Raw genomic sequence first — 71,666 nt, 5'->3', positions numbered from 1 at the left:
TGAATGTTTTATACATTATCCTGAAACGGCAGGATTTCAGTTTAGATATCAGCAGGGTGTTGTCCCGGGAGGTTAATTTATTTAAGGAGTACAGCTCCTGGTTTTGATGAATGTGGTGGAAGAAAAGGAGTTCTGACGCTGTTCCTGTGCTTCCCAGGCCCACCTGGAGTGCTGCAGTGTGGGAGCAGGGCAGGGCTGCTCTGTGATTCACTGACTATCTCAGTGCTTTATTTCAATGCTAGTGAGGGGAGCGGAGGTTTTGCTTAGGGACAGGTAGGGGCTGTGCCGTGGGGCTATGCCATGGGGCTGGGGTTGTTGGGGGGCCATGGCACCACTCACAGTGAGGGATCAGCAGTTTTGTGATGTGAGAGCAGGAGTCAGGCAGGAGAGCTACCCATGTTCTGTAATGAGGCCGGTTTAAAGTTTGATTAATTACCTGGGCACTGGAGGAAGGAGTTTGCTGACGAAATTTGCTGATGACACAAAATTGAGAGCAACTGTCAATACAGGGGAGGGCTGAACTACTATACAGTAGAAACAGGATGACCTTAAGCACTGTAGTAATGTAATTGGGACAAAACGTCATAGCAAGCAATGCAGGAGCATGCACCGGGGGTCTGGCTGGAGGCAGAGGGAGTAGAGCCTGAGCACACCAACCAGCTGTGAGCTGTTCAGCATCATCCTCCCCCTGCAGGATGGCACTGCCCTCCCCCAGCCCATCCCCAGTAGCGTCTGGGGTCACAGGGGGCACCTGGTGGGCCGAGAGGAAGGGCAGCAATACCAAATCTTCAACTTATGATGCAGCCATCACTAGCAATGGTGAACTGACCAGCAGTGTGAGGTAAAGAACTCATGATCAGCTGCACACCTGTAACCAATTCTGATTTGTATCGTGTTTCTAGTTTTGCTTATTATTTTCTGTAAATAGAGAAGATCCATAATCAATATTGATTCTTCTACCTTTTTAATTAAAAAATTAAGCAGAGCTGAAGCTGAGCAGCGGAGAATGCAGTGTCCTTCCGCAGTTCAGTTCCCTCCCACTTCCCCTCCCTTCGGAGAATGACCATTTCTCATTGCTTTCCTCCTAATAAAAACGTCAAAAAGAGAAATAGACTATAAACAAAAATGCTCTTGGTTTTACCGCTCTGTAAAGAGGAAATAATTCAAAATCAAGTGTTTGCATGTCACGGAAGATGGAGATCACAACATGCTCTCTGTCTGTGCCAGGAGATAGGGCTGGGATGAGGGTTTATGTTTGGTGTGTATCTGCTGGGGAGGTCAGGCAGAACATGGCTGGAGCTGGGTCAGCAAGGCAGGTCTGAGCATGGATCTGCAGCTGATGAGGAGCTGGTGATGGAGCCCCGACAGCTTTGTGCTCACAGTCAGTCCCGGGGAGGGTCACAGGAAGGGCTCCATCAAGGCGTCTGAGCAAGTCCTTATGCTTTGCATACATCACCAGCAGAAACTTACTCCCAAGGATTTCAAGTGACATAAACACCAGCATAAGTGATCTTGCTGTTTCCTTTTTCTCACATACAGGAATAAATATAGATGAAGAGAGGGTGAGAGACAGTAAATTAAAATTGGTAAAAGAAAATGTTTCTTCACAAGTTTTGCCTCTCATTGCTATGAGAAAACATTGGGAGCATCCAATAGCAAAGAGAAAATGCTGACCCTGGCAGATATGGGACAGCTCAGGAGCCAGGGCTATCAGCAAACAGGAAAACCTTCTCACACCTCAGACATGATTCTGGGCCAGCAGACAGCCCTGTCCATGGGACAAGCCGTGCAGAGGGCTGTGGGGCAGCATGTGGGTGAAGCCTGCCTCGCTGAGCACTCAGATGAGGACTTGTCCTGATGCACACCCCGCAGCCTTCAGCTCTGTCCCCGCTATGCTTTTATCTTACCTTTCATCATAGAGCCGATAAAAGATAACTCAGGCTTTCACAGCTTGACCTGAATCTGCAAGACTGGCAGAAGCACGCGTCTTCTGATCTCCACTCCAAACAATTTGATATGCAGCTCTCAGGGAGTCTAAAAAAAGAATCCTTTCATCTCAGTTTCCTGAGGTCGTTTTTTTTTATCATATTCTAAATTCATAGATAAAACTCCAGACGATTTTATTGGATTAAGAGTGACCACAAACAACCCGAAGTGCCTCCCTATGACGTTAATATGCTCATAAATGATATATTTGTTCAGTATTTCTCTCATTACACGGAGATCACTGCACTTAATCTCATGCAGACTCTCTCTCTGCATTTCCCTACACACACATGTGAGCAGGTATGTTTATTTCCAGTAGCAAAATTGAGCAGAATGGTGAATTATCCTTTTGACCAGGGGATGAGTCCCCCCACAGTACTGTGCTCTTCCTATCTCACAGATGTGAGACGTGGCCCGGTCCCCAGGCACTAATTCAACTTTGGTTCCTAAATCAACTTTTCCAGGTAAGAGGAGGTTTTTGTTTTCACTTTAAATAGACTGTGGCTTCAGCTTTTATTCTGCTATTAAAGAGCAAGAATAATTACTATAGTAACCTCACAACCTGATGGCACTCTCTGCCTGGAGGAAGAATCAACCCTGCAATTAGACATGGGGAGGAATAGGGAACTTCTTCTCCCAAGTAAGAGTGTCAATATTTTGTTCAATAGGTAGATTGTGATCCCTGCTTCAGGGAAGAAAATCTGGGAAGAAAGCTTTGGTTTTTAATCAGTGACATTATCTAGTAGGGTATAAAAAGGAGCTTTTAAAAACACATTAGTCCTGAATTGCTTTGACACGACCAACTTAATGACACGTACATCTTCTCAGTCATAAAGTGTAACACTTTGAAACAAAACTTACCTCTCTTAGTTCTGGTTCCTCTTTCCTGCCTGAGCTCTTGCCAGCAGGAAAAAGCGTCCTGTAGATGTCTGCAGACAGGAATATCATAACGTCCTGGGTTACCAGCATTATGTAAACATATGACATGATAGAGACCCATACGCCTCATAAGCAGCTGCCCTCCTCTCCTGGGGGCCAGTTCCCCTCCCATGACAGACCTTTGGCGAAGGTCCGGGTGCAGTTTCTCAGGGTGGGTAGAAGCTCTTGTGTTGACTGCAAAGAGTTTCTGGTTCACTCCTTTCTCTCTCTATGTAGGGAACAATGTACGGTTTGCTCCCAGGCTCTTTCCCTTCTTCTCATCTGTAGAAGGAAGGACCACTGGCAGGGAGGGGGAAGGAGTTTCCTTCTGACACTGGTGGCAATTAATCACAACCATGAAATTTGTTCACCAACAACCCTGAGCAGTGATTGCAAATGATCATCCCGAGATAAGTCTGGGATTGTTTTACTGTTCTTCACTCCATTGTGATTTTCCTGGCTGACTCTTCCAGATGAAATTACATTTGTCCTGAGCATCTTGGATCTTCAGAGCAATGAGAACCAAAGAAAATTAAAGGATAGTGAATTTTGCCTGATTTCAATCCACTAAGATTTTCCAATTAGAAAAGCATAAATTGATCCTCTTTGCTTTAATATCTTGTTGGGCTTTTTAACTTTTTTCCCTGGGTACAGATAACAGCTGTGTTTTAATTCATTTTAATTCTATTACCATACATAACCATCGTGCGCTGTGATAAGTATCTCTCCCATACACAAATGCCTTTGAGAACCAACCATCAAGTACTTATTTAACCTCACTGTCGATGGAAATAATAGCATTTACTGTATGTGTTTATTTTGTCTCATTTCTGTAGCAAATTAACTTTTTTACACAAACACACCACTGTTCCTTTTCCCATTGACGTGCTTCCCAGCAAGGCTCCACTCTCTGCTCTCATTCCCCAAAGGATTTTGACGTCTCCATTACTGCCCCACTCCACTCATGTCACCAGAGTTTTATTTTCAGTATTATTATTAAATATCATTAAAATGTGACAGAAAGTTTCACCGAGCTGAATGGGATTGAATCCCTGCAAGAAGTAAAATGTATTTAAATAACGACGTGGGAGAAAATTCTATCTTTTAGAAAATAGGTGCCAAGTTTTTACATAGAAACACGTGTTCCACATTATACATGCTATATAATCCTAAAAAGAATAAAAGATTGTTATTCCCATTTTCCAGCTCCGTGTGACAGATTTTATCTGAGTTTTGCTGAAAGGTTAGGGATGTTAAACCGAAGTATAATAAAGAATCTTCCAGTATGAAACCCACCTCCCCATTCCCATTGCCCTCAGTGGCTTTTCATGATGGAGCAGCTCCAGCAGAGTCCAGCTGGGCAGTGAAGCCAAGCAGTGGAGCAGTCTGGCTCCCCGAGGGAAGGAGGGGATCTTCAGAAGAAAGCCTTGTTTTTGTATATTCCCCTTACATCCAGCAAAGTTTATGGCTGCTTTCAAGAGATCATCACTGATCTTTGTGATTAATAACTTGCAATCACAGCACTAGCCTTTCCTAGCTGCCAAAGGAGCTGATGACAGCAAATTAGTTAATTACCGATCTAATTAAAGTATTAATATCTTCCATGTTGGGAGGGGATGCGCTTGTGCTCTGTCTCCACACTTACTGCCCCAGGCTGTGCACAGCCCACGTGCTCCCGCAGCAGCAGATGGCCTCACTGGCACTGCAGGGGCTCAGATCCTGCTCCCTGAAGCCAGGGCTGGCATGGGGCTGAGCACCAACATCCTGGGTGCACAGAGCACCTTTGTACCTTCTGGGAAAGAGCATTTTCCCACAGAGCTGGAATTCACAGCTTGGGTGGTGGAACAGAAAGTTTGTCTCCATTCCTCTCCAAGAGGGGAAAAGTTGTATCAAATCATAGAGCCATAGAATCACAAGGTTGGAAAAGACCTACAAGATCATCAGTCCAACCATCCTCCCATTACCAAAGCAATCAAAGTAGGTTCTACTTCTACCCAGAATAATAAATATAATTGCTGACATACAGCTGAGAAAAGTAGCATGAATGCAAATACTCAGAGAATGCATCGACCCACACAATGGGAGAACAGAATCTGACTTCTGCACATGGAGACACCGAGCTGCTCTCAGCTGGGATACCAAACCTGTTCACATGTTCTTGGTGGTGTAACATATTCTCTCTGTGTGATATTCTTTGCAGTAAGGGTGAGATGCCTTACTAAAAGGGTGATGGAGCACTGGACCAGGTTGCTCTGAGATGTGGTGGAAATCCCTTCTATGGAGATATTCAGTACCCATCTGGATGCCCACCTGTGCGACCTATTGTAGGGTACCTGCTTTAGTAGTCGGGTTGGACTCAATGATCTCTTGAGGCTCCTTCCAACCCCTGCAATTCTGTCACTCTGTGAACATGAAGTGTATCAGAGATAAGAATAAAGCACAGCATCCTCAGAGGGCTCAAGCCTGAGGGTGGGGACCCTGCAGGCATCGTCCTGTGGTGGTGGTCAGGGGAACTGACCATCCCCAGCCCAGCCCAGCACCCACTGACACCCAGAAGAGGATACATCTCTTACCACAGCAATGTGCTCCTCTTCAGTTTCCCTATTGCCCTCCTTGTCTTCTGGAAGAGGTTGTTGTGGGTTTTTTTTGTTTGGTTGGTTTTTTTTGTTTTTGTTTTTGTTTTTTTCCTTTTTCCATTTAAAATGTGAAAGTTTGAAAAGTTTTTCTGCAAATTACTAAACATGTTCATGCATTCCTGGGTCTTCACCTCTTGTCACAGAAAATAACAAAATGGAAAATAACCATATGGAGGAGGCAGTAATAACAGGATAAAACACGGCTGACCTCTTATCGCTTTCACTGGAAATTAGCATTTATTTTTTTTCTCATTTGATGCACTGTCATTACGGAGTATGTATGTGTTTTAGTATTTTTATTAATAAACATGGTAATTTAGCAGCCAGGTTAATGGCAGTTTTAATGAGGAAGAATATTAATTGGAGATGCTGGGGGATCTTTGGCGGTGTGGCTTTCTCCTTAGCATCTCCCTCACCCCATCCTCGGAAATCCACAGCATATGTGCCAGGGGCTGGGGGTTTGTTTCAGTGTTGACAGTTAATGCACACAGCTTGTACTATTTTGTTTCATTTTACAGAGCCTTTTGCACAAATACGGATTGGTGCCACCCCAGCCATGGGATTTACAGATTGCTAAATCTTAAAAGGTTTGCATAAACAGGCATCTCGCTATTGATAAGACAGACAATGTGACCATCTGTCTTTCTTCTGCAGCCAAATGAAAATGACACAGAGTATGGGTCTTGTCATTTAGAGACGAGCGATTTCCCGGCTCCCGTTAGCACTGACTTCAGCACTGCTGCTCAGCGCGTCGCTCCCATTTCCCTGCTGCTCTGTGGGCTGCCCATCCTGCCTCATGTACCCTACTCCAACCACAGGCCCTAGCAGCCCACATCACCCCACAGACATCCAAAGGCAAATAAAAGCCAACAAAGCAGACCTGTGGAGCTGCTGGTGCTTAGGAGAGGCTGAGCGCATGGCAGCAGGTCAGCTGTTCCGTGGAGATGCACCGCTGGGCAGCAGGTTTTCTTCAGCTCAACAGGAAATCAGAAGTGCTTTAACCAGTTTGCAATACGACCAGATTTATGGTGATTGTGTGATAACAATCTACACTTTACACTGTACAGCCATTCTGACAATATTGCCTTAATGCCGCCATCAGAACATTACAGACAATAATGGTGTTTTCAGGCTCTCCGTAAATCTCGCCTGGCTAATAAAGTGAAGCTGAGAATGCAGCACATAGCAGCTCCCAGCTCGCCTCCTAATTGGTGATGCTGTTTTACGATCCCAGCATTGCTGTGCACACAGAATATCGCATTCTGCCTTTGGACCACTGCTGGCATCGCACTGCCACGGCCCCGCTGTGCTCCTGGCCTGGCAGCCCTCGGGCACAGTCCGCTCCAGCACTGCTATTTCTCTTGTCAGGTCCAAAGTCAAACTTATTTTTCTATTTATAATGGTGGTTTAATTCGTTGTTTGCATGCTCCATTCTGCCAATAGCTTTTAGGCCAGAGTTTCTTTATGCTGAAGATCTGTAGCATGGCAGCTGTACAAAGGTGCAAGCAGTTTGTGGCTGGTTACATCTTTGGGTCAGTGGAGTGCATAGATTGCTACACGTACAGCAAAATACATAAATAAACAGACAGAGACCTCAATAGATATGTAAATAAAGAAGTAAAGAAATGGAGAAGCTCTGAGTAACAAAGTTGTTCAGAAAAGCCATTGTGTTCCCAGATGAGCAGGCTGAAAAGCTCAGCCCTGTCTGTGCTCTCCAGTAGTCCCCATGATGCAAAGACCACCAGGGCAATACAGGGCTGCAGTATGCTCCCATTTACAGCCTGAGTGCTTCCCAGAGCAGTGACACTGCCTTCCTCTCCTATGCAAGGCTGCAGACCTCCAAAGTGCTGATGGATAAGGCCTGGAGTTCCTATCCAAGTCTTTCTGATGCCACCTCCAGGGATTAATCAAACGGCAGTACATGTTTTCTTTAACTGATTTTTAAAGTGATAAATGACTTTAATTGCCTAACTCATTCCAAATGACATAGGACTAAGGGCAATTGTGGATACAGTTGGCTGGAATAATCAAGCTTACTTGATCTTTTATTTTATTTTTTTTTAAATCTTCCATTTCTAAACTGCTTTGTTCCTTATTGTGTGGGAGTAGGGGTGGGGTGAACAATGCTGATGCTCGGTTTCCCGATGCCACGCACAGCAACACCTCACACAGGTGTTCCTCACCCCAAAGCTCTGCAGGTGCTACCAAAGGCAGAACCATGCTGACTTTCCAGTGCCAGCAAGCCCTGATGTGCAGAAGACCGGGGCATTGCCCAGCAGCTCTGGCAGGATCTGCTTGGTTTAGGACAGGATCACAGGCTGTGCCTGCACACCACTGCATCCCCCACAGCCCCCAGAGTGCACAGTGCACCCCAGCCCTGCACAGCAGTGTGGGGAATTCCTGTCTGCATCAGCTTGTGCAATTTTACATCACAGATCAGTGTTTTCTTTTTCACCTCACAAGGTTTTTGCTGACTTTTAGCTGTGAATTAAAGCAAAGCAAAATGATTAAATCAAGCAGAAAATGGCATGAAATCTTTTTAATTCCTGCAAAGTGAAGCAGATCTACTTCAACCTGAAGCAAGCTTTCTGTTCAGCCGCAGAGATAAAAAAAAAATGGTTATTTGCTCAAAACTATTTTAAATGTCTTTCTGTTTCCCACCTCTGCTGACGACTGCCTCCGTGGCACAGCTCATCTCCCAGGCAACCCAGCCACCCTGCATAGGATCACTGAGGTGGGAAAGGCACTCAAAGCCCCATACCCACCCCACCCAACCATGCCCACTGACCACCCCCCCCCACAGCTCCACCTTGATGTGCCCAAACCAGGGACTGCACCACTGCTGTGGGCAGCGTGTTCCCAACCTGAACCAGACAACTTGAATTCTGGAGAGAAGAGCTTACTCCTCCCAGGCCTGTCCCTCGGAGGCTGTCCTGAACTCAGCACGCTGCACTCTCTCCACAATTCAGGCTCAAAGAGAAGTTGGGTCTCATTTTTGCAGGTTCAAACAGGACTTTCACAGATATCTGCACTGTAATCCAACAGAGGACCTCCATCAGACCTGGCTTTCTCTTGAGCCATGTTAGCAAAGCAAGCTCACAATCCCAGCTGAACAGATGCTAAAAGAGAAGCTTCAAGTGAAATGCCCAGAAAATTAGATTAATCAGAGTTGATAAGAATCAAGCCAGACAATTCTGCAGCGTGAATATGACTGAAAATTGTAAGATAACTGATAAAGCATTCCGGCGACAATATCTGATTAAAATAAACAAGTTATTATTTTCCCAATAATTTGTTTAGCAGTGTCACACTGCGCTCTGAGCAAGAACCTACAAAAGCATCTTTGTGATTGAATCACTTTTTAAAATCCTATTAACATAATTTGATCTAACTGTTTTTGAGGTGTCCCTGTTCAGGGCATTCATCCCTATGACAACAGAACTGTTTTTAAATGTTTCAATTATTTTGGGATAGAACAGGAAATGCTTTGTACGATATGCAAAAAATCTCAAGAATCATTTCAGAGAAAAATAATATTGAGATAATCCTCTAAAAAATGGCTTTGGGCTGACAAGTGTGAAAACAGCTTTCAGGTCTCAGTTACAAAACATGAGATCCTGAGGTTCCCCCGAAGCAGAGCTGAGAGAAGCATCCATTGGAAGTACAGTCTAGGCAACACCCAACACTACCACGTGGGACAGCACTATTTCCCAGGTGCCTGCAATGGAAGATTCCCAGTGTTTCCTGTTCTTTGTACTTCCCATAGAAGACATCTATGGACAGATACTTCCCTATAAACCTGAAATATGCTGACTAAGCATTTGATTTCTGAGGTAGGGATTTCTAAAGAGTGTGCAGTGACAATAACATAAAGATGGTAGTAAATATCCAAAAGGATATTCACAGGAAAAACTCACACATATGAAAGCCTTCAATCTGCTGGGAACCACTGAGGCAATCTCCACCAAGGAGCAACCTCCAAGAGATGCTGCCTTAGTGATGGTCAGCCCTTAAATGAGGTCTAGAGATGGAGTCAAGCTCCACCCCTTCATGGGGCACAGCTAAATTACTCTCACCTGTGCTCCCGCAGCTGACCCGACACTTGCCTCAGCTGATTAATCAGAGGTTCAGGCTGTGATTACCAATTTCCCATACAAAAGAGGAAGTTCAATTTCTTGTTGAAGATTAATCATGTCAGCTCTTCTTTGCAGAAAGACAAAAGAAAAGACAATAGTGACAAAACGCACATTGCAGACCTTCAAGTACAGATCCTAAGTTCCTCAGCTAAAAAAACATGTAACATACTATGGAATTAGAGTGTAATTTACTATGGAATTAAATTAAGCTAAACTAGACAAAGACTAGTTGCGTGCTGAACAAGGCTCCACAAATAGTTTAATGACAGCTAATTAGCATTAAGAGATAATTTGAACTATGTTTTTCCATCTATTTCTGTATGGATCAAACTTGAAAAGCACGTCAAGTTAGTGTGGGTGTTTCCTGGAGAACTGATCCCCTCCAGACATCACCGTGTTCCTTTCTGCCATAGCTGTGTGCATTCCCACTCGTTCGGCAGCCGTGTTGGCTCTCATTGAGCTGCACTGGGTCCCAAGGCAGTGGGACAACAGCTTTGGGGCTGCTCAGACATCAGCCTGGAAGCTCCACACCTGGATGTGACCAGGCCTTTCCCAGTCTTCCATCCACATTTATCCAGCAGTTGAGGGTCTGGTTTGGTGTCACACGTGGGGCCTGGAGCTACACGTGGGTTGTGCCTTTCTTCTTGTGACCTTTTCCATAAATCAGCTCTCATTAATTCCCCTGAGCCATGATGTGGTGCAGTCATTAATTGCCACGTGTAGGACAGTACCTTGTATTCCTGGTCTACTGTTTTATGCCTGACTGCATAGGGCAGCTTGCCCATCTGCACAGACAGAAATGTCAAGCTGTGAGTTATCCTTGGATTCACACTCAGATCTGGGGACTGGGTCCATATGAGTTAAGCAAATTGCTTTGTTTGTTTTTCAAAGAAGAGAAAGACTGGTGACAAGCAGCGTAAAGGGAACCATGAAGATGCCTATAAAATGATAAGTACCAGAAAATATTGAGTAAAATTCATGGAAAAAAAGTTTATGTTAATACTACCCCAAGGTCCCAGGGCCAAGCTGGCCACTCTGTGGGACTGCAGCTTCACAGCCCTGTGGGCTGAGGGACAGGGACAGGCAGCCAGAGTCCCACCAGTGGCCATCCCATCCCACTGCCATCACTGTGGGCAGCCCAAGAGCTGCTGGTTCTCAGCGGGGCCGGGGGACAATCTGAGCACATCCCTGCGAACATTTAAGGACCAGCATTATGCATTCACTCCTGCTAGATGAAGCTGATTTACAGTGAGTTTAATGAAGTATGTTGCTATGGTGAGGCTACTTTCAAGGGCATCTGTTAAAAAAAAAAAAAAAAAAAAGCAGTGGAAGAATAAAGTGTCCAAATCAGATCAATGAGAAATCAGTTCCTGTGGTGCTGTGCCCACTTTTGGCCAACTCTGGCTTAGCTGGGCCCAGGCTGGGAGGGCAGATGGAGTCCTTTTCTGCTGCCCAGGGTTTTGGTGACAAGGGGAGGTCAGTTGGGGCAGGATGTGCTACCAGCAGCCACTGAGCCATAAGGAATGAATGGTCCTGGCCAGGACCTGGGACTGAGAGCAGCACGGGTTGCTGCAGGTTCAGCCATTTCCTTTATCTTCCTCTCCAAAGCTCCTTAATTAACTTTTCCATTATGTACCTTGATTAGATTACTTCTCTGCCTCTAGGCTACTTTTCCCACTTTATCACCTCCTTAAAATGCAGTTGCGTAGCTTTCTAAATCATACAGCATAATAAACATTAGTTTTAACTTTTTCTTTTAAGATTTATAACACTTCTGTTGCTGTACACAATGTGTGCAGAGGAAAAACAGCTGTTCATCCTCCCCACATCCACTGCTCTCACCCCACACTGCTGCACAGTTCTCCTTCAGGGGCATTTATCTGTCAGCATCCAGAAAGGGGTTTAATGAAGCAATGGCGATGGCTGCAGTTAAGCAGAGCATCAGCCCAGTGACACATGAAGCTATAGAACGGCCACCAGCTCAGGAACAACTGACCCAGATGGAGGATGTGGAAGCTGCCTTGTCCCAGACCCAAACACACCCCACCTCTCCAGATTTATTGTTCAGCTTTTTCAAGCCAGTAAAAAATGTATCCCACTAAATGGGGACAAAAAATGCACTTTCAAATGCTATTTGTAGAAGTGGAGGAGGAGGCAGAGGCGGAGAAATGCTGCTGCCCACGGCACCCGCAGAGCCAGCATCCATCCAAGGGACCCCTCCTGAGCAGGGGCTAACCCAGGTGGGTGTCACACCTGAAGGAAGCGGAGCAGTGAAACACAGAGCAGCCTGGCCGCCCCCTGCCAGGGCCCAGATTAGCTCTGCCTTTTAAATGTAACGTTAACTAGGTTGCTCTGTTTGCTTTCAGTTACTCAGAAGCTCCTGAAAGGCTCTAGGGCTGAAAGCTATCAGTGTGGGTTGTGGAGCACCCGAGCTGAGCTGAGCTGAGCTGAGCAGACAGGCAGCTCCCATACGTCCTCCTCCTGCACTGCCCCCAAAGGTGCCTGTTGGCCTGTCCGGAGCAGTCCCTTCAGCATAAATCACTCCAATGAGGTCAGGTCCCGAACTCTGCACCCTTGTTTGGGTGTTGAGAAAGTTTGCTGAGTGCTGGAGGGACTGACGGCACTTTAAAGAGGAGGAAAATGAGTGTGTAACTCTGAAACAGAGCAAAACAAAGCAGCCACTTGAGCACCAGGGCTCAGCTGGGTGCTGGGATGTGCAGCTGCTGGGTTGTGGTGCTGCTGGGCAGTCCTGCTCCCTTTTTTCAGCAGCCATTTATGCAGCTTTTTAATTCAGCTCTCAAATTTCCAGCAGAACTTTGTTCCATGATCGAAGCAAACAGAAAGGTCGAGATTTCTGCATCACAAAAGAGCAAATATGAAGGTCCTCTCCTTCCTGTCACCGGGAGGTCGCAGCTGTGAAACGTGAGTGATGAGACCTCAGTGAAGGAGTGAAGTGACGGCCCCGGGTACTGCTGCAGAAAGGCACCTTCCTGTGTGCTCACAGGAATAAAAAAGAGAGAGAAAGAAGTCCCCAACCTCCTTAATAGTATCCCTGATGGCTTTGGCTGTGCTGCAGACCTTACTCAGCACTTCATTACAGCCCCACTGAACCTGTGCAGGGAGCAGTACCCAGTCACCGCTTCGGGGTATTTCTGTTATTAACGCTCACTCCTCTTGCTGTCACTGAGACTTCAGTAATAGTCATATCCTTGACCAACTAATTTGGAAAGGTCAAGCCCAAACTCAAAAACGCTCATTAAGATTTTATTGGCTATATGCTCAGAGCAAAGAGCTGCGCAGAGCCAAGTGTTTCTCCTCAGTGTGGGTGCTGTGTGCTCCGGCTCAGCCCTCCCCACTGCTGCAGGTGTATGTTCTCTCCAGGCAACATATGCTGTTTCATCAGGTAAAATTGAAAATCCCACTCATGCATTTGCTATCTTGACAATATAATTTCTCACCATTTGACCACAAATTCCATTTAACTCATTCTGGTTTCAGTATGACGTGTAGCACTCCATAATGAGGGCTACTTCCAAAGCTGCTGCCCTGCACTCTTTTCCCCTTGCCTCACTGCAGAACTCAGAAGAGCTGTTACATATTCCCTCTCATGCTCTCTTCCTTAGCAAACCAGCCAGGAGGATCCATCCCTACCACCTTCTCCTTGTGCTGTGGGGCCCAGAGCACTGTGCAGAGCAGCCGAGGGGCTGGGACTGTGTGTGTATTGCTGTGTGCAATGCATCAGGGCACCGAGGCACTGAGGGTAATACATGCACAGGTGATGAATACTTCGAAGTTTGCTTTAAGAAATATTATGGATCGATAGGGATAAATGGATATAAAGATCAGAGAGCTCCAGTGAGAAATAACTGAGACTCCGAGGATAAATTAAACACATTATTTGAAATATATTACCCACTCTTAAATAATACATGAATTAATTGGCTGGTGCTGGTACGCTGTCTATCACAGGCCTATTTTTCACTCAGCCCCCACTGGTTCCTCAGCTCCCCCAGCATCGTTGCTGTGCCCCAGCAGCTCTGTCCCATCCCCAGCAGTGGCGCAGCCACACAGAGAAGGTTCAGAGTGGCTCTGGGTGGGAAGGAACTGGGCCTCATGGCAAAGCAGTTGGAAGAAGGTCAGGAGAGGAAGCACAAAGGGCTCCTCTCACTTCTCCCTGTTTATCTCTGTCATTTCCAGGGCTGGAGGTCCCTGCTTTGTTTGCATCCCCTATGACTGGTGTCTAACACAAACGGACACCTCTGTGCCCTGAAGATGTGAAATGCTGAGGGCACTCACTGGGTGAATGTAAAATGCAGTGTGCCATGAGCAATAGAATGAACCCAGCAAAGGAATAACAGTTTGGAAAAAAAAATAATAAAAAGAAAAAGAAAGAAAAAAACCCTAAAGCTGTTACTATTTATTAGGAATAAGAAAATAAAAGCTACTGAATGAAGGCATTCAGGTTCCACGTACATAGAAGTGGGTGATGCTTTAGAAAAGCGGTCTTGGATAACAAGTTGCAATGAAAATCTGCTACAGATCTTGGAAAATACATCTCAGATTCAGCAAGAGATGTGGGTTTCCCATAAAGAGCTACGATTCCTCCACTTAGGGATAATAATCTGCATTGTTCTCTGAAAGCAAGATGTCAGCAGCATAAACCAAATAAGTAATAGGCACTTCTTAGGAGTCATGAGGATAATGGCCCACAAGACAAAATGAGGTGGGTTATTTTTCATTGTGAAATACTCTCGAGAGTTAGACAGTCGCCTGGGTTTTCATCCAGACATTGCAGACCCAAAGGAATTTTGTCTGAGTGTGACAGGGAGTGGGAAAGGTTTCTATCTCATGAAAATTCATTGGAAATTACATTAGTGTTGCTGGGAAGGCAAATAGCAACTAGCTAGAGTGAATGCACTGCCTAATTCATACATTCCCCATTTTACTGCAGTCTGTACTATACTATCCACCCTACCTGAAAGACCATGGTACAATGAGGAGTAATTATGCCACCTGTGTATCTTTGGCTTTATCATATGTGAAGCAGCAGGTGCTTATGTGTACATCCTCCTTCCATGGGAGAAATGAGGACTTGAGCTGTTTTCTCCTAAGAAAATCCTTTAAGAGCTGCAAGGACTGAGGCACTTCCCCCCTAAGTAGGGTCTTGGAGTCAGATGGGTCAGGTTGGGATGAGGTGTGGTGTGGTGGAATGGGATGCAATGGGCTGGGACGCAATGGGATGGAGTTGGATGGGGTGGCATGGCATGGGGTGGCATGGGATAGATGCGATATGATGGGGTAGGATGGGAGGTCAGCCAGTACTGTGCATCTTGGGCTTCCCAGCATCTTCAGGCTGTCAGCTTACCACCCTATCTACTTTGTCCTTCTGGTGTTAGCTTCAACAGAGAGCATTTTAATCCATGCAGACTTGTAAATATTAGCATAGAGTGATAGCAGAAAGCTTTGGAAAGCATACAATATCAATAAATTAGTATTTGAAAAATAGCTTGCACATTCAACTCTTTTAGTAGAGCAAGGATACTCATTTTATAAATGCGCATGGTGTTGGGTTTATATTGTGTATTTAGGAGAACACTGGGGAGGGTGGGAGCCTCCCATAACTCTGGAGCCTTCAGAACGTAGCATTCCTCATCTGCTTTGCCCCAGCTGAATGGCTGTGTGCTCCCTGTGCTCTGCCTCTCCCTGTGCCCACTTTGGCAAAAGCTTCCAGCCCTCCCTTTGACACACACACACCACAGGCACCCCAGCAGCCTCCAACACTGTGCTCCTGTCCATCACTTCTGACTCTCACAGCTCTCACAGGGGAGAAAAGAGAACCCTCCTCAGTGTGTGTGTCCTGGCGTGGCACCGTTCAGGTCAGCATCCTTTCAAGTCACTCACCCTTCTTTTGTCCCATCCCTTCTGATCCCACTGTCATTGCAGAGGTGACAAGCTCCCCTCCATTGCAAATGAGAGCCACAGCCCTAACCCACAGACATGCCTTAAGCTGCAGTTCCTGGATCATGATGGAGTTGATCCTGAGCTGAGCTGAAAAATCTAAATAACAATTTTTTGTCTTTATTTCTTCACAGAGAAAGCCTGTTTATATCAGACCTTGTGCAGCTGTGCCTGGCTGTTGCCTGCCCAGGCACCAAGGCACCCCAGTGCTCCCTGCACGCTGACCACGTGGGTGGTGACACATACCAGCAAGAGGTTTGAGGGGCTTCTTGCAGCTAATGGGCAGGCTGCAGTTATTCATTTGTTAAAGACACCCGTTTGTCCCCCAAGACCATCCATTTGACACCTGTTGTGCCTACACAGAGAGTCTTCCTTTGCTGCTGCTACAAAGAGCTGCTTTATAATTGACTTCAGCAGGAGTCAGACCACCCTTCATCTACACACATGAATATAAGATGGAAAAGAGAAGTGATGACCTCAATCTATTCTCCAAACTTTCATCATTGCTCTCTACACCTCGAGTCCTCCTCTTTCAAAGCTCACCCAGAATTTAGAATTCACAGCATGTGTACACACACACACACACACACACACACACACACACAAGCAAAGCCTCAAATGGCACAAATCAACAAATATGGTGGTGCATTATCAAATCAAAGATTAGAAATAGAAATGTTTCATGTAAAGTATAATCCTTGCCTTGATCCGTGCATTCAAAAAAATCAATAAAATAATGTGCAACAACCATGCAAGGCTTCTTTTAATGACTTGTGTCTTAATAAATACCATATTCATTACAAACCTTCATCAAAATATATTATCTACACTTGCCCATGCTACTTTTCCTTGATTGGAAAGCTTCACCTTGCTAAAGCATGAAAAATGGATAAGAATGGAATGGAATACAAAGGGGCTGCTTCTTATTTGTCAGCTGGCAGATTTGCCCTTTTAAAGCAGATATCAAAATTTTAAATGTGATCTTATAATAGTAGCAAATTTCTTCTGGAGCCACCTGTGACAGATGCGGGGAAACTGCAGAGTGTTTGGACATTCTCATATTAATACCGGGAACGTCGCTTGTTTTCGTGGGCTCAGCGGTGACCGCGTTTCTGGCTCAGGGAAGGCAGCAAGAACACCTTGTGCGGGAGCTGAAGCCAAGAGGGAGCCATTAATGCTTTGCTCCAGATCTGCAAAGCTGTGGGCAAAGTAGAAGCTGTGGAGTTGAAGCACCCCAGGCACGAGGCACTGCTGCTGGCTCCATGGTGCCCGCAGTACTTCTCACTGCAGCCAGAACCTACAAGGATGTGCACCTGTGGGTTTGGGGCACGGGTTTGTTTGCTTTCAGGTAGTACTTTACCCACTGCGCAACAGAACGAACTCTGTGTTTGCTTACCTGAGAGCCGCCTGACTCCGTCTTCCCTCTGTGATCCATGAGCACAAGCACCAGGAGACCTAATTTCTTCAAGATATTTACCAGAAGATTTAATAATGATTGAATTGGCTTTATTGAAGAGAGACAGCATTTTTTATCTTAAACAGTACCTGAGACCCTTCTCCCCAGCTGCTTAAACCAATTGATCTGATAATAAATTCCACAAAATGAGCAAACAGCCAATATCAAGCTAAGCGAAAAAAGCACATTGCCCTCCTGAAATGTTGTTATCTAATTAAGATCAAACATTATTGCCATCCACCAATCTTTTCTGCCTTCCTAAGTGGCGCCTTTTGGATCCATTCTGCTCAGAGAGCCGCTCTGTTCCTGCCTAGGGATAGAAACCCTGGGCTTTCTGTTATGGAAGGAGACCCCATCCTTGGGGATGGAGATGGGGATGGGGCTGTCCTGGTGGTGAGCGGATGGGGCTGTTCCTTCACCACGGTTCCTCATCAGTGCGAGGCTCACAGAGGTGAATAGAAATGAATAACCAAGCTGAAAATTGCAATGAAAGGTTGCAGCTTTCCTTTTGAAGGGAGACAGGGGATATTTCGATGCAAAATGCCATTTTGCCTCCAGTTCCCCATGAGCAGATTCCCCCTTTGCCAGCCTGTCCCAATGGAAGGGATGCAGACCCTTGAGGCCCAACCAGCTTCCTGTGTCCAGCTCACACTTTCGGGCTTTTTTCATGACTATGAGAAAGTTCCATAAAAGAAAGTGCAAATCAAGTTCTGTTGTGCTTTATTTTTTTCTTTAAAGCCAGTGAATGGGATTAGTGCAAGTCACACCCACTCTTCCCGTATTTGCATTTGGAGTTCTGATGGCACTTGATTCTGAAATCATTCCAGTAAAGCGGAAAATTAATATTCTAATATGTCTACTTCTCCAGCAACGAGAAATAAATAAAGTGGAAGTAGTAGAGAAGAAAATGTTTTAGTAGTAACAGTGTGTATGAATATTTATTGTAACTTGCCTTCAGACATCTGCCTACCAGGGTGTCTGTTCACTCCCATGTACTGACAACATGGTGGGATCCACAGCAGCAATTATTTCCATATGATATAGAAAAGTGGAAAACAATTAATTTTCCAGTCTTCTTGCTGGCATTTCCCAGCAGGGTTTGCCTGAGTATTGGCACACTCACACATCACACTGTGAGTCAGGAGCACAACATGGCAGGGGCTGGGACCCCTGAGCCATAGACCAACGGATCAGTGGGCAGGGCAGGATGTATGGGCAGTGGGGGTGGCACCAATGGGCTGCAGTCCCTGAGGCACAGCCCTGGGGGTAGGTGGAGTGTAGGTGACAGATGATGATGGTCACAGGGACAGCCATGGGGACAGCCACAGACATCAAACCCAGGGTATGAGCTGCTCAGCACCTTGTGCACCCAGAGATATGCACAGGGCCCACAGCATCCAACAGTACTGCGTTTTCTTGGCTCTTTTACAGAATCATAGAAACATGGAATCATTCATGTTGGAAGAGCCCTCTGAAATCCCCAAACAACCCCCTGTCCACCTCCCTCTGCCCACTGCCCCCATCCCTCAGTGCCTCATCCCCACAGCTCTACAACACCCCCAGGGATGGTGACACCCCAGCCCCTGTGCAGCCTTTGCCAGTACCTGACTCTTTGAACAATAATTCGCTAGGTGAAAACTTACATTTCCTTGGAATTCACGTGTAATCTCACTTTTCAGTGTGGAAGTCAGATGTTTACAAATGTGTTTATTAATAGTAATGCCTTTATTTATACTACCATTGGTACTGATAAAGACACTTGGTGAGGTCTTACTCCTTTCTGTGCCCCCCAGCATCTGGCTGTGATCACAGAGCATTGGGTGCAAGGAGTTCCACCAGGGCTGCTACTGGTGGTGCTGTGCATTGCCACTCTGTGCTGGCTGTGGTGCAGCGCCCCTGGGGCCCATCCTGCAGGACATGGAGGAGACATTTCCTCCCGCCCCTGCTCCTCTCACCCCACAGCCCTGTGGCTCCCAGCAGGAAACACTTTGCTGCACAGGAAACCCGCACACAACCCTCCATGCTGTGCTTTTCTGGGAGCACACAGGCTCCCTTATAAACCCAAGGCACAACATTCACGCTGTAAGGTACATTATAATTAAAATACAATCTAAAAATTCTAATCTTATCACCCCACTAAATAATTATGGCTTATTCACATTTTTTTTCCATATTTTAGTGTCTGCACTTTGTGATGACTGAATATACAGTAGGAGTGAATCATTCATTTCCAAGTATAAAACTTGCATATCGTAAGGCTGAATTATTCATATTATTCTTGTTCAGCCCTATTTCTATTTACATTCTCGATACTGAAAAATATTCTTCAAAGATGAATTCCAGCAATTAAACTTTAAAGACAGAATCTGACAATGTGCATTATTAAATCATTACAGAGCGGTAACAATAGCGGCAGTACCCGGTGGCAGCTGGCGGTGATGCCAGGAGATGCTTCCAGGCAGGTCACTCTTTTCCAAAGCAGACTTAGCAGGAGTTTTGCCACCTTCTTTTAGGACACTGGAGAGCTGCACACCACGCCTTGCCCTGTGCTGCTGGGGGCTGCTGCTCCTGCCCCGGTGCCCTCCTTGGGGGGCTGTTTGCTTGTTGCTTTCCTGCCCATGCACAGAGGGACCCATGCAATAAACCCCTGTGTAAGTGCAAAACGATGCTAGCAAGCAGGGTGCAAGCTCTATCTGCTATGTTTGTAAACAGAAAGAGAATATCTGACATAACAAAGCCATTCCTGTTTACATGGGCATTACAGTGTAGGTGTAAATTGACTTAAAGGACATAAAACATTTGAGGTCAGGAAGCTGGGGGTGCAGCACAGCCAGGGGGGGCCACCAGCAGCCCTGTGTGGCTGTGTGAGTGAAAGGGGTTATCACAAGGAATATCAATCCCCCCACCGCATGTAGAATAGTGCTATCAGCAAGGCCAAGCACTTCTCTATGAACAGCCTATGGCAGAATGAAGCTTGCTGTACTCCTTAGTCACCAGCAGGTCCACACCTGCAGAGCAGGGGTTCTGCATGTTTTATGCACTCTTTCACCTTATGCACATCCCCAGTGAGCATATGAGCACCATGGTGTGCTTGATATGACTCGTCAGCAGTTGCTGAGACCCCACTTTTCATTCTCTGCTGATAACAGATTCTGGAGCTCACCTCAGTGCTCACTGCACCTCAGCCCTCAGCGTGGGGCTGAGCTGGGGCACCTCCACTGCCCAAACTGGCTGCAGCGCATGGATGTGAGCAGTGATGTGGGTACACGGGTACGTAACACACACTGGGCTCATTCTGCTTCTCTTCCAAAATTCAGCCAACATCACAGTCAACTTTATTGAACTTTTTGGAGACATCTGTGTATTGGATGGATCCAAAGGGTGAGCACAGCTGGGATTTTGGAAGCTGGGAGCCCAGAGCTCACACTGTGCCCCAGTGAGATGTGGCACTCCCATCCCAGGGGCTTCTGGTGTCTCCTATTCCCACCCAGAGTGATCTCCACTGATTGTTAGCAGAGATATTTCCTTCTACTGCTTTATTATCTCCATAATAATGTTAAGAAATACTGAAGTCTCTATATTTAAATTGTTCTGGTAAAATATAATACATTAATCATAAATAATTTATACCAATCTGTCCTTTCTTTTAACAAACGGAGACACTGCATCTCTCAGCACTGTCATAGTAACATCCTTTCCATACAGTGTTTCTTTGTATTCCCTGTTAAAAGAAAAGGGAAAAAGAGAGAGAGAGAGAGAGGGAGAAGGAAGAGGAGCTGAGCGTTTCTCTTCTCCTCACTCTCAGATAGGAACAATCCCCAGCAGATTTCCTCAAGCCCAGCTTTTAATTTTACGAAGCTCTGGTAGGTGAAGCACAGAGGCTGCTGCCGGCGGCTCCAGCTCCTGTCAAAAGCACTGCCATTAGTGGATCTTGTTTTATGCTGCTCAGCTTACAAGAGTAATGACAGCAAATGCACTCCTGCTTTCAAGAGCAGAGTTGTATCATACACAGCATTCTACTCCATTTCACGGAAGTGCCTGGGTGTAATTTTAATTCATTTTCTTCCATTATATCTTTTTCCTGGATTGTTTCTAATTTGCTGCTCCTCTCTCCCCATCTGACTCCCTGTGCAGAGGATGCTCTGCTGCTGGCACACCAGCCCCCAGGACCACACTTGGTCAAGCAACAGAAGAATGCTATCAAGATTAACGATGATTTTTCCACTATCCAAACAGCTGTTTTCATGGTGTATCGTGTTAAACCACTTGCATCTGTGTCAGTGATTCTGCTTTATCTGCCAGTACTGTGAGGTGGAGGCACTGACAGCACAGGGCAGCTGGCAGGAGGCAATGGGTAGCGGGCAGGAGGCAGCAGGCAGTGGGCAGCACAACTCCTGACCAAAGTGCTTCCTTCTGTCTGGGGTCGGAGGTTGGGGTGCTCCGGGAGGGGGGGACACAGCCCATTCAGCTCTTGTTGCACTGAACCACCCACTGGAATGGGAAGAAGCAATCACCCAAATTGCACAGAACTGCAGCTAAAGTGAAGCGAGCAGCTCCTCTTGCTCCCTGGGAGATGCTCCCCACCCTATGAAGAATGGCTTCCTTAGAACCCACACATCCACAATGATAAAACAACACAAAAGAAATTCCTTTTCCCTCAAACACAATCAAAGGTTTTATTTTGGTATGGGACATTTTAATGGAGTGAGAATATTTCTGAGAGCCTGGCCTTCCTTCAGAGCAAAAACAGCCCGTTTCTGGCAAGCTGTAATTGCAAAGCATCCACTGCCTTTATTCCATAGAACCTTTGGTGACTGGGAGCCCCTGTGGGGAAGACAGGGATGGAAATTTCCAGCAGAGCTGGGGAAGAGCGGAGGTTTTTGTACTGTAACTTTCAGAGGCACTTTGACAGACCCTGCGCTGGAAAGCTAAACTTTGTTTTCCTTTTCATGCTCCCCACATTAAAAAAGTAACAAAATCCTGCCCTGAAATCTTGGGAGCTTGTTTGCACCAGCACTGATAGGAGCTGCACACTGTGTGAAGAATAAAGTATGATCTCGCAGTACATTTCAATAGCTTCTGAAACATAAGCAACCCTAATTAACATTCTTATGGTACTGGAATTATAACAAGAAAAGCAATTTAATGTGTAAAACTCTATTTGCCACAATGACAATGACTAAGAGAGGAAGAAAATGTTCAGAGGAAAAGAGAAGAGGGAAGGGTAGAGGAGAGACATCTCCAGCCTGATACTGTTGAGTGGGAGATAAAAATATTTTGGAGAATGCTGGAGGCAAAGCCAGGCAATTGGGGAGCTCCTTTCTCAAGTATTGTGCTCTGTGAGTTGTGTTGATTCAAGTCTCTTCCTGCTCTTAATCTTCAGATAAGAAAAGAATAATGCCGCAATACAAGCAAACAAAACCAATTCTTTTAATCTCTGCCTTACCTAAATTAATGATCATCTTTATATGTGCTTACAGAATGGTAGAGTTCAAGGCAAAGATTTTCTTGATCATTTTTAAACAGTTTCCAGGGCATTAATGATATTCAAAAACCAGGAAACTGTATCTGAATGGTGATCATTTCTGCACACCTCCACCAAGGTTGGAAGGCCTGGGGCAAGGAGGAGGGGGGAAGGGGGAGGGGGTGCCACGCTATGGGCTGCAGTGATCAAAGCAGCAATTTGAGGGAAGCACAAGTCATTGGAGATCAGTTTTCCCACCCCAAGAGGAAGGAATAATGCTAGTGAAAAACAGTTTCCTCTCTCTCGCCCTGAACATGATTTTAATTATTTTTTGCCATCAAGTATCTCTGCCCTGGATTTTGTCACCCAGTGCTTGGTCCCCAAAAGAAAAGTCAGGGATTCTTACATAGATTTTGGAACATTCCTTTTAGGCCCAGGTGTAAAAATGCACTGAAATAAACCAGAGCTTTAAAGACACACTACCAGATGTAGGAAGGCTGGCAGCTACTGCACACCTTTCCTTCAGGGCTTCAAATGAAGTTGGCATGTGTACCTGAAATCAGGGCAGCTCGTGTTGCGGCTCACTGATTGTATGGGCTCCAGAAACTGGAGTTACGACTTCAATTGTACTTCTGTCAGTGGATGGAATTATTGCTGACTTAAGTGCAGCCCCCCAAATCCTGGACAGAGGAGGGAAGCAGCAGCTGCACACGGTCAAGGGCTCACGGGCATCCCCACCATTCCCGCACTGCTTGCTGGTTCTGCGCTTGCTGCCCACCTTTGCTGTCTTCCTTTGCTGACTCCTGTTGGCCCATCTGATGGAGACCCACAGATTGAAGTGTCCCAGGGGTTATTTTTAAGCTTAATTCTCCACGGAAGGATTTCTTATTAACAGGAGCACCTGGCCATGGAGGCATTGCTCATTCTTCTGAAATACAGATTGATGACGATGGCTCTGCTTTTGCAGATGCTGCTGCGATGTTTATTCAAGTGATGTCTGCCATGCACCATGTATCATCTCCAGCTAGAAAACTGTATTACTCTTTAATAAATACTTTGCCTCTGATATTTTGGTGTGAGAAGATTTGTGCACTGATTACCTCTCTGGGTGATTTGTTTGAGAACCATTTGCATGCAGAGCCATGCAGAGCCGCGTGTGGGAGAGAAGCCCAGGGTTGTTCCCGATGATCCCCCACGCACCCCACACTGCTCTGCTGAACCTCTGCTACCTGCACACTGAGCCCAGCGCTTCTGCACTTTCTACCTGTTGATTTTACTGATTCAGAAACTTGTTTACTCTCCAGTGGTGAAACTTCACAAACTGTTCAAATGGGGTTTAGGCTGAATAACGAGAGGGGAATTTGAGCTGCAGAGTGAGCCCCACCGTGCAGGCAGACCGTGCCTATGTTTGCCTTGCGTGTTGACCTGTTGGCTTTACAAAGGCACATGACATTCGCTGATGAAATGGCAGTCTTTGAACTCTGAATTAAATTGAGTAAGCTGAATTATTTATCCATTAAAGAAACTCTCTAACGCTCTCCTTGCTATGTACTTATTTTTATTTTTTCAGTAATAGAGGGGATGCTGTATTTCCAATTAATTTTGGATATAATTAAATAGGGAACACTGCATTTTGTCAGGGAGTGTTAAGTCAGAGGATAAAGTTATGACACGTATGAAATATGAAAGAATTTATTAACAATACTTTTAAATGTACTGTCATATTTAGACAGTCATTTCAGTCCCAGCTAATGAAGCCTTGGGGTGTTCGAGGGACATTTAGATGTACTGAGGGACATGGTTTAGTGGGAAATATTGGTGGTAGGTGAGTGGTTGATCTGGATGATCTTTTTCCATCCCCAGTGAGTCTGTGACTGTGTGCTGAATGCTGCATTTCAGCAAATAATCTGTATCAGCCCAGCAGTTATCAGCACTGTCTCTTTGTGAGGCTCAGGAGCCTGTGACAGTGGGACCAGCACAGTCTGCAGGGTGCCCTGGGGAGACAGGCACCTGTGCTCACGTGTCTGCCCACAGAGCTCACTCTGTATCAGATGGGATCTATGTTTCCTGCCAGCAAACAGGTAAAAGCCACAGACAGGTTGACTTGTGGGGAAAGTGCTCTGCATAGAGGCAGAGCTGGGAGCTGCTGGGCACAGGGGTACCTGTGGGGCAAGGCCTGGCTGGGTGGGCCCAGCACCGGGCACAACACAGGATGAGGCCCAAAACTGAGCACATCACAGGCTGAAGACTGGGAAGGGGCATCCCAGCACCCTGCAGCCCACGTTCCTTGGGGTGCACTGGCCCTGCTCCCTGGGCTGCAAGGATCGATTGGTGCTGCACGGTTGGAGCTGGGATGTCCGTGTTGCTGCAGGTGGGCCGCAGCTTGCAGCCGGTGATGCCACTTTGGATCAGCTGCACAAAGCTGATTCTGTTCCCCTGCTGCCGTGTGCTTGTAGCCAAATGCAGCCACAGACGGTACACAGAAAGTCATTGTCTACTGCTGTAAAAACCATGGACAAGTTGCAGTGTCCAATGCTAAAAGGAAACTTTTATTTCAAAGAGCTCAGGAGCAGTTTGATGTCCACATCATGAGATACGTTGGGAGCTCTGTGAGGTAATCAGAGCTTCAGGTTTCATTTAGTGGCCACTGATTTTCTTTTCAACCTACAGATATGGAATTCTATTTGTCAATGTAAAGTTAAAACAACAATGAAAAATCAGGGCTATTTTTAGTTTAGCCAACAACCGGGTACTTACTGCGGGGTGAAGAGGGCTTTAAAAGGGCCAGTAATCCTCAGTTAATGATCTCATCCCACCTTTGGGTTAATGGCAGGGACAAATAGCAGGGCACATCTGGCAGAGCTGTCGTGGCTGAGTAGAAGAGGAGTCACAGAGCTGGCACAAAAGGAAATATCTCCCAGGGACACTTGAAAGCAGAACTTCCCTCTTGGTCTGTTTTCCATTCTATATGTTTTATTGTAGATTAGGCATCCTGGCAGATTTTTATGTTATTTATTGTTTTGTAGGATGGAAATGAATTCACACAAATTACTGCAAGGAAGTCCCCATTGTTAAAGCTCTTGCTGGGAAAAGGTTATTTGTAATGACCAAATTCGTCACTGTTTGGAATCTCATAAAGGTCACAATAGAAGGTTTTCACTTGTTTTAAATAAAATTCTGTATTTTAAGAAGAAATGTGCTTAACTTTCATTTCATAGAAATATCAAACCTGTTTGCACTGTAATTTACTTTTTGAGCTCTTGACATTTACCCAGCTGCCTGTCTTTGGAGAACAATCTCTTGATTTGGCTGGGAAGCTCTCACAAGAAAACTGTCAATTACAAATTACAGCACAGCCCTGTGCAAGGAGCCCGTCTGCACTGAGGCACCCTGTGGGCCTGGGCTGGATTCATCCATGGGGAGCAGCTGAGCCCACAGGGAGCAGCTTGGTCCATGGTGTGCTCCCAGCTGAGGCCGCCGGGCAGGATTTGTGTAAACATGGGGTCCTCCTGGTAGACTATGCCTTCCTGTAATTAAATGTTGCTCAGAGTAAGAGTGAATGGGATGATCTGTTCATTTGCATGGTCATCCTATTTGCCATATGAGGAAGGGCGAAAATGTTTTGTAGGTGGGCGAGAGGCCTTGAAGACCCCACATTGCATTTCACCTAGGGAATGGCAGCTCTTGAAGTTCTCCCTGTACAAGAAGGACTTGGCAAGGACGTGAGTGCTGCTGTCCAGGGAACCATCAGCAGCATCATTGCAGCCGTCTGTTTTCATAGCAGACACAAAATACAAGTATGATACAGTTCAGCCCTGTGAACCACAGGTGCAGTGTTAGGGAATCACAGAATTGTAGGATGGTGCCAGCATCCCTGGGCTATGGGAGCAGCAGCCACCACAGGGCCAGAGCCTCAGCACCATGTAGCTGCTGGAGGAGGCTGCCTTCAGCAGCTGAATTATTTTTCCAGCAACCTGAGCCTTTAAGTAATAGCCTTTCAAATTGCATATCAGAGTATTGGAGGTGTACGCATCAGGGCTTAAATCACATTATCAATATAGCGATGTGCCTAGGGAGCAGAGTTACTCACACTGAAGCCATTGCTGTGTTAAGAGTAACAGTATTTAAAAGTCTAGTGCTGGATTATGAAAACGACTGACTTAATAGGAGGCTTATTTAAACCATGCAAGCCAGCTGAGAGAACAGGATCATTCCAATTAGTTCCAGAAATACATCTGTGTAATGTTTCCATCAACTAACAAAGGAGAAGATAGAACCATTCTGTCACAGCCATACACGCTGAGTGCCTAAATAACAGTTATTTTCTCAGGATAAGTATTAGAGGGTAACTATCAGCTGCTGCTAATTAACCCCCACACGTGCCGACACACCCAACTTGCTCCTACCCTCTTTGAGTTGCTCCCTCAAGACAGGATCTGCACTGCCCACCAGGCCCCTGCCCTTCCTCCTCCTCCTCCTCAAAGCACAGTGCTGTCCCTGTGCCATTGCACCACCTGAGAGCAGTGGGCATCTCTCAGCCATCTACCCCCCAGCCATGATCTCTCTGCTCAGCTCCTCTCCCCTCTCTGAGCAGCAGGTGCCTCTTGCAGCAGGGAATGCCCCTGGCCCATGTGCAGCACATCAGCATTAGGGCCCATCCTGCAGGTGGGTGGGGAGCAGTGCTGGGGCTGGTTTATTCTGTGTCCTAGATGTGGGGTGTGCTGCTGGGGGAAGGTGTGAATGTCCATGTTGGAGCAAAGTTTGGTGTGGAAAAGAAGAATATAATGAAACTTACTCTAAATATCCTAAGGGTAAGTGCCGTACATGTTTCTATTATTTCTTGTGCTGGCTGGACTGGTCTAAGGGCTTAGTAGGATTCTAAATGAGTAATGTTAAAGATGCCTCTTCCATGCTTGAAGGAAGATTTTATAAGTGTTTATGTAGGGAAAGTGAAAATGATTGCTACTTATTTAAAGGAAAAAGGCAAGATTGAGGTTGGTTTGGAACAAAACTGCATTCTGTAAACATGGAGGGCCTTATGTGCTGGCTGAAACACTTTTTGTGTTGCTGGGAAGGCTGTAAAAGCACTGGTGTGCTTCTCTACTGATTTAACCTAGTCGTGTTCTGGAAGATACATTGGTTTGAATTTAGGTGATATATGGTGCAGGAATCACATGAGTGTATGCTATAATCTTACTGTAGTCATTGCTAAATGCATGTCATAAAGGACAAATAACTAATGGCAAGTGCTTGTGTTTAGAATTGATTTGGAATTGGGTACAACAAGTGGATTCTTGGTCTTTTATTCACAGTTGTTGATGGTTTTTAGTATGAAGCAGGACGGTGCCGGTGCTGGGATTGAAACGTGCGCGCTGATTTTTCACTTCTGCTGCCTCGGAAGATATTTTTTATGGCTGTAACAGAGCCCGGGAGGGAACAGCGGCATTGGGGCTGCGGGGCTGCCCGGACCCCCGGCAGCACTAATGAGTTGTTAGGGAAGGTGCGACGGAGTTTTGTTCATAACAAAAGCATTTGTAATCTTCGATCGCCATCGAATAAGTCTTTCTGTTTTGATGCGCGGTGCTTACGGTCCTCTTCCTCTTTATAATGGAAACAAATGGAGAACTGTTTCTGCTTTGCCCTTCCCTGTAAGCGTGCTGCTTATTCAAACTGGTATTTGCAAGCTCTGCGCGAAGATATTTTTCTCACTGAGTCTAATCCTCCCCACTTGACTTTTTGAAATGCCAGCCATCTCGGTGATTGAAGACAAAGGAGCTAAAGGTGCCACAAGTGTCTCTAACGACTGTGCTTTAACAGGCAGAGGAGGCTGCGGTGAGCGCTGGAAACGAGGGGCTGTTTAGCGCACCGGGGTCCTGCTTCCTTCGGTGCTTAAAGCCGCATTGCTGGGTTGGGTGGAGTGCTATGGATCTCTCTGTGATGCAAATTGCCCTACTTATCAACCACAAGACTTCATGAATATAGCTATAAAAATAATAACAAAAATGTCAGGAACTTGTTCTTCAGCAAGCTGGCTGAACAAACGAGCAATCTGTTTTCCACCTGGGAGATATGATCTGCATCTAAAGAGAGCTTGCAAAAACGTTTTGTACGTATATCTAATTAGCTTATTCTTTCCTCCAAAACGCTCCCATTTGGGATGGGAGAGATACGCTTTGACAACTCATTTGCTGTAAGTTAAGTCTGTGCTTTATCTACCTCTTGCAGATGGCGAAAGAGCACTAAGGGGAAGCGGTTCTCTACGGGGGATCCCTGGGCAGAGGCCCGTGGTGTGGGAAGGGAGTTGTGGGCTCTGCCTGGAGGCTGTGACGGCGTTGAGGCTCTGGATGGTGGCAGCCCATGGAGTCCTGGCAGCGCTGCTCTCAGCTGTGCACACTGTGGTCCGTGCACCCTCAGACCCTTGAGCCTGGTGTAAAGCACAGTCAGTTGGTGGGGGTCACTCCTGAAGTGGGTACAGTACCGCAGGTTATTTGGGTTGCAGTTAAGAAGAACAGCCATTCTTAGCCAAAGATCTAATTGAATAAAGAAAAGATGATGCTGTGCAAGGAAAACTTTGCTCTGGTGGAAGTTCAAGCCCACAACAGCCTTAAAACATTTATCTGCAGCATGTGGCGGTTGCAGATAAACATTTTACCTTAGTTTTTTTCCCCCTAGCCTTTATCTTGTCTTTCTGAAACGCTGCTTTAATGGTAGCTGGGAGGGGGGTGGGGGGCAGGGCACAGCTGTGGCTTCGGAGTCAGCCCAGTGCACACCTGAGACCCCTTAATAATCACTTCCAACCTAAGGAAACTGTTTCAGAACAGGTGACTTTGCTATTTTGCAGCAGATTTTCCTGTGTTTGACTTGACACTTAGTGAAACAAAACCCAAGGCATGCTCATATCTGCTAGCACAGGAGAGTCCTTGATTTATGTATGTAGCCATTATGCAGAGAGGTGTGAGCAGGGAGTATCTGGGGTGTTTCAGTAGAGCAGTGAGTGTGTCACTGGCCCATGGGCCAAATTCTCAGTTCCAGTGATGCAATGGATTGACTTGGGGCTGTCAAGCGTGATGTGCATCTTTTCCTCTCTAAATAGATTCTAGTATCTGCTCCGTTTATCGCTACCAAATCACATCTATGAGAAATCCTGGTAAACTACTTCTTGATGACCTGCTTAATCTAATAATTGTAGGAACAAAGCCAACAAAAAGTGCCTTTTGTTTTGAACAATGGAAATCTAATATAGTGGTTTGAGCTTAATGACAGAAGTAATTTAGGTGTAAATCACCGGTTTGAGCCACAGGTCTGGGAGCTTGGAGAGACTGTGGTGCATCATAGTGAGACCTCAGGCTGTGCCCCAAAGGGGGAATCCTGCTCTGCAGTGAGGATGCAGAACGTGGCCTTCCTCAAACGTGGTGTGTCCTGCTCTTCGGGCTTTCACCCGATGCATTTTATAGGCTACCTCATTTAGTTTACTTAATTAGGATGTCATAGAGAGGTTGATACATTTATTATGAAATGAATGCAACGTGCCACTGTATTTATGGTTCAGTCTTACTTTTAAATAGCCCAACAGAACATTCCAGTGAGTATTAATGACCAAGAAGTTCAACTTTCTTCTCTCCTTCCCAGTAGTGCTTATTGGTGAGGGGTATGGATGAAAGCCTGTTTTTCTCCAACACAACTAAACAACAGTGATCTTAAAGGTCAGTCTTCTGTACATAGTGACAGCATGCTGGCATGCAGCTTGCACAAAGCTGTGGCATTGCATATTGTGAAGGCTCTGTGGGCAGCAGTGCCACTCCGTTTCCTGCAGCTTCATGTCATCAGCTTGCAAACAACATAGGCATCCTATGTTTGGATACCAGTCTTATTTGAGCAGCCTAGAACTGAGGTTTGATGCTGGTCAGTGGTGGGAAGCAACTATGAGCCTGTGCATTCCCACCCACATCCCCAGTTCCACATCCCTCAGTGCTGGTGGAGGCCTGCACTGTGGCTGGGATCCTTGCTACCCCTTCTGTGTAGCCAGCGGTTTTTTCATCTCTTTATTTTGGAGTGGGGAGTTTGGAACAAATTACACGCTAATTATAGCACTGCTCAGCATCTACCTCTTCAGACTGTTGCGCTCAGGAATAAGGCTGTCAAAGTGATGTTAACAAATGAGGATGTCTCGCAGGAGAAGAGCGTCTATTTCTTGTACACATCCTGTATAAAATCTATATCTTCTAAGGTATTATTTTGGCTAAGAAAATTATTCCTTTAGTTTACCCTAAGGAAAAATATGTAAACGTTTATAGTAGGAGCCAACAATGAAGCATCTGGATGCCAAAGTGAGGTGCATGGTTCTGTTAAGCACAACTTGCTGTTGTATGAATGCTGTCACAACTTCCCTTTAAAGAGTGACTTTGGAAGGAGCGGTGTGAAAACATTGTGTTAACAGTTGAATGGGTCAAAGCTGAGTTCACGGGCAACGCTGCATTGTTTTTTTGGGTACGTATTCTCATAATTACAAGGTCATGGAAGACTCATTTCTTTTTCTTCAGTGTAAGGCTTTTTTTCCCTTCCATTCAGTTAATTGGTTTTAAATTACACGAGTCTAGCAAAAGAATTAGGTATGTGTGGAAAGGTTAAGGATTCTTCAGGTCAAGTCTTTGTCCAAGTACTTCCATGCTGCTGTGAAGTGCAGAACTAAGGAAGGGCTGCTTGGTACGCCTTGTGCTTGGTGGTGCTCCCAGCTCCTCCGGGTTATGGCTGGTATTGCAGTGATGGGGAGAGCAGGGCAGTGCTCAGTCAGTGCTGGCTGTGCCTCATGGAGGTGGGCTGCAGCATGGGGAGCAGCAATGTGAGTGTGACATGCTGTGCACAAGTGGACATGATGTGCCTGCTCATGCAGTGTGCAATGCCTTTTTTTTGTGTCACACACAATGAGGAAATAGCCATGTGAACTAGTTATGCCTTTGCAAATATTTTTCAGTGCTGAATGATGGCATGCAAGGAAAAATGAGCAGTGTTACATAAAAGCTCTTGACTGGGAGGTTTGCTATCAGTTCATGCAGAGGCATTTCCCATTACAAAAACACAGCAAGGTGGAGCCTTGTACCTATTAAACATGGCAGTGGGAAAGCTGTTTGCTGGCTGTCTCGAAGACAGATGTGAAGTGTGAGTGCTGCAGGCCAGCTGGGCCTGACTTGCTCTCTGAACTGTGTTGCAGACTTTGGATAAAAGCTTCATTTCAAGTAGGCTCTGATCCTGTTGAGGGCACCGTGGTAAAAAGTAATAAGAAGTGAAAAGGTGAGGATGTATTGGATATGTCTCATTCCATGTTTTAGGGCTATTGCCATAAATAATAGCAGCTTATTTTTCCCTTTTTTTTTTTTTTTTTTTAAAAAAGAAGATGGGGATGGGACCACATTGTGGCCTTCCAGTACTTGAAGGGTGCAAATAAACAGGAGGGGGAAAGGCTGTTTGTGATGGTGGGCAGTGATAGGACAAAGGGAAATGGTTTTAAACTGAGACAGGGGAAGTTTAGGTTGGATCTTAAGAGGAAGTTTTTCACCCAGAGGGTGGTGACGCACTGTTCACAGGTTGCCCAAGGAGGCTGTGGATGCCCCATCCCTGCAGGATTCAAGGCCAGGCTGGATGTGGCTCTGGGCAGCCTGGGCTGCTGGTTGGTGACCCTGCACACAGCAGGGGGTTGGAGCTGGATGAGCACTGTGATCCTTTTCAACCCAGGCCATTCTGTGATTCTATGATCTATAGTTCTTTCTTTTGCAAATTGAGTATTGACTAGGAATGAGCTGAGGCCTCTAAACTTCTGTTTGTTTTCCCCCAAGAATATAATAAGTGCTGCAAGAGGCTTTTATGGCTCAAACCTTAGCTCAGCAAGTTCATTTTGGGCTTAGTGTATTAGTTTACAAGCTGCATGTAGTGAGTGAGCTCTGGAGGCAAAACAAACAGATACTGCATTGGGTTGCCTGGAAGTGGGCGTGAGCTGAAACACCTTTTGGAAGGCAGGCAGGGAAGGCTGCCCCGAAAGTGCAGAGCAGCAGATGTTGTGCTGAGGGCACTGAGCTGCTCACCTTGGGTCTGTGGGAGCCACGCTGCCAAGTGATGGAAGGGAGGAGGTTCTGAGCAAAGCTGCATTGCCTCTTCCTGTGCCAAGTTAAAAGAAGATTGCTATCAGTTTGAATGCATCTGATGAAAACAGAAACTTATTCAAATGAGTTCTGTGGAATTATTGTAGCAATTGTTGCTCACTTTGTCAGGCAGTGCTTTGCCACACTCTGAACTTCAGGCGTAGCTCCCAGCGCTTAGAGACAGATAAAGCTGACTCCCCATACAAACACCTTGTAGTTGTCAGTCAGAAGGATGTTAGGAAGAAAACATTCCCTTAATTCAGTGAATTCTTTGCTGCCAACTGTTACCATAGAGTTGGGCTGGGCTGGGGCTGCTGCTCACCATCACCAAGCTACCAGGAGCCATGTGCCTATATCAGAACAGGGAGCAAGGGCTTGTTCCAAAGCCTCTGTGCTCCTGCATTTTAGACCTGATGCACACTGAGAGCATGCTGAGGTCTGTTAAATTCTCCAAAATTTCACTGCCTTTTGCTAGGCTGCAGTATTGTTCAAGTGCAGGGCAGAGAAAGCAATGTTCTGTTGGCTTGTTTCCCGAGATGCACTGAAATGCCTTTTGGGTGCCCCATAAGTATTCTGTGCCCTCACTTTTGCTCAGTACAAATCCCAGCCTGACCCTGTGCTGCTCAGCTCCCAGGCTTGACACTTGTCAAGCATTATTCCAACCAGGGATTTGTGCTTGTTGGTAAGTGTGCATGGTACACCTGGGTGCGCACAGGCTGAGCATCGTGCCCAGTGCCTCTGCCTGGTCCTGTTCTGTCTGCAGCTCTGCAGCTGCAACCCGGAGTACCACGTCTGCAGGGAAGCTGAAAATGTAGCTGAGCATCCAGCAAATGACGAAGAGCACAAATTAAACCTCAGGAAAACCAATGTGTTAAAGCTGTTCACCCAGTTCCACAGGCTTTGTTCACAGATGGTTTTATTTAGATCTATGAGCTAGTGTAAAGTGATGAAAGCAAAACACTTACTGGATAAATCACAGCACCAGAGCTGGGATTGTGTGAACTCTCCAATTAAACTTGACAAGTCCTTAAAAAATTTAATCCCACAGATGCAATATGACAATTCCCAAAGTGCAGAACAAACGTGGTGAGTTGGATTCAGCTGTTTCCTTGCAGGACTACTGAGTCAGCATCATGCTTAACTAGTAGAAGGTGGAGGAAATGCAGTTAGCATGTTGACACCATATGTGCGAGTCTGTATGTGTCACTAGGGTGCAGATTGAAATAATTTGGAACTTAAATGCTTACCAGTGGGCTTTGTTCTCCTTCCCTTTGTAACTGATAAGGGCAGCCTCAGCAAGGTTCAGAAAGCCTCACAGTAACTGACAGCTTCTCTGCTGAATGGATAATTTTAAGGGAAAAAATAAAGCTGGGAGGTCAGTTCTTACTTGCTACCGGACAACTGTCCTTGTGCTGTAAATCCCTCTCCGTTTAGTTCGAGTGTTTAGATTAAACTTTCCAGAAACTGGTTTGATTTCTCCCCAGGTATCCAAGGTGTTCTGTGAGCCGGCCAGGCAGGTTTCTTACATTTGGAGAGCTTGTGAAAAGAGAAGTGAGAAATGAATTGCACCAGAGGGGCTCGGTCTATTTTTATTAGCAGAGCAGGATGTGAATACAAAGATCTATGAGACCCGTGGAGTCACTAAGGCTGGAAAAGCCCTCTAAGATCCCTGACCTCAGCCCACCCACATCCCCAGGGCTTTGGAATGTCCCTGGGGGGTGACAGGGACAGGTCCCTGGACAGAGGTGCCCAGGGGCCTCCCCCACCCCTGGGTAGCTGTGTAGTGCTGACTGCTCTTTAGAGAGATTTGTCCCCCACCAGTCAATCTGATCCTCCCCTGGCACAACGTGAGGCCTTCACCTCCTGTCCTATTGCTGACCCCTGGGAGCAGAACAGACCCTCTCTCACTCCAACCTTTGTCATTCTGGGACTGAGGGGCCCAGAGCTGAGCACAGCACTGAGCTGCAGCATCAGCAGTACAGAGGAATGGTCGCTTCCTGCTCTGCTGGGTGGAGTGGAGGCTCTGCTTTGTGTCCCTGTGCCCACCTGTACCTACACTGACCACAGCCCCATCCTGTGCTTGGCCCTGGGCAGCGCCGGGGAAATGGAAGCAGGGAGGGAGTAAACCATGTTCAATGTAACTTCCTATATCTAAACATCATGAATTGGAAGGAACTGGCCTCCTTAGCAGGCTCTGTCAGGTGTCTGGAGCAGGGTGTGTTTGTTTTGTAGGAGTCCATGTGCTGCTGTGCTGAAACAGAGTGATACTGAGGGCTGGGGAATGGGCCCTGGTTTGCTTTTCATTTATTTATTTCTAAATGGTCAAACTTCATAATCTATAATGTGATGATAAATGACCCCAGAAAGGCATTCTGTAGGCAGAAGCCCCTCAGTATTCTTTGCTTGGGTTAACTCGTAAGGATACACTTGCTGCAGTAAGTCAGGCATCACAACTGCGTGACAAAATAAGACATGAAGTAACTGTTACAGTTCCTCATCCTTCTCCCTGCCTGCTTTCTGAAACAGCCATTGCTCCATAATAGAGCCTGTGCAACAGGGAGGATGAGTTTCCTCATCTACCCCTGTGTGGGAATTGATGTACCGGGGTTTTCCATAGCTGGGTGTGCTGCCGGGGTGAGCAATGGGGGGCACCTGCAGGGCACCCTCTGCTGAGTCCTCAGGTGTTGCAGGGAAGGGCTGGCCAGGTCCAACACAGCTGATGTGTTCAGGTGGCTGGCACCAATCCCAGCTGCTGGTGGAGATCCTGCTCTCTTAGTTTGTATCATTCCCACACTTACTGCACTTGCTGGGGTGTGATGCTGATGTCTGAATGGGATCATAGAATTGTTAGTGCTGGGAAAAATCTCCAGAATCCTCAAGGCCAACTTCAGCCCATCCCTCCACACCCACTGACCATATCCCTCATTGCCGCATCACAGCTCTGTGACTTTGACACTTACCTGCAGTTCTGAGCCTGCAGAATGCAGCAGGTCAGGCTGGCGCTGCATGAGCAGGATGTGTCTGTGCTCCAAGTGATTAATGGCTGTAACCTGCGCTTCTAAAATGCAGAAGCAATTAAATCTTTTTATGTACGCTCCTTTTCATAGGAATCAATAGACACTGAAGTGTCTCCAACACCGTGTTTATCTTGTATTAAATCAGCTGTAATTGTAAAACCTTCCTGCAGCACCTGTTCTCAGTGCATCTCTGTCCTTCAGTGGCAGCTCATTGTGGGTCCCTGCCCTGCTGTCAACATGCCTCTGCTGGGCTGTGTGTGTTGCTGGTGTCCTGGCTAATTGTGAAACCCAAAAATACACATTCCCAGGGGGTTTGTCTGGAGCACTGAGCATCCAGCATCTCCCTCACTAATGGTCCAGGCTCTGGACTCAGCTGGAACATCTGCACGTGGTGCTGAGCAACCTGCTCTGATGGGAGGAGGCACAGGTGGTTCCTGGGTCAGAAACAGCCATGGCTGTAGTGGAAGATGGGAACGTTTGCTCCCATCTTGTCTCCTCCCTGCTGAGCTGCCTGACCCTGCACATCACAGTGCTTCATTACCCACTGAGAGCTCACCAAACACTTGTTGGAGAGATACCGGAAATAATGGAATACTTCTGAAATTGCTTACTTTATAAAACAGTCAATATGGATTTCTTTTTTCTTTTGAATGCTATTTTTGTGTGAACTGGAAATTGCATTTAAATGAGTGTTTAGTCCATGAGCCATTGAGAAAATCAATACCAAACCTAACAGAATCTCCTTTATTTTTCATCTGGCTCTGCTTGGAGATAGGGCTGGAACAAACACTGTTGGAGCCCTTCCCTGGGTTCTGCTGTCAGCTCTGTGTTGCACATTGGAACTGGTGGAGCTCAGCTCCCGTGTCAATCCATACTGCCAGGCTCTGGCTTCCCTGAGTGCCATCCCCACCCCTTTCACTGCAGACACTTCTGTGGGGGCTGAACCCCTGCTGTTCCAAGTAATTATGTTTCATATCTGGCCCTGACCCACAGTTTCTCTATGGCAAGTTGGGTTAAAAAGAAGTACGCACTGCTCTGACCCCCTCCTTTTACTGCATCCTTCTCTTCTTGTCCCCTTCCTCAGCAGCAGGGCTGTGGTGCTGGAAGCAGTGCATGCACAATGCTCATCCCATACACCTCTGTTGCTTAGGAGTGAACACACTGCTATTTAATAGAGAGTTTGCTTCAGGAAAAAGACATAGGGCTGCCTTGCCTTAGAAGCGATTGACTTCACAGGGTACCTACAAGCTGCAGCTTTTGTACCTCTGTGCTTGGTTTTGTGCCAGCTCTGGTCACAGCAGCAGGGCTCACTGTGAGCAGCTCACTGTGGGTCTGTGCTATGGGGCAGAGGGCTCTGAACTCAGTTACTGTTCTGCCTGCAGGGAGAAATGGGATGGGGCTTTGGCTGTTGTTGTTTTCAATGAGAAATGCTGGGTTACAGAAAGCTGTTGTTTGGTTTTATTTTTTTTTTCTACTTCTGTGTTTATTTCTCTTCACATGGTGACGGTTTTGTACAAAGCTGCGTTCTGGCACCCAAAAACAACGCTAGGACATGGGAGCCTTCACATGATTTCCATGATGTGCTCTTGGCATTGTATGTGACATGCTTATTGGCTGTGTTTTTTTCTAAAGCAATTCATCTTCAGCTCTGCTCAGAAATTGTTTTTATAGAGAGATAATATTGATAACATCAAACACATTTTTGTACTCTCCGGATATGAATGCACGTATTGCTTTCATGCTTTCCTGATACTCTTCTTTGAATGGCTGAAGGCACATAGAAGCTCATGACACCCCCAAACCTGTACGGGTTGACTCATCGGGTGCCCAGGTTCCTGACTACATGACACACTTGGTTTCCATGAAAGCATAAAACAACAGCTCAGCCCAGCAGCCAGGAAGGTTGGAGTGGCCATCTCACACAGCTGGGGGTGGGGGTGCCTGAGCTGCGTGTGCTGGGGAGCATACAGCAAATGCTGCCATTACTGCCCCGTGGAACACCCTCCTCTGAAAGATAACTGCATTCAGGATGCTTTGAAATTGCTCTTCCATGTTCCAAAATAATTCTTTGTTTTTAGGAAATGGTTTAATAGCTCTGTATCTCCAGCCTTTAAAGGCTGAATTTACACCCAGTGGAGTGGGTTGTGGATGCCAGGGCTTATTGGTAGCGGGGTTAAAGCAACAAAGCCAGCTGGGAGTTTATGTCTGAGAGTGGATGAACTTGCTCTGTGGTGAGGAACCCGTGAGGCAGCATCTTCAGGGCCATGAAGAGCAGGAGGCTGAGGTGCAGCAGGAAGGGCATCTCATGTCATTTTCTCCACATGCAATTTGCACGGAGGTGTGACAAGACCCCAGTGATTTGGATGTGACTTTTCAGTATGTGGCTTATGTAATCTAGTTCATGAATTCAGCAGGAGAACATGGGAGGTGTTGGTTTCTTTGCTGTCTGAACTCTTAGAACATCATCTTTGCATTACTGCATGCAGTTGTGTGCTGGAGACAGCTGAGTCTGTTTGCACTCCCAAAATGCAGCAGAAATCCTACAAGTCTGAAACTGGAACTGAGAGAAATATCAGTGGCTTTAAAAAAAAACCCAGCAACTGCTTATACATCTGCACTTCCCTGTCCTGGATAATTAGCAGACTCCTGGTAGCATGGGAGGAATACATGAAGATCATGTCCATGTGTTGCTTTAATGAAGCAGCTCTACAGCCCAAGAAGCCCTTGGGCTCTGCCTCTGATCCGCACCCTTCAGACCTGCACTGGGTTTGGGTTTCCCCACTCACCAGAGGTTCCCTGCATCAGCTCAGCTCCCAGACCTGGCAGGGTGGGAGTGAAGCTCTCCCCAGGGTTGTATGTTCATCCTGTAGGCTCATCTGCACCAATGGCCCCATTGCCTTAACTTGTCACATTTGCATAAGTTGTTAGAACAAGATTCAAGTCGTTGAGTTGGAGGAAGCAGTGCAATTTTGCTGCTTTTCCCTGACTGCACATCACACAATGCTCTTCTGGAGTATTTCTGTTAGCAGCTGTAATACAAGAGTTGAGTTCTTCCTGTGTTGTTCAGAATTCCCATTTCTTTGGATCCGTTGGAGAGGATCGTGCCTTACTTAACTGCTTCGAACATGCTCGGTTGCTTCCCATAAACCAGTTAAAATCTTTTTCAGCCAGTTCTGTGAGATAAGTAATAGTTGCTCACTGATGGAAACTTGCATTTTTATAGCAAAGTGTGCTCTGGGATGTGTTTGCTTCAGATGGGAGTTCTGGGGAATACTCAGCTGACTTTACTGGAGTTCTCTTAAACACTCTTGCTGTTTTCTCACTTTAATAAAGTTAAAGGAGCTCACAAGTTAATGCTGCTGTGAAAAGGAAGTGTTCTGCGTTTTGTTGGAATTATGTGCAAGTCCCAAAGCAGAGTCAGCAGCCATCAGCACACACGTTTGCGGAACTGATTGTTTCTGGTTCCATTAGCTCTGAGCATCCTTATGAGATCTTGGATGCGTTCTCTGGCCACGCTCTTGATGTTCCTAGTTGATAATATGTTGCATGTGTTTGCACAGATGTGTGTATATACAACACGTACATTCTTGCTGAAGTACAATTGCTTTTGGTGTGCAATCTGCAGAGAAGAACTGCTGGAACTCGGCCTCGGTACAAGCTGCAGTCAAACAGAGGCTGATCTCCCTCCCTCACCCCAACCTCCTGCCAGGAGCTGTAGGGACTGATGAGGTTTCCCCTGAGCCTCCTCTGTCCCCAGATGAACACTGCAGCTCCCTCAGCTGCTCCCCACAGCTGTGTGCTCCAGGCCCCTCAACACCCCTGCTGTCTCCTCAGCTCTCACAGTCCACAATCTGACTTCTCTGTTCTTTTACCAAACCCTGCAGCTCCCATCTGGACCCCAGACCTGCTGCTTTCCCACTGTTGACATGCAGGGCTGCTCTCAGCAGCATGGCCATGGGAGCAGTGGGATTCCTCTAAAGCAGGTAGTAGGCATTGAGCAGGCCCACAAATGGACTGACAGTAAGCAGACGTGGGATTGTGCTTGCCCATGAAAATACAGACCATTTGCCTTTATACTAATGCTGTTCTTAATGGAAGTGGGAGGGACCCTGAGAAGAGATGGGGGAAAACAAACAAAACCAGAAAGGCATGGCAGTAAATCAGGAAGTAAATAATTTACTCTTCTCAGAAATAGATCTTAAAAATTGCATTTCATTTTTTTCAATAAGAAAGAAGAATGCTATTAGTCTTAGATGCCTGTTACTCAAAGATCGAGGCTGGGAGAGAGCCAGTCCTGGACTTGCACTTGGGCTGTAAGATATTCCTGCTGCTGCCAACAATGAAAACAAATTACAGTCACAATCAGCTGCAGGAATTTATTGAGGAGTAGAAGTTTCTATGCTCTGTATACGTTCTGAGCTTTGTTTTAAACAGAAGATAAACCAACAACAAACCAGCCCTGTTTCCTCCTGCCAACCCTCACTCAACATGAGTCACGCTTGCTTTCCTTCTCTTAATCTTGTATAAAATCACAGTTACTTTTTTGTCTCTCGGGTCTCTGTGGTGGTTGCAGAGGGCAGCATCTAAACCTTGGAACTGAGTAAGAAGTGAATGATGTGAAGAAGATAACACAGTTACTTTTATTTCAGTATTACAGAAGAGCAGGATGTCTTCACAAAAGATCGTTCCAAACTTTTGTGTATTTCATTGTTTTTCATATTGTTTTCATATGTTAGCTTTGTGTGGCCAAAAACAGAAGTGAATGTGCTGTGGGCCTTCACTTGGTCCCTGTCTTGGCCATTTTAGGGCATCACTCCTGGGAAGTACCTGTCGCAGTTACCTGCCCTTTTGAAAGCGTGTATTGTAGGAGGATGTTCTCAGGCCTGTGGCTCAGTATGGTGCCAGTTCCTGTCTCTGCTTATAAAGAGGAGCTAACAGGGTACAGCTCAAGTGAGGCTGACCCGAGGGCTGTGGGCTGGTGGCAGCCCTGGAGCTGTGGCAGTGGGGTGGTGGGATTGCTCTGGTAGCAGCTCATTGTGTCTGCTTTGGCACACAGCAATTGAGAGATGATTTCTGTTCAGAGAGATTTGGGTTCTTTCCTTTCCTAATTATAATAATTAAATAATATTTAATTACAAGACTTCAAGTGAGTATTTGCTCCATCTCATTAACTGATGAGATGGATTAATGGCGGAGGATTGGAGCTAGGTGATCATTAGGGCCCCTTCCAATCCACATTGTTCTAGTTTGTTCTAGGACACTGCTCTGTTTGGAGCGTGTTCCCATTGCTCACAGTATGTGGATGGAAGAATTCTGGGCTCCTGGATTTGGGTGCTGCTGTTTGTGCCTCAGAGCTGCTGAGCAAACAGCATCTCAGTGCTACATGCAGCTGTGAATGGTGCTTCCCAGCGTTCATTATGCAGCCTGTCATGTGCAACATTCTTATGTTCCGTACCTTTTCCTTTTTTGCCTGAGCTGTATTCAATAATTTTACTAGTGTATGCAGTTCCAAACATTATTTTGAGATTTATATTCAAATATGTGTTTAAGCATACAGTACAAGACAAGGATGCTTATGTATTGCAAAACAGCATCAGTTTTCTCTCTGTGGAGGCTTAGTGGCTCACAGGCTCTAGCACTGAAGGCAAGCTCCTTCCATAGGAGCCCACCTCTGGTCACATCCCTCTGCCTGCAGAGTCTTGCAGTGTGTAAGGAAGGTGAGCCTCAGCCATCCCCTGCTGGAGCTCAGCCTGCCTGCAGCCCCTGCTTGGATTAATGTCAGCAGAGCCCATTGAAGGTGCCAATGCACGGTCACAGCTACACAGGAGAGAGGTCACCCTGCAGGACCCCTCTTCTTAAGGCCACATTTGCTAATGAAGTTCCTCACCTGTGGTTGGTGTCAGTGCCTCTCCTCTGAGCTCTGTGTCTTATGGTCCCCACATTCCTCATGCTTCCTTCTGCTGTGGCTGTTACATTGATCCTCAGCACCCTTCACAAGAGGTATTGCTGTGCCATGCCCTGTGTGTGGCTTCTTGAGGATGGAAGCAATACCTAAGAGGGCAAGAACTGTGCATATAAGTGTGGGTTTGTTTTACTTCTCCCACTCAGAGGATGAAGGTTTTCTTTGTGACTCTCATTGCTTTGGGGAGAAGGGCTGAAGTGCCTCATGGAGGCTGGGGAGAAACTGTGGACTTATGCTAATGCTTCTAGAATTAAGAATAGATTAAATGGGGGAGTCAGGGGAATGGGTGGGAACAGTTTTCCGTGTAGATTTTTCAGAGCCTGACATGGACTGTTTCACCCTTTCATTTCCCTGCTTGGTTGGGTTGCCCTTCCATAAGAATTTACGGTGCAGATAATGTTTGCTACTATGGACCTTCAAGTTCATAGAGCTGGATTCCTCCATTGTGTACTGCCCTTCCACCACTGTGCAGCTGCTTTTGGGACACTTCTGTATCTGAGCTTCTGCATGGTACAAGTGGTTAACTCTGGCCTTCCTGTGGTTTCCTGTGTGCTCATGTGTGCTGCCAGTATGTGTAACCCCCCAGCACTCACTCTGTCAAACCTAAAGGTTTTGGGTTGGTGTTGAGGCCTCTGGGTGCCAGCCTGGGGATGGGGCTCTGTACTGACTGCACACAGCTGTGAAGGGGGATGTGTGTGAGCTGGGAGCGTGCTACTAAACGATGCTTCTCTTCTGTACAAGAAATGCCTGGGAATCTCTTTCCATATCTGTGTTCAAGAGGAATGTTAAATCTCTCTCTCTCTCTCTGCAGAAGAAGTGTCTGTTCTGATCTGCCAAGTGTGGATTTGAGTAGCATTCCTGAAAGTGGGAAGGAGCTAAAAGAGAAATGTTGTAGGAAAAGCATAACTGCCGTCAGGGTTTCAGATGATCAGAGCCCTCCCTTGAACAGCCTGTTGCGTGATGCTGTGTCGCAGCTCTTTGTGCCATTCCTGAAGCGAAACCGAAATATTGGTGATTTTGGAGACATGAACAAAATGATGCTTTGCTTTAAGCAAATCCAGAAAGTAGAAACACTGCTGCTTATTAGGAAATGTATCTTAACTGTTGAGATGTGGCGCTCATTACTGCAGGCAAAATGAAATCTGCCTGCGCTGAATTGCCTCCGGCTAACAGATACATTTCTAGGGTACACAATGTTTTAAGCAGGTAGCACAGAACAAGTCTGCAGGCCAATCTGTTTGTAACTAATGAAGTATTCACAGAATGCTTCCAGCAAAAGAACTGTAGCAGTGAAGTCACCTGCCAGTCACTGAGAAGCACGCAGGTAAATTTTAAACTGTGATCTCTATGGCAAGATATTTAGAATGCAAGTACATATAAACTCCGACTGAGCTCATTGCAAAGAGCTCTGGACTGCAAAGTTGAGTATGTGTTTTTAATAAGGTGATAGATTTGATGTTTGAGAACCATGGCTTGTAAAGAATTTGAGTTTCAGGTGGCCCTGAATGTGAGCTCAGTCAAGGTGAGCCTTTAGTTTCAGTTCTCCATCCGTAGTGTGGGCTTGGCAAGAAATGCTGCTTTTCTGTAAAGAGCTGTAAGATTTTCACAGAAGTGTTGAGAAATTCTCCGGAGTTGGAGGGCCCAGCCTTAAATAATGGCTTCTTTCACACCTCCCAAGGACTTCCTTTGAAATCTGTGGCACAATACCAAACAACAGAGACCAATCTTGCTGTAGTGTGTGGTCCCTATAAAGTGCTGGTCTTCCTCCATTGTTACAGGCCTATTTTTAGCTGTGTTTCAGTGTTGCTTTGCACCAGAAAGACGGCTCTAAGTCCCGATAGCTTCAGAAAAGCCTCTTCTGTTTTCTTTGCTTGTGACGCCAGCCTGACCAGATCGTGTCTAACTATTATTGGTAAGAGTGGCCCCAATAAATAGGAGAGAGATTTGAGCTCACACAGGTTAGAAGATTAAATGGGAGAAAAGAGTGTGAATGACCTCGCTTGATTTGTTCTCCAGCTGCTGCTGATCAGGTTCATTGCTGCAGTTTCTGTTGTAATGGCCACTGAGCACAACCTGAAGGAAACCTCTGGTGACTTCAGACTGAGTGAGGATGTGTGTGGATGTCCAGACAGTGTTCTGGTGGCAGAGGAGTTCTGTCCTGTCAGATTTCATTGATGGAGGCTCTAAAATTCAGAATAAATGAAAACATCTGAAATCATGGATGTTGAAACGCAGCTCTTCTGATTTCACCCCCCACCCCCGATATCCTGATTTCTTTCTTTCAACTTCTCCTTTGTTCCAGACCTAAAGCAGAGATTATTAGGGAACACAGCAGCAGATGTGACTCTGTGATTTGCTCTTTGAAGAGGAGCTCAGAGCTCCCTTGCAATGTAATCGTGAGTGATCGCCTCGGCTGCACTAAGGGCAGCCAAGTCCCGACAGTGTTTGCTAAATGTGCTGGGGCACCCAAATAACCCAGGCAGAAGTTAGTAACACTGAGGTTTTTCTCCAGTGTTTATGATTATGACAAGCAAGAAACACAAAATACCTTTTGGGGTTTGAAATAAGGCATTGTTGTTCCCATTGGTTATCCAGCTGTGTGAAGGCAGCTGAAAAAAGTATACATTTCTGTTCATTTTAATAAAAATAGATTAAAATACTCAGAGGAGATGTGCCTCTAACCCGAAACGCTGCAGGAAGCCGTGCAGATAGCTTGTTTTTAAATTTAAATTGATGTGGCTTCAGCATTAGAATGGCTTGGCATTAATGGCACCTATAATTATTAATGTTTCCATAAATACTCGGGCATTTTTGCTTTTATCCACACAGACACCTAATGTGAAGGCAATCAGTTTCCTAATGCTCCGTTCACCTCATCTGCCACTACTCTGTTAAGTACTGATAGCATCAGAGCAGGTAATGAACTCAGCTTTGGAGAGATAATGGTGTTTATCACATTGACAAATGCAAGGACCTTTTGGATAGGTTTATGTATTCCTGTGCAGTGGCACAGCCATCTTGGGGCAGAGCTCCTGGATTCTTGGCCTGACACCCAGAGCAGCTGAGTACTGGGGCAATGGGATGGCAGGGTCGTGATGTTTTGGGAGAGGTGGAAGTGCAGAACGGCAGCAGCACGGACACAGATGGCAGGTGGTTCCAAATGACAGCAGAAGACAGAGTGAGTGCTGAGAATAAGGCTACTTTGTGCCTCTTCTGAGTGTGTGAGCTCTTGAGAGGTCAGCCAAAGCCTGTCAAAGTGTTACTGCAGTCCGGTGATCTGCGTGTGGCCCTGATGCATGTTGCCACACAGCAGTGTGTTGTGTCAGAGCTGTCAGTGCTCAAACACGGCTGTGGAATGGTATCACCAACCAATCCTATGGCCCTTTCATGGTGACCTTCCTTTTCAGATGAACTCAGCTGCTGAAGTGTTGCTAATTGCGATTTAAAGACATTATTGCTGGTATAAATCTAGCTGTTATGAAGGCAGCATCTTGCCAAGAGATGATTATCTCCTTTCTCTCCCAGTGCCCCAAGCGTAGATAAGGAGATCTGCTTGTTGCCTGTCTGAAGGATGGCATTGCTGACGGGAAGCCAATTGTGCAACGCTCCACATAGCACTGAGCTGTTGGTCAATACAAGCCAACAAATCAGATTGGAATTTTATGGGATTAATCTCTGGCAGCTACCAGTAACTGCTCCACCAGATCAAGTTCCACTTTGATTGTTCCAGCACTATCTGAGCTGCTGCTGTGGAAAGCAATCTGTTATGGCGTTGTGCAGCCAGCTTATCTCGCCTACCTGCTTGTAATGGTGGGAGTTTCTGGTCTTGTCTACGTTGTTCTCCCCTGTCCTGCTGCAGAACTTGCTCCTGTTGCTTGTACAGTTTCTGCAGTGGTGTTCATTGTGCTTCACAGAGAGCTGTGATGATTACACTGATTCTCAGAGGGGCTGCTTGGTAGTGAGGATCACATTGTGTGTTTTGAGTATTGTTTTCATCAGCCCCAGTGCTGTGGCAGAAAGGGATGCTCAGGGCTCCTGATCCTGCCTGGCAGTGCAGTGTGAGCAGAGCCATGGGAAGCACAAATAGCTGCTCTGTTCTCATTAGGGATCATTATCAGTGCTCACCTCTCCACAGCTACACCCAACTGCCCACAATCTGAAGACTGTGTGTGTCTGGTGCTGAGCAGAGGCTGCAACTGTGGGTAAAGGCTGGAAAATCTGTCCAGAAGTGACTCTTAAACTTCAAAAATAAGTTTAAAAAAGAATAGAATCCTGTATTGATTGCTTTCGCTTTCTCCATTGGATGTCCCTGCAAAGAAAATATCATCAATCAAAACACTGAGATGAATGTAGCCTTGAGTTAAATTCCAGTGTTCTCGGTTTCAACTCACTGGGATGTTTCCAGAGTGAGGAGATTCTTTCCCAGCTTTTAGAGCAATAATCAAAGCCACTGGATCAGAATCTTTATTACAAATATTTCTTTGTAAGATGCTATTCCTGGGTAAGTCCTCCAACATAATAAAGGAATTAACTTGTCACCGAGCTTATTAAGTGATGGATATTTTCAAAATGGATTTTGCCACTTATTCATGTTTGAAATACATATTGATGCCAAAGATGAAATCTTTCTGAGATCTGAGCAGGAAAAAATCCATTTGGAAATTTACCTGTCAGACACTCAGTCTGTGTGTCATCCCAAAGACTAACTGGGCTGTTAACACAAAGGGGCCCAGGGAGAGTCTGTGGGGCCTTTGGGCACCTCCCGGGGGTTTGGCTGCAGTGCCCTGTATTTTGATCTTGACGTCCAATGGTTCATGCAAAATGATAGTAGTATACTTGTTATGTTTCAGACAGAAACACAAATGACCTATTCAGGAACAGTATAACATTTTTCTCAGTGTCAATTCCCAATTAATGAAGGTGAGAAGACAATTATAACAAGTTTTTCAAGAGGAAGAGGTGGAGGGTTTTGTTGTTTGGAAACCTCTGGCTTAGATGTGCTACACAAGAAGTAAGATGATGGGGTGTAAAACCAACAGCAGGTACAGCTGACTGTGTGATAGAAGAACCAATTCACAGGTTCATGATACAGCTTGTTTAATTAGATTACAGACAAAACTGTGTAGGATCTGAATAAAAAAATTCATCAATATTGGAGCTGTGAACCCAGAGCACGTTACAGTGGATGCTGCAAACCACGTGGCGTGGGACACTGACAGCCCATCATGTGCCACCTCATTTGTGCAGTACTGGTGATACACGGTGCAACACGCGCAAACTGTGCTGTGTAACCAATGTGATGTAACAGCTCCCCACAACATTTTTACTTGGAGTTATTGCATTTTTTCCTACAGATGCCAATTAAGTTTAGATTTTTTTAAATCGAATGCCTGTGTTTGTTGAAAAATCTATTTCCATAAAGTTGCAAACCAGCTGTACTTGTGGGACCTGCCTCGTGTTTCAGTCAGTTCTTCCCAGTCAATCGCTGTACAGCCTTTGGAAAAGGGGTTTTATGTTTCTGTCTCTTTGCAGCACGGGCTGTTGATAAGCATTGCTGACTTTAATATTTCATAAATACATTACAGCCATTGTCTTGTGCTCAGGTCATCTGCATAGTCACAAATGGTAGATTTCAAGGTCCCCTATCAAATATGCTTTGGATTTATTCAACTGAAATGTTAACCAGACTCCAGCATCTAACTAGAATAATGAAGAAGACAAGAGGCCTTTCTCTGCCTGTAAAAACCACAGTTAAAACTCCTTTTTTTCTCATCACTTTGCTATAGTGATTACATTTGCTTTTTATTTATTTATTTTCTTATAAGTAGTACAACACCCTAATTTAAGGGCTGACAGCTTAATCATATGTGATTGATACGTTTATTTTGGGTGAGTTACCAGAACACAGACTGGAAAGCCATTCTTTTTGGTGAGTGGAGGTGGTTCATGCAGCACAGCAGTGCAGGACGTGGTGCTCCTGCAGCAGAGTCAGAGCTGCGTGAAGCAGCAATAAAGCCACTCTCTTGCAGCAGGAGGGGTGCTGCCTCAGAGCAGGGCTGCAGCTAAAGGTTTTGAAAGGTGCCATATAAAAGATATGGAGCTTTTCTCAGCTTTGCAGCTTTACATGTTTAATGGGTGCCAAGGAGGTTCTTAATACCTGGTTGCTTAAACCCCAGCCATCTTTTCTTTAAAGTTAGTGTGTGACGCTGCTGGGAGGCAGCAGCACAGATGAGGTGGAGTTGCACAGCTGCAGATGTGTCACTGCTCATCCATCCCATCTCACACATAGGACAATATTTGTGACACAGCATTGTCTTCTTGCAGAGCAGCCAGTGCCGGAATGCTGGGCACTGCTCCTGCTGAGGGAAACAGCCCGTGAAAAATGAAGGAACTGTCTCAAAATAGTCAAGGTTTGCTGCACCAAGGCCCTGCAAAAGGCCTGGAACGTGCTTTGTTACCCTGTATGACCTTCCTTCTGCCTGTCACAAACTGAGGAATGAAGTATGTAACTTTCTTGAGAAGTTGGGGCAGTGTTACTGTGTTTCTTGCTTTAGACGTGCATTGGCACACAGGACTGGCCCGGCCTGTCACCTCCTCTGGCCTTCACGTTCTTTGCTGTACATACATTAATTTCTCTTCCCCACCAGTGTTAATGCCTTCTGGGCTTCCTCGTGCTGTGCTGCCTTCAATTTAAATTTCACAAATAAACATCCCTGTACTTCATGCTGATAATTTAGGGACCGTGTGCTGATTATTGTACTTCTGATCCACCTTAACTTCTGGGAGTTGAGTGTAAATGACACAGCATTACTTTTGCAGCAGAGATGTTATTTCAAGCCCCTTTGGCGAATTATTAGCGAATGATGAAAATTAGAATTTCATTTCCCAGATTTTGCCCTGGGCAAACCTGCTTCTCCCAACCCTTCAGTGCTTTATTTCCTGGAGGTGTTGAGATGCTGCTGGCAGTCGTGGCAGCTGCTCGTTCTTCTATGTTTCCACACATAGGGAAGAGCCACGACCAGGATTTCTAGGATTTCAATTACGCCTTGAAATTAAGTCTTAGATTTCTTACAGTTCTAAATGCTGCGTTGTTTAGGTTGGTTCTTGCTGATCTGTCAATCTCCAACATCAGAACCCTTTTTGCCTGTGGTAGGTAAAGCATTTGTCTATGTGCCAAATAATCGTATTACTGCATACAGTTTGCTTTGTTTCTGCTTTATTCTTGGCTAGGTTTAACTCAACTGTGCATTAGAGATTGCTCCTTATGCCACAAATTCATCCTCCCTTTGTGATTCTCTCCAAGAGCACCACTCATGAAAACCAGCAGTCCTTTCTTTGAGCCAACCAACCAAGCTGAGTGAATGCTAAGTTTGAATATACCTTGTAAGTTGAGCTATGTGTATGGGGGGGGGAAGAAAGTTACTGCTGGTTTTGTATCTGAATGTATCTGTTCTTTGAATTCACAGTGAGAAATCCAAAGTACAAGGAGGAGGTGGAGCAGTACTGGGGCTGTAGCTGTGTCATAGGTTGCTGTGCCACGTGATGGGTATCTGTACTTCAAAATAGATACAAGAAATTTGGAAAGGCTTGAGGAAAATTAGGACTGTAATGATCTGGGGTCTGAAAACACATCTTTGAAAGCAAGGATGAAATGTTGAATGTTGCTACCAAGCAGCTGTGTGGGAAAGGCTTCTGATGCCATTGAGAATCTTTAGCTCTGGATATGTCTTCAACTAATATAAGAAGTAAAGCTGCTCCAGAAAAATGCTGGAAGTGTCTGACACTTCCAATAGGAGTGACCTACCTGGAATCATCTTAGATCCTCAGATGTATACTTCTTGTTTATTTATTTTTATTTAATATTTAATTTGTTTTTGAGCTAGCCTAGTTTCCCATCATTTTGCATTTCAGATCGAGTTCTGGTGTCTGAGAAAGTGTGATCTCGTGTTGAAGGTTATTTCTCAAGCGGAGCACTAATAAGAGTTTGGTCACATAATGTTATGACATTGCTGGGTGTCTGCCATTTAGAACTTTGTGTCACATGTGATTGAAATCCATGTATGACCTGTTTCTGAAGGTGTCCATGGTAGAGGCATGTGAAAATACCAACATATCTGGTGACATGAGCTTACAAACAAAATGAAACCACCATGAAAATGCTGAAGCTGTAAAGGTTTACACTCGATCCAAAACACTGTGGTGCTGTGGTCAGGCAATATTATTTTGCTGATAGTTCAGACTGAACACAGCACTTTCACATCTTCCCCGTAAGTCAAAAGAGATGTTCACTTTTAGGGTAATAATGTCTGTCTCGATCTTCTAAAGTTCCTCTGCTTGTTGCTTTAGATTTATTGTATAAGGATCTGCACAGGGGTGCTTTGTTGGCAGGTGTTACAACAGTGATCGGGTTATCTGGTGCAATTCAAAATGCTTAAATGATGTTGAAAAGCTTTTCCTCACACCGTAGCCTTGCAAACAGATTGATTTATCTGTATCACCCTCAGTAGTAGACCCCACGTTACGTTTGAGTGCAATTGGTGAGGAGTATTTCTGCCGAATGGCTCTGCACGGAGCGTATGTTTGTGTGCGTAAGCGTGCACAGGCAGATGAGTTATGTACCAGAAATAAAAAGTGTGTGCGTTGGCAAGATGCACTTTTTTGATGCGTGAAGCTTATTTTGTAAGCCGACCGTACACGAGCAGATTGTGGTTCATTTCTAGTAGTTATTTCAGTTTATTTGATGGATTCCGTATCTTTTTAAAATGCCACACTGAGGATGGGCTGTGAATATTCAGGGTAGGAGCCACGCAGTTGGCCTGAGGTGGGTCAGGAAGTCATGTTTAGTGGTGGGTATTCTGTGGTGTTTTTTGTTCTGCTGTTCAATCTCATACGAATTCTTCATTGTTCAGAAGGATTGTTGGTCTCTGATAACATGACCATAAAATTCCATTTCCTCCCTTGGCCGTAAGCACAGCCAGAGTTGGGTTCATTTTTGTTGCGTTATTTGTGGCATTTCCTAGTGATGTCAGAACTCCGTTCTTATTACTGAGTCCAAATGGAGTGGGTGCATTTTCACTTAATGGTGCTATGGGAAGTGGAGATTGATTTCTCAGGGAAGTGACCAACCTTCCTAATGGTGGGTCTGCATCCGCTGCAGCCGCTCCTCAGTGGCTCCAAAACCCCCATTGTTAGTTGAAAAAAGTGACTGATATGCAAATATTGTTTCCTCTGGACTCCAGCAGTGCTGTGATTTGAGCATCAATTATGGAAGTGCTATAAGGCACTTCTTTGTAACAGCGCTCGGAGATTTACAGAGTCACTATCTGGAGATTCCTCGGGCTTTTAATCCGAATACCTGGGGAAAAAACATGCAATTCACACAGACTTCCCATCTGATATTTTATTAATGAGATTAAATGAGTAAGCTAAATTATACATGTAAATCAAATAGAGAACAGAGAGGGCTGATACGAAGTCAGCACGTTAATCAGGTTATCAAGTTGGGTTATGCGATACTCTGTGATCAGTGGCCTCTGTCTTATCACTCAGAACAGAGGGCTCAGAGCCTTCGCAGAGCAGGTTACTGTTGTACTGGGGGAGGGTTGTGCCCTGCCACCAGCCCCACAACAGGGATTGTACCATCAGGAAAACCGTCCCAATGCCCTGACCACTCCTGCTCTGCATGTGCAGCCCCTGCCCATCCCACGAGGTTGGGAGCTGCTTTCCCAGGGCTGAAAGGTCTGTGTGAGAGTCAGAGGTTATTTAGACAAAATGCTCCCTGGTGAGCAATGAGATCCCAACTCAGAAATATGGTCAGGGCTGTCGAGCACAGATTCACAGGTTGTCCGCACTTGTTAAGCTCTGACAAGCAGCACAGCCCGTCTGCTCCAAGTTGTAAACTCGGGCTGTGTAGTGAGGGATCTCAATGCAAGCTGCTGCAATGCACGGGTGTCTTACTTAGGGAATGTGATTTAGACCTGATAGTTTCAGCAATGGCTCTTGTGTATCTTCTGTATGAAAATTATCCGAGGAACAACCATGATTTTTTTGTAAGTTTGGAATACATTAATATTAAAAAATCACTATTTGTTTTATCAGATGACCCTCTGCTTAGTAACAAGGATACTTACAACAGTAACAATTTTGCACTTCCCTAATGCCCCAAATGCATTTATTCATAAGCACTGCATCGTGCTGCTCATGTGGCTCTCCCAGACCAAGGCAGGTACATGTGAGGTGCTGCCAGGGGCTGTGCCAGCTGCTTAGCTTCAGTTTATGGTCAAGTGACCTCTCTGCATAATGGTTCTCTATGATCCAAGTTGTTCCAAGCCGTTAAACCATGTCTGTGCCTTTCTACTTTCCGCAGAGTTCTTCTCTATGAAGATCCTTGTGGATATTTTCAAACTGTACTTACTTGTATGCCTTAAAAATAGGAAAATGTAGGCTGATAGTGAGTTGACAGTAATATCTATGTATTTGGCATCAATATTAGTGAGCTTCTGTCATCTGGCAATTATTTCCATAGTATACCATATGGCGAAGAAAATGTTTTCATTCACCCACATACGGCTGCAGTTATTGATTACCCCGTGCTGCACACAGCCCTGTCCCACAGCCTGACCCCCCAGGAGCCCATGTCCTCTGCCTGAGGAGCACCCAGGGCTCAGCACAGCACCCCGAGTTCTGGGGATCTCTGTGCCTCCTTGAGCTGATTTGTAGGGCTCTGGCTACTGCTGCTCTCCCTGCTGCCTCTCTAAACGCTAACAAAGAAACTGTTCCACCTCTTTCCTTTACCTTCCCCTGTGCTGCTGTGTGCCCTTGCTCAACTAATGGATGTCCAATGGAAATGATTTACACCTCATGGCCTCAGCATGCATATGGACTCATAGAATGGTCTGGGTTGCAAGGGCTCACAGTGCCCATCTCATTCCAACCCCCTGCTGTGTGCAGGGTTGCCACCACCAGACCAGGCTGCCCAGAGCCACATCCAGCCTGGCCTTGGATGCCTGCAGGGATGCATTGAGTTTTTGAGTGCTGCTGGACATAGTCACACTCTGGACTATGCAGAAAATGGAAAATGCACTTTATGGAAATTTCAGCATTTGCTTTCAACCGTGTCAGCAAGAAACACCCACCTGAGCAGCACAGCTCCTGAAATTACCTGCGGAAGAGATACTTATTTCAAACGACATCTCTGTTATTTCAGTATTTGACAAAATCATCAGTTCTATTTTCCATATAAGATCTAAATATAAAAGGCAGATGTTTGGAGATAGACACATGAATATTTTGTTTGAAGAAGTGGAAGTGGTGTCAGTGTTTTCTGAGGTTGATCCCTTCCTCAGCTCTTGCTGCTCCCAGCCCTCGGATGGGATTCCCAGAGGCTGCCTCCTGTGGAACCCTGTCCATTGGCACTGGTGGCCCCAGGAACCAACAGGGAGAGTTCTCATGTAGTGCTGCATGGAAACACCACAAAGGGCTCTTTGGAATCGGAAGCTGACAGATTATTTGGTGCTTTCCACTGTCTGTTCCAATTTTAGGCAACTTGAGCCACGTGTGGAGGATGCTGAGCGGTGTCTGGGTGCTTCTTGGGAGGAGGCTTTGCACAGTGGTTCAGTGCTGTTCTGATTTGTGTGATGTGTTCATGGCAGGAGAGAGAGGCAAGAAGCAGAAATATTAGAGAAGGTTCGTACAGCAGCCTCAAAGCTTTTCAATTAAAATCTGAGAGCAGGGATTACCTTTGGGAAGGCTTTATTCATTACCTGTCAGTTTCGAACGTTCTTTGGCTGTTGTAAACCTGTTTCAAAATTCCATGGAATTTGTCAATTTAGAGATAAAATCTGACTGAGAATAAAGAGCAGAGTGGGCAGGGGCTGCTTGTTTGGTTCATGTTGTCAGTGGTTGGCACTGTTCATTTTCCAAGGCATTACCCAAAGTTCCCGAGCTGCCTGCCATCCACTCAGCAAGCAGGAGCAGGGCTTTATTAGCAGGGATGGTGCCAGGGCAGCTTCTTAAGATGGTGCTGGACAAAGACAGCCAGCAAGGAGGTGGGAATATGGGAATAATTCCCAAAACGTATCTCAAAAGGAAATGTACACATGGTAATAGTGTGTCTGACTGTCACAGAGCTCTGTAAGAGCACCATGACTGGGGCTGTTAGCAAAGCTGCCCTGCTGCAGCACAACTCATAGGGTCAGGCATTCTCTGAGAGCACCGCTGCCATGGGGCAGCATAGAGCAGAACCAGCTCCTGCAGTGTGGCTGCAGGCAGCAGCCAGTGGCTGTGTGCAAGGAGCTCCAAAGAAGGAAACCAACCCGGACTCATGCAGCACTAGTGCTGTGCTGGGAGCACTGTCCTCCCCCATGGAATCACTGTATCAGCTGTGCCCTGCTCTGCTGTCAGGTCTGTTTGCTCTGTCTGCTCCTGGGCCTGGGGGCAGGTGGGGATGCTCAGGTGAGCGAATTTGGCTGCTGTGCTTGCTACCAGTCGGCAACCAGTGTGAAAGGCAGGGCAGAGAAATCCGAGAGAACAAAACAATACAGAAATCAATCCGGGCTACTGTTGATTGAGATTTATGTGGTCCTTTATGAAGTTAATAGAATGTTATTGTGGCTTTTGTCCTTATTTGAAGAGGAGCGAGTTATTTGTTTGTTCATTAATGTCAAACGAAAATGATATCAAATAATTGCTCAAAGATTTCAGAGCTCTCCCTAAAGTCTGGCCTGGCCTATGGCACCGTGCACCTTGTGCTGGGTGCCCCAGCAGGCTGTGGTTGTGTGTGAGCTCCGTGTCCCCGCAGCTCTGCCGGCAGCCCCACATGCCTGCAAAGTGCATCGGAGCTTGGAAGGCTGCTTTCCAAAACGTCTGAGAGATCTCACAGTGCTCACCAGCACGTTCACTGTCACAAATACCAGGAGCCCCCGGTTATTAGCAAACGTTGGAGCTGCTGCAAGGAGACACTTTGCACGGCTGTTGCAGCAGAAGCGTTGTTGCATTTTGGGCTGCGGGTGTTATTTGATGCGTCCCAACTCCGGTTATTCCGTTGTTAAAAATCGCTTCGCTCGGGGGGAGACCCCGGAGGGACGGGGCCGGGATCGGGGCAGGGTTCGGGGCTCTGGGGCTCCTGGTGCCGGGCCGGGCCGAGCGGTTCCGATGCGATGTGGGCCGGCGCGCGCTCCCGTGGCCGCCAGGACGGTTGCCTGGCAACAGATGCATGGCAACGGGCTGCCAGCCCGGGGGCCGCCCGCCGCCGCGGCGCGCAGAGCTCAGAGCTCAGAGCGGGCGCCGCTGCCCGCCCGGTAGATGCTGCGGCGGCCGCCCGGGAGCAGCCACGCGCCGCGCTCGGCCGCCGACCGCGGGCAGCCCAGGGGCAGCGCGGAGCGGCGCGGAGATGGTGCCGCTGGTGCGGGGCGCCGGGGGCTCCCACCAGTGGCTGGCGGCCGTGCTGCTCGGCCTGTGCTGCCTGCTGCCCGCAGGGCGGCTCGCCGCGCCGGGAGGAGACTTCCACGGGGCGGCCGCGGACAGCCTGGTGGTGCGCAAGGGGGACACGGCCGTGCTCAGGTACGAGCGGGCGGGGGGCTCCGGGATGGGCTCCGGGATATGGGGGGGATGCTGAGCTCGCGGCCGCCCCGGAGCCGCCGCAGCGCTTCGTTCGCTCCGTTCGTTCCGTTCGCTCCGTTCGCTCCGTTCTCGCATGGTTGTGCCGCTCCGTTCCCTCCCGGCTCCGCGGTCGCTGCGGAGTTCCCGTTCTGCCCTTATCCCGGTGCTGCTGCCGCCGTTCCCCCCGCCCTGCCCTGCTCTCTCTCCCGTTCTAACTCTGCTCGTACTTTTGGCACCGTGCCGCTGTCGCCCGCGATTTCTCGTTATTTTCAGCGCTATCGCAGCGGGTCGCGCCGTGTCACGGTGCCGCTGCGCGGAGCTGCCCGAGCCGCGTCCGTCCCGCGTGTCCCTCGGCCCGCCGGGCTGCGCAGCCTTTGAAGGGCTGTAAACCCGCCGCACCGCGCTGTGGGGCTGCTACGGAATTGGGGATCTCAGTCCTGCCTGTCGCTGCCGTAGCGGCTCCCGATAACGCAGCCGCTGTGCTCGTGTTGCTGCCGGCAGCGCTCTGCTCGCGTGCCCGAGCCGGGTGTCCGTGATGCGTGTGCGCTGCGCGGGGACCGGGGGCAGAGCGGAGCTGCGGGCACCGCTCACTCGGTGCCGTTAGAGCGAGCGAACCGCCTCGAGAAGCACCTTGATGCCGAACCGCGCGGGGCTCTCAATGTTCTCTGCTGGAGGCTGCCAGCTGGGAGCGGCGCGCATTGCCGGGCCTGCGATTGTTGGGAACTCGGTGTTTGTGCAGCTGGGTGGGTTACATAAACGGGCTCTGGGGATCAGAACATCGCTGCTGGCTCGTGGTCGATCGTCTGCTCGGTAGCGAGCGGCTGCTGAACCGAGCGCAGTCACTGCCCGACTCCGGATCAAAGCAGAGAGACGGGAAATAGCGCGGTGTTGCGCCTGTGGGTTTTCATCCTTCTTGCACTAAGATTAATTTCTTTCATTTCCTGTGCTGTGGACTTGCTCTGAAGTCGGAGTTTGGTTTGGTTTTAGCTGGTAATGCAGCTTGAAAGGGGAAGTGTGAATCCCAACAGAGAAGTGCTTTCAGAAGAGCGCACGGAAGATGCGCGGGGCCGGGCAGGGCTGTGTCTGGAATCGGAACTGTTCCTCCCTGCACATCTGTAACATAGATGTGTATGAGAAGCACTGTTGCTGGTTCCCTGATTGCTGGCAGCTGATGTAGGTGCAGGTTGGTGAGCTGGCACAGCAGTGCAGGGGCTGAAAGGGGAGGGTTTCCTTGCAGCTCCCAGCCCAAATCCTCTCGGTTTCTCCAGCTGCCCGGGATGGCTGGGCCCTGTCCTACCGGCACAGCTGGGTTCACACCGGGCTGCTCTGCTCCATTCCTCTCTGTGCTGTGGGAATGAGGGCTGCAGGAAGGCACCCCTGGCCCACACACAGGCAGCTCTGCACTGAGAGTATCTGCCGATTGTTTTTCAATAATTAATGATGGGATATGGGAGTCCTTTGCGTGGCTCGGAGTCAATGCTTTCCTGGCTGAGGGAAGGTGGTAGTGGTTTGTGGGGTGCATGTGTGGCCCCGTTGGGCTGTGGATGGTCAGTGACAGCCTGTGGGACAGAGCACAGAGGGAAGCACTCAGAGTGTGGCAGGAGCTCGGTGGGAGGCTGAGCAGAGCACACCTGCTCCAGCTCAGGTCCCCATGTTCACTTTTCATCATCTTTACTAGAAGTGAGGGATGAAATCTCCTTTAAGTGCTGAGGCTTTCAGAAAGAAGCCTCCAAGTGCTAACAGGAGGTAAAGCAAGTTGTGTGGATCTGTAATTGATCTGTGCTGTCCCAGTGCTGTTTGTTTCACTGCTGATTGAAGTCTGAAGGAGTTCCGTCTGTGATGCGGCTGTTTGGTACAACGAGCTAATCTTAGGAAGCCACTTGTTTTCAGGTGTATGAATTCCATCCTGCACCTTCCTGCAGTTGTTCCAGGTAACATGTTCAGGTTTAGTGAGAACACCTGAGGATGGGGAAAGTTCTAACATTACACGTCACTAGAAGAACAGATCAGTGCACTGTAAATTGCTGAGAATACAGGGCAGCAATTTGTGTTCTGTGACCTGTGTTTCTCTGGTGACTCTTCTAAAGGCTTCCTGCACAGCGAGGGATGCAGCCCTGGGTGTGCAGTGACCCCGTGGCTCTGACAGCACTGTCAGTGCTTCAGGAAGAGGTGACCGGCACAGAGGAGCTCGGGTGAGGCCCCATCCTCCCCTCAATTGATAAACAGAAGCTGCTTGAAGTATCTAAAGGTGCAGAGCTGAAAATGATCAAAATGGCTTTCTCAAGCAAGCAGCTTTTTTCTCTGTGCTTTGTTTTTTTACAGCTCATAAACGATTAAAGCGGATATACCTGATAGTCCTTTCATAGTGTGCAATCACAGCAAATTAAGTTTTAGAGCTTGACACCTTTTTAAAACAAAAGGTACACTGCTGCTGTCTTATCATAGCGTCATTTATTAAATATATACTCTAGAATACACAAAATGATGCAGCTTTTTCCCTGTAAAGGTTTAAGCCCCAAGGCCCTTAGTGGGATAGATGTTCCCAAAGCATTCCCAAGGCCCCATAAGGAAAGATGTAGAGCCCCACAGCCAGGGAGGAGCAGCCCAGCACCAGGACGTGCTGGGGGCACCCAGCTGGGAAGCGGCTTCCAGAAGAGCAACTGGGAGTTCAGGTGGACGATGTTCCATTGGGTCTGACAGCAGCAAACAGGCAGAAATGTCCCCACTCTGATATTTAAGAGAGTGGCTGTAGTTTCTGTGGAGAAGAGGCCTGCTAAGCAAGATCCTCAGGGAGCTGCAAAGTTCGTCGTGCAGCCAACAGACCTTGCAGGCAGCCTGTTCCGTGTCTGCAGGCAGGAGCAGCACTTCTTACTCCTGGCTCCTCCATGTGTTGTGGTTTCTCCATTTTCTCTACCACTGGTCTCTTGTTGGCATTAACAGCACAGATGTGTAGCAGGCAGCCCATCTGAAACACTGCCCATCGCTTTCGATGGCTGCTTCCCAATGTCATGCTCTAAAAGAGATCCCTTTGGTGTACAAGAGAGTTCTTCACATTAGGTGGTGCTTAAGGTACCTGAAAGTGAATGTTGTTAATATTTGGTGTGACCAAATATTTGGAGTGGTTCCTGTTTTCTTAGTATGGTTCAAGTCTTGGATTCAGCTTCGCTTTCCTTTATGTTGCTTATGTTTTTCTCTTGGCCATACAGTGCCTTTGCTGCAGAGTGAGTTCCCTGGGTGCAGGCTATTCTCTGCTAAATCAATGAGAAATTATACACTGGCAGAGGTGTGGAGATGTGTATGAAGAAGTCATCAAAGAAAACGGAATAAATTCTAGCAAAGAAAATGAATTCATTTACCATAAACATCTCCTAAGTCCCTCCCAAGCTTATGTCCAGATGTGAAGTGTCACAGCATTTTACAACGTAGGCTTTACTAAACAAGGGGTTTGCAATTTTCTGTCTTGTAAAATATGCTTTGAGGCGTGTTAATGGCTGTCAGGCTCACTGATTTCTTTATCACCGTTTGACTGGTGCAGGCACTTGCTGGCAGGACACGTGTTCTGTGTTTCCTGCCCTCCTGCTCTCCCTCTGGATGCACCTCATGGCAGTGTCTGACCCGCTCTGAAGGGATGGATTCTGCCTTGGCGTAGGAAGGTTGGCAGCAGCAGCATCTCAGCCCATGCCTCCAGTTCCTCTGGCTTCCCACGCATCCTGTTTTTTAGACCCCATATCTAAGAGGCTGGGCTGAGGCTGGTGGCTTCTGGGCTTTGGGGCTTCGTGGCTCTTCTCTTCTGACAAGAGCTGCCCTTTACAGCAAATAGTCTTTGCAAAAGGAGCCACAACACTCACGGAAAGCTGGCAACAAGTCTACAAAGTGTAATTCATCTGCCATCACTCACACACTCCAGAGAAATGGGCATTTGGAATGGTGGGTCTGTGGTTGAGTAGCAGGAGCATATAAAGTGATGTGGCATGTTTAAATATTAAGAGACTATATGTGTTTTAACATTACAGTCCCTCAGATTCACATCCATGCAACAGTGTTGAATGCAGTTGTCTGTATGCATGTAGAAGTGCAGATTTAGGGAGGTGGATAATGCAATACATATGAAAAATTTCCTCTTTCCTTTATGGTTTCAGATGGTCTGTTCCTGACCTCCACGCTCTTTTGGTATTCTTGTGCATCTCAGGATCATGAATTATTTGGCTGTATGAAGCTTTGTTCCATCTCTCTGAGATATTGCTGTTTTATGTGGAGATACACACCGTCTCCCCACCCCCCCCCTATAAAAAGAGGCTGTTCTTTGGGGACTGCTCTCATGTTCCACAGCCCTACCCATTATTAAATAAGCGTGTGTTGGCACTTGCCTCTTATCTGTGCAGTTAAAGTAAATACGTTCAGGGTCAATTGAAATAATTCTTTTAAACCACTGTGAATGTTTCAGATGTTGTGCAGAGGATCTAACAAGAAGAGGAACAAGTAGAGAGTGAAAACCAGAGCTTGTTCTAAAGAATTTTCTGTGGAACAAAGCACAGACACGCGAACTTCTTCTTTTAGCCATCCTGCGTGAGAGCTGATCTGGTCCCACACTGTGTGGTGCAGGCAGGGCTGGGTTTACTGCAGGACTTCAGGTTGCAATGGGCACGGTGGGGCTGAGCCTTTAGGTTGCAGTGGGCATAGTGGGGCAGTGCTGGCCTTCAGCTTGAGGGAGGTTCAGGCAGCAGTGACCAGGAGCAGGGCGGGTTGCTCAGACTGGGTGCAGTTCTGGGCAATCCCTTGTGCTCTTGCAGGTGATGGCGGTAGCCTGGCCATGGTGACCTGCCATCTCACAGCTCATGAAGGCAGCTGGTGTTCACGCAGGCTGTCCTTGGGGCTGCATCTCCCTGCCTCGTCGCCTGCAAAGATAAGGCTGAAAGAGCAACCTTTGTCTCCCTGTGAGAGCTCTGTTCCTCACGAGGAATGGGGGATTTCTGTCAAATAACGCTCTGTTAAGGCTCTGCGTGCTGGCAGGGTGGGGGTGGGCTGCGGGGCCCTCTCAGTTCTGGCTGTCTTTCAGCCTTTGAGAAGAGACGATCAGTACGAAATCCACGTCCTTGTGGGAACAGAAAGGTCCCACTTAGAAGCACAGGAAGCGGCTCTACGAATCTGTAAATTTTCCATTTTCCCCAGCTCAACCCAGACATCAATTCAAGGTTCATTTTAACACAGTGTTGTGCTTGTTTAAGTTATTTCAGTTGGTAAGGCAGGCAGTCCCTCCTTTACACTGATCACACTCTTAGCAATGCTGTGTGTGCGGGGTGGGCATGCAGGGACATCCATTGCATTGCTGGGTGTGCAGGGATAGCAGTGTGGCAGAGGCTGCACGAGGTGTCTGTGGTTGCTGTGCTCTGGAGCCCACTCTGCTCTTAACCCAGGACCTACCAGGCTATCCTCCATTTTTCAACTCTGCAGAAAGAGCCTTTCCTCCTCCAACCAGATGCATGTTATTTTCCTGAGCTCAGAGCTGTGTGAGCTGCCAGCGCAGGGCTGGGTTCATTAGCACACTGCACACTCAAGTAGATGAAGATGGAAAATAGGCCCAATGAAATGTTCAGCCCTCCCAGTGGTGTCTCATGTTGCTCCTTCAGTAATACAACCATGGGGGGCTCAGGAGGTGTGTGCAGTAACTCTGGCTTTGCATGGAGCATCACTTGCAAAGCCAGCAGAGATCTGATGGTGACTTCATCACGAGTGTGGTCCAGCACAGAATTCAGCCTGAACTGAGGCCACTTCAGCTGCTAGTGGTGATTCTGCAGTTTTTGAGCATCTCCAGGCTCAGTGTTGCCTCTCGTCTGTGGGTGGCTGTGGGTGTATGTGCCTGGGTTGAACTCTTATGTCATTGTGAACAGCCGAAGTTTTGGTTTTTATACCCACTAAACTCTCTCAAAAATATGAGTTGAAGCAGAACATGCTCTGTTTTATAACAGAAAACCCGTCAATCTGTTTTAAAAGATTTTCCCTTGGCAACTGCAGACAATCTGGTGGTCAGACAGCCAAACAGCTATCATTAGTCATGCATAATTAAAACAAAGAGAGTATCCAACTGTTAGCAGTATCAGTTTTGTCTAGAAAAAATCTGATTAGCATACAATGCATGCAGAAATCTCCTGCAATTTTTTCTTATGCAAATATCAATGTAAATGAAGGGAATTCTATATATTCATGTACAATAGGCTGGGTTTTTTTTCCTATGCTTATTTAAAAATACAGGAATAAGATCTCTGTCCGGTTTAACACAGCATCTCTGCTATGCCTGTTAAATTTACATAATGCAGTTCTGTCAGAAGGATGCAGGAACCTCATTCCCTCTACAAAACATAGGCATACATAATTTACTGTACTGTTGTATGTCTTTGATACTTCACTGGCTTCATGTTGAAAATGTTCTTAAACTGAATATAATTTACCCTCATCAATCGGCGCTTGAGGACAAGATCATCCTTCTCTGACCCCCTGATTCCCATTGGGTGCAGACACGGTTGTGGGTTTGATGTGAAGAAGTGCTGCAAACCCCAGGCTGTTGGCTGCTGGGGAAGGGCTGCAGTCTCCATCCCAGCCTGGTGCCCACACTGCTGGCTGGGAGCCACTTTTCCTGCGGGCACGGCCTGCCCAGGAGGTTGCAGAGCTGGGAGGTGCTGGGATGCCTGCAGGAGGTTTGGCAATGGGAGCTGGTGGGAGCAACCCCACCCACATGGTGTAACAGCAGCTGGGGAGCAAAACAGCGCCCCGACACAGTGCTGCTGCTTCTCACTAATTGGAGATGGTACCGTCTATAAACCACAGGTCTAGAGACACGCTGAGGCTTTGCTGCTAGCTACAGGCTCGGTGTACTTAATTAAGCATGAGTGACACAAGGCAGCTCTCTCTAAGGAAAACACAACTGAAGAAGGGAGGGAGAAGTTTCAAACAAAGTTCTGGTTGATTTAATGTGAATAAGGTGTGTGTGGCTGTGCAGAAAGCAGCAGCATCCCTGCAGGAGGCTGAGCTGGCGTTGGGCTGCAGGACATGCCTTGCCCTGGTGGGCTGGGCTGAGCACAGGGTGCTCATCCTGCTGGTGTCGGTGCTATCAGCTGTGCTTTCCTGCTGCACTGTGGAACAGGTTCAGTGTTCATAAATGTGGTAGCTCTGCACACACAGGAAAACCCTTTCCTTTTCTTCAGTAAAATAGTTTCATTTCTGACTAAGATAACAGATAAATGTTTAGGCATGCATCAGAGTTTTTCATAGATGCAGTGCTGGGTTTTTCTATTAAAGCTGTTAATTTAATGTAGTGGTTGATATTTTCTCTGTGTTTCTCCCTTGGGCTGTGGTGGGGGTGGGTGCCACAAGCAGGCAGGACGGATTGCTCTGTGGAACACCAGTGCTGCTGGAGGAAATGAAACAGCACCATTTAAACCAGTTCTTTCCCTTTCTTCCCCCTGTTTGCTCTGCCCAGCTGTGCTGGTTGCCCAGAGCTTTTTCTTAGGATCATAGAGTGGCCTGGGTTGAAAAGGCCCACGATGCTCATCTCATTTCAACCCCCTGCTATGTGTAGGGTTGCCAACCACCAGACCGGGCTGCCCAGAGCCACATCCAGCCTGGCCTTCAATGCCCCTTGTAGAGGATAGCCCACATTCCAGCAGGTTTTGTGTGGGGCAGAATAAGGCTTGTGCAACACTGTGGCAGTGATGCTGCTCACTAAAAACGTTCGGCCTGACACGGGAGCTCCAGGCGTAACCCCGGCTTCTGATAAACTGCGGTGTCACTTCATTTTAGAATGGAGCTGTGAACGTGTGATGGGAAAATGAAAATGTTAAATATCAGAGTCAATATTTTAAGTAAGTGGTACATCGTGGTTTGGAATAAACGCATTTTTCTGTTGTGTGACACGGTTCAAAATGAAGCGCGTTTCATTACTGATGGAATTCAGCACCAGATGAGACCGTCTGCACAGCACAGTGCAGAGCAGCAATGGCTGCTGCTGGCTGGGGGCCTGAGAGCTGCCCAGGGGTGCACAGAGGCTGAGTGAAGGTCAGGAATCCTTTCTGACACCAGAGAACTCCCTGCTGTTGCTGTTGTGTGATGAAGGACAGCAGAGGTTTGGGTGTGTTGGGTGAAGCACCGAAGGATGCATGTTTTCCACAGCAGCTTTTCTGCCTGTTGTAGGAAATGCAGAACCAAAGTGCAGAGATGGCAGCAGGCGGTGGCAGGGCTGTGTTCCAGCTGTGAGGCTGCTCCATGTGGTGTGAGCTGTGGCACACGGTGCCGCCTTCCTCACTTGCAGCCCTGGGTGCTGCTGGGCTGCTGCGAGCACGCAGGGGACTTGGCCGAAGATGGCTGCATGGCTAAGGACAAAGAGCCAAGTGATGCTGCTTGCACAGAGCTCATTGGCTTTGTTTCATTCTCAAAGTTGTGCTGACTTACCTTAGAGTCGGTGCAAACGTTTTCTGCTGTTTGGCTTCATGCACATGTGTGGGGGTGAGCTGAAAGAGCAGGAGTGACACGATTTGCTCTAACACATGTTTAGTTTGATAGGGCACTCCTTTAGCTTAATTGTAACAGAAACTGGGAGATGTCCTAAAGGAGTTTGAGCAGCGCCAGCACACTTTGAGGGGAATTACAGGCAAGATTATCCTGGGGTGTGACTGCCTGACACCTTTAGGAGCTGACGGCTGCTCAGTAAAACCCCCAAATAACATGATTTCCTGGGCTGAAGCAATAAGCAGTTTTCAGAGGCAGAGGGAAGGATGGATGCCTGGGCAAAATGAAGCAGATAAATAAAAGCGCTGTCTCCTCAGTTTACTGTGTCACAGAATCAGAAGGGCTGAGGTCTTCTGTGAGATAAATGAGTTCAGCCTTATTTAAAGCGTGGTTTAAAATCGGTAACTCTGTCAGGTCTAAAAGCAATTATTTTGGTTATTCTGCTCCTAACCATGATAGAGTAGCAGCTTTTAATGAGGGATTTGGATCAGATGAACTAAATTAGTTAAAAATGAGCACAGCTGTATATGAAGGTCTCGGAAAGGTCTTACATTATTAAATTGACTTATTTTGGAATCTATGCTGATGAAGTATTGAGCTACGTATTAAAGTGCATAGCTAAGCTGGGATGAAAAATGCCTTGCCGGTGATGGTTATAATTACAAGGCTTTTGAGGATGTGGTGTTGTTTACAGAACAAAACACCACATTATAAGGTAGCATGAAGACGTTGAGGTGTACAACATTCGTTCAGATTTTGTTATGTAAACTTGGTAGGGTCATATAATATTTAAAAAACTAGAAGTGCTAAAAAGAATTTATGTGCTTATTTTGATGTGTCGTGTCATAATTATCTTGGGTACTGTGTGTTCATAGCGATTAAATCAGTAAGCTGACAACACTATGTACTTTGTGTATTTGTTGTACTTTTAGAAATATATAGAATCACAATGTAGAATCACAGAATGGCCTGGGTTGCAAAGGCCCACAGTGCTCATCCAGCTCCAACCCCCTGCTGTGTGCAGGGTCACCAACCAGCAGCCCAGGCTGCCCAGAGCCACATCCAGCCTGGCATTGAATGCCTGCAGGGATGGGGCATCCACAGCCTCCTTGGGCAACCTGTGCCAGTGCGTCACCACCCTCTGGGTGAAAACCTTCCTCCCAGTATCCAACCTAAACCTCCCCTGTCTCAGTTTAGAACCCCCCCCTTGTCCCATCACTGCCCACCCTCACAAACAGCTGTTCTCCCTCCTGTTTATACACTCCCTTCAAGTTCTGGAAGGCCACAATGAGAGCTGCCCAGATCCTTCTTTTCCAAGCTAAACAAGCCCAGTTCCCAGTTTCATCACAAGAGAGGTGCTCCAGCCCTCTGACCATTTAGTGGCCCTCCTCTGGACCCTCCAGAGCTCCCTGTTTTTCTTATGCTTGGGGCTCCAGGTCTGGACGCAGTACTGCAGATGGGGCATCAATATATGGAATGTATAGAAGTGTTTCATTGTCTGGCTGTGACTTTGGGTCATCTGAACACAAGTGGAGCTGTGCTGCAGCACTGAAGGTGTTCTTTAGGGTTGGACTCACCAACCCACTTCTCACTCCTATCACACCCCCACTCCAGCAGTTCTATACTTATAAAATTCTCATTTGAGAGAGTTATTAAGTAAATCTACAATGAAATATTAGAAATATCATTGAAATGCTCATGCAAACAGTCAAAAATTCTTTGATGGGTGGTATTTCAGGTACTGAGGGTCTCTTGCATGACTGTTCTCATTGTATGATGTGTAACAGGATTTAGGGTAGTGTGGGCAGTGATGGTAGGAAGCTGTTCCAATCCCTGAGTCCTTTGCGTATGGTTCATAGCAGTGTGAGAGCTGCCTCTGCTGCAGAAATGAGGATTGGATTCCTCTTCAGAAAGAATTCTGTCCTTTCCTATCAAGTTGATTTAATTGCTTGGGATTTTAGCAAGAGTTTTTAGGTTATAAAGTTACACAATGGCTTGAGAATTGTAGCTCACAGCTTCCAAAGTGTTTGGAAGAGCTCTTCAGAAGATGTTGGTGTGTAGAATTGCACCATGCCCCAGTAACTCCAAACATCCTTCAGGGCTGCTTCTGGAGGAAGAGGGAGCTTAAAGCAAACTGTTGATCAGATGTTCCAGCTGGAAATGAAATCATTGGCGTCCTGTTCCAACACCCATGTGTCTGTGCCCCCTGGGATTTTGGAAACCCACATGTAACAAACTGAAGTCCATCTACTACTGAGATGTTTGCTGGCACTTGCGGGGGCTCTCACGCAGAAGGTCCTCTGCTTCTTTCCATTCTTTAACCTCATGGTGCTGCTCTCTCAGTCTGCCTTGCCCTCCCCAGCTTAGAGAACAAAACAACCCTCCCATTGCTTCTCTCAGCCCTACGCTGTCAGCCTCAACAGCAGAGCAGTGTCACTGGGCATGCAGGCTGTTCCCAGGCTGAGAAAAGCGAATGACCTTCTGCATCTGCCCCATGGTTGTAGAGCTTCGTGTTCAGCCTGGGCACACGCTGAGGGCTGGGGAGGGGCAGTCAGCATTGGGATGGGGCCTATTGCTGGGATGGGGCTGCAGCTGCAGGTACAGTCAGTTGCAGGAGCCCGGCTGCTGAGCAGATATGTTATGAAAGCGGCCTAATTATGATGAGCAATTTTCCCCCCGGCTGGAACAATTGGACTAGAAAATTGTACTAGACTTTTCATTCTGAGACTATTAAATAGCAGGAGAAGAGAAAGGGAGATACATTTCTGTCACAGCTACCTTTATTTTTAGGGTAGAATTTAATTTGCAACAAATTGAATTAGCAAGTTTGATCTGTGACTGTTACCCCTGCACGCTGTGTTTGCAGGGGCAGTGGGTGCTGCAGAGGAAGGTGGGATGTGGGGAGTTCTTTCCAGCCACAGTGGTCCTGTGATCCGCTCACACTGGTCTATCCCTGGGCAGTGGGTTGAGATGGGTCCTGACTCTTTGGAAGCGTGCAGAGCACTTTCAGTGGTACTCATCAAGTGCAGCAGTTTTGTTTAATTATTTCAAGTTAATATGTGTTCTTTAATAAATATCAACAAGACTTAACTGGTGATATAAATAATGAGTACCTTAGTTTGTTTGGGATTTCTCAGTTTAGGCACATCAGCGTGGCTTTGCTGCCTGGCATTTATTCCCTCCCTGTAGCTCCAGCCTCCTGTCCCCAGCAGCAGCTCACCTTTCCCTCCCACCATCTATTTTATCATTAATGTTTGCTGCGATGGAGCTCTTCATGCCCAGAGAACACATTATTCTGTTTATGAAAATAGTAATAACCCAGAGCGCTGCACATATATCTGGGACTTAATTCCAATAACTCTTGAAGCATTGCTCTTCCAATGGATTATGCTGATTCCTGCTTTTTTTTATTATGATTATTAGCTGGGTAAAGTGAACAGCCAAGGAGGTGATTTTATAGAGCAAAATTTATTTCTAAATCACTGCTGGAATTACTGTCCTGGAAGGCACACTTCTTAATATTTTAGACACATGTGAATGCATTTTCTTTTTACAAGATTAACCAAGTGAAGGATCACAGGGAGTCATAGAATCACAGAATTATAGAGTAGCTTGGGTTGAAAAGGGCCACAGTGATCATCTCATTTCAACCCCCTGCTATGTGCAAGGTTTCCAACCACCAGACCAGGCTGCCCAGAGCCACATCCAGCCTGGCCTTGAAGTATATAGTTTTGAAGCACTCAGGAGGCAATGCTGGCTCGGAGACCTGCAGAGTGAAGGTCTGGTGGGGATTACATTTCACTGTCAAATATTTTTGGGGTGTATTGCTCAGTAACTGTGAGTACATAGAGAAGAAGCAGCCACCAAACAAATGTGGGCATGGAGCTTCTGATGTTGGGTGGATGTGGCTGTTTGGAAGCTCTGTGCTGCTCTGTGGGCTTTGGCAAAGCTTTGGAATTCTGAGACGAAGGGTAATACATGGTAATAGCTCAAAGCAATATTGTTTTGTATAGTGGCAAACAACGTGTGATATTTACGGTTCATCAAAGTTTATGTTACTTGGAATGCAATTTCTGTATAAACGTTTGCTGTCTTTGGAGGGAATTCGACGTGTTAGTCATAAGCTCGAAGCGGGGAAGTGACAGTATCCAAAGCACATCTGCCAGCAAAAAGTTTGTGCACAGGAGATCAGTACAAATATATTCACAGAGGAATAAAAGACTTTTTTTGTTTAAGAACATTAAATTGACTGCACATGTGTGCTGTTTAGTAATGTACATGTATACCTCTGTGTTGGCAGAGGTCAAGAGTGCTCTTTCCTGCATCTATCTGGATAAGAGTTGGTGATCTGCACCTGAAACACAGCAGTTCTCTGGGCAGGCTGTTGAAGATGCCATCCCCTTTGCAAAGTTACAGTGTGTTGTGCTTCCATTATAGCAACTGGTTGATGATAGTGATAATGCCTCAGTTAACAAACAGGCACCTTGAGCAGCACTGAGGTGTCATTGGGGCCATCCTCCGTGAGTGATGCCTTTGTCGGGTTGGGGGGACTCATCAGAAGGTGATGGGAGGGAGCTTTGCCCACAGGGCTGGGGCTGTGCTGAGGTTCTTAATGCCAGGAGGAGGGCACACGTGCTGCACTTTTGTCCCACAGGAGCCATGTGTGTGCATCTGCCCGTTGTGCTTTGGCACTGGTTTGGTTCTGCCGGCAGCACTCAGCACTGCAGCACAGGGCTTCTGTCTGGAAAGCTCTGGCTGCGGCTCAGCCCAGCAGGCTGATGGGGAGACCCCCATCCAGAAAGCTCAGTGATTCTGGGATGGCGGGTGCTGTGTCGGGGCAGCCGCACTCCTTAGCATGCATCCATCATTAACCAAAGTAGGAGGCTGCTCTAATGGCTCTGGAACATTTCCACCAGCACAGGTGTTTAAGTAGCACTGGCTGAGTCAAGCCATGAATTTTTGTGGCAGCTCGATGAAGTGTGACCTGGTCCCACACTTAGTTTACTTTGAAATTGTCGAACATTTTCATTCCGTCCCATTTATTTTAAATTAGCAGACCAATCCAATTAGATTATTTAAGGGAAAAGGCAATTTTTATTATCTTCATTGGTGTAAACTCAAATTCATTATTTGAAGTGGTTGTAAATGACAAAGCTGTTTGTGTCAGTGTGAGGATCTGTGGTACTTGCTGGAGTGATGCCTCATGGAATGAAGAATTAGGCCTGTTAACCACCATCTTAAGCAGAAGTTTTGCTGCACTGATTGCACAGTTTCAGGGAGAAACGAACCAGACAATGTGGTATGTAAGTGTGCACTTTATGCAGCTCTTTGGGAGGACCCCATTCTCAACTAAGAGGGATTTCAGCTGCAGAAAGTGCTTCAGAGGTGGTTCTCAACTTTGTGCAGGGTTGCAAGCAGGTTTTGTTTCAAACACTTAATGATGCTGAGCTGCCCTGGGGTTTTTCTCTTCTGACTAAAGGAGTTCAGATCAACCCTAGTGAAGATTTCAGAGCTCTTTCAGCACTGCTGGTGCCAGGTCCAGCTCACCCTGTGTCAGCACAGAGCCAGTGGAGCAGCACCAAGGTTTGTGTCCCGGGCACCCAGAGGTCAGGAGGGGCTGGCAGTTGCTCAGATTCTTTGTAGCTAAATGAGAACACAGCGTAACAATGTTTTGTGAAGTCATGGTTGAAATGGTTGCTTCTTCAGGAGGGTGGTATTTGTTGCAGTGGGTTTGTTGGGGCAGCTTTCCATCAGAGTGGAGGTGGGAGCATTCTGGTGGTACCACGTTCTTCAGAGACAGCAAGAGTTTTTCCAAGTCACGTCTAGACTCTTTAGCTTCTCCTGGAGCAAAGGCCTGTACAGCAACTGAAGGAGCACTTCAGGTTTGGTGTAAGAATGGACCCACTGGTTCAGGTTATTTACCCTTATGCCAAATGGGTGTTTTTGGGGGTACATCTGCGTATTTTTCCATAGTAAAGATTATGTTAGACTTTATCAAATATATTCCGATCACTGCCTAGAGTGCTGTTATCATTGTTGGTGTCTCATTACAAGAACAAATAACAAGAGTTTGTTATGAATTATACCTTCGTTTCATCAGAAACAATGCAGAAATGTCAGTTTGCATTATGGCTATGGATTTATGGGCAGTGCTAAGTTATTCTTTATTTCTTTCCTTAGACCCATACTGGAGCTGTTTTGATGATTCATTGACTATGCTTATTAATTTTAAAGGCTTTTCTTAAATTGTCTTTTAATAATATCTTGAAAAGAATCTAAGTGACACGAGAGCCTGCAGCCCATTTTCTGCAGTAGTTTTGGTAATTAGCAGCCTGAGCGGCCGTGACTTCCCTGCAGCTGAGTCACTGCTGATGCTGAGAGCAGTTCTGTGCATGGGGCCGTGGGGTGTGTGGGGCTGAGGCTGGGCAGCAGACATGGCCAGGGATGTGGTTGCTCCCTGTCCGCCCCAGTCCAGCTCCTGCAGGTAACTGCACCCCTTCCATTCCCAGCATTTTAACTAAAAGCCTTTGTGAGTTGATATCCAAACACCCTTGGGGCTGTTCATTTTACAAAGCAGCTGAAAGTTCTCGTGCTATTCTTCAAGGCAGAAAGGATTAGAGATTGGTCATTGTACATGGATATGTCAAGTGTTGATTATTGTATTCTCTGAATAGTAATTTTCTGCCAAAAATAGTAAAAAACAAAACAAAACAAAAACTGTAAGGGCCAGAAATGTGAAATATGATTTACATTCACTCTAATGTGTTATGAGAGATACCTCATCTCATCTCTGAATGTGTTTAACCCATCCCTGAATGTGTTTAAAAACCCATTGGATGTGGTGCTCAGGGACATCATTTACGGGAGGGTTGTTAGTTAGGGTAGGACGGTTGTGTTGTGGTTGGGAATGATGATCTTTAAGGTCTTTTCCAACCTGAGCAATTCTGTGGTTCTAGAGTGGGTTTACCTATGTTCACTGAGGGAGATTAACCCTAATCCGCTGCGTTAGCTGCTCTAATAAGGGGAGAAACAAATGGTTCCAGAGGGCAATCTGGGTCCTGGAGACTGGAATGAGTGTCTTGAGATGCATGGAAACGTTTACATCCTTAAATTAAAGTAATCCATAACTGAGGGAAGGCTGTTAATTTACAGCATTGGGGATTGAGGTGTAAACACGATGAAATGCACACAAATACTCTGCAGACAGTCGTATCCCACCACGCCATGTATGGCAGATGGGGACATCAGAGCCCCTGAGAGCTGTGCGGGCAGTGCTCAGCATGTCCCATAGGAGCACTGACACTGCGTGTGCAGGGGAAGGCAGGAGATTTCCTGAACAGCCAGTCTGCATTTTCACTGATCTGCCGCCCAGCTCCAACATCACCAGCTGCACCCAAACACTTCTCGACTTGCAGATCTCTGTCCTCTTTTGGTTCGCGTTTTCCCTTTCAAGAACATATTGTTCCCTCTGGCTCCAGCACCTTCATTTCAACCTGGGTAACGTATTTGTCTTAACACTCAGGTCATCGGGTAGCAATAACCAGCCATGAAAATGAATGCTTTAATTTGGCCGCTGCCTGCTGTAACGGTGACAGAGCCCCGCTGTGCTGCCCGCACGGCCCCTCGGGCCTTCACTTACAGCTCTGCTGCCATGTTTGCAATTATGGAGCAGAAAACAAAGAAGAGAGAAAGGAGAACGTTTCCCCATTTTAATGAAGGCCAAGACACGTGGCGCTCCTTATAGTTCTAAGAGAGAATTTGTTCCTTAAATCACTTTCCCTTTTGAATGAGAGTAGTAGTTGTGGATGAAAAATGCTTGCATCTGATCTGGAGGTGAATAAGCACTGGGAAAGGTGCTGTGGGCGTGCTGGTAAATACACATTTGTGGTGGGTGTGCCTATG

The 71,666-nt window shown here is 46.7% G+C and overlaps 1 protein-coding gene and 1 long non-coding RNA gene across 3 annotated transcripts in view; both read left to right on the top strand.

Moving 5' to 3' along the window:
• Positions 1-27,285: 27,285 nt before the first annotated feature.
• On the top strand, positions 27,286-51,200 carry LOC107317783. Its single transcript, XR_001557027.2, has 3 exons — positions 27,286-27,365; positions 48,897-49,049; positions 49,133-51,200. It is a non-coding gene; the product is annotated as an uncharacterized LOC107317783 (long non-coding RNA).
• A 3,758-nt stretch (positions 51,201-54,958) lies between these two features.
• NEGR1 (neuronal growth regulator 1) overlaps positions 54,959-71,666 on the top strand; it is a 167,471-nt gene continuing 150,763 nt past the window's right edge. The window contains exon 1 of one of the 2 annotated variants that reach the window (XM_032446132.1): positions 54,959-55,226. In XM_032446132.1, coding sequence (XP_032302023.1) covers positions 55,057-55,226 — 170 coding nt within the window. In that variant the 5' untranslated portion in view covers positions 54,959-55,056. The remainder of the gene's footprint in view (positions 55,227-71,666) is intronic. The other variant, XM_015870907.2, reaches the window with a different exon arrangement.

The sequence above is a fragment of the Coturnix japonica genome, chromosome 8 (genome assembly GCF_001577835.2).
Source record: "Coturnix japonica isolate 7356 chromosome 8, Coturnix japonica 2.1, whole genome shotgun sequence".
NCBI classification, from domain to species: Eukaryota; Metazoa; Chordata; class Aves; order Galliformes; family Phasianidae; genus Coturnix; species Coturnix japonica.
Note: the sequence above shows the minus strand (reverse complement) of the source record. Positions and strands in the feature narration are given on the sequence as shown.